At 47.1% G+C, this 66,390-nt stretch overlaps 2 protein-coding genes across 2 annotated transcripts; both read right to left on the bottom strand.

Annotated features, from left to right (window-relative positions):
• Positions 1–14,413: 14,413 nt before the first annotated feature.
• On the bottom strand, positions 14,414–28,872 carry ZNF180 (zinc finger protein 180). Its single transcript, XM_080828500.1, has 5 exons — positions 28,630–28,872; positions 26,144–26,232; positions 20,732–20,806; positions 17,843–17,969; positions 14,414–16,552 (listed from the first exon to the last, which is right to left on the bottom strand). The coding sequence occupies exons 2-5, from the start codon at positions 26,192–26,194 to the stop codon at positions 14,811–14,813; spliced, it is 1,995 nt and encodes a 664-aa protein (XP_080684626.1). The 5' UTR covers positions 26,195–26,232; positions 28,630–28,872; the 3' UTR covers positions 14,414–14,810.
• A 253-nt stretch (positions 28,873–29,125) lies between these two features.
• Positions 29,126–52,411, bottom strand: CEACAM20 (CEA cell adhesion molecule 20; the record flags this gene model as incomplete). Its single annotated transcript, XM_080828554.1, has 11 exons — positions 29,126–29,272; positions 39,451–39,486; positions 39,853–39,914; positions 40,647–40,732; positions 40,931–41,045; positions 43,652–43,930; positions 46,530–46,808; positions 48,278–48,562; positions 49,226–49,504; positions 50,107–50,184; positions 52,360–52,411. The coding sequence occupies 11 exons, from the start codon at positions 52,409–52,411 to the stop codon at positions 29,126–29,128; spliced, it is 1,698 nt and encodes a 565-aa protein (XP_080684680.1).
• Positions 52,412–66,390: the final 13,979 nt, after the last annotated feature.

Raw genomic sequence — 66,390 nt, forward strand, 5'->3', positions numbered from 1 at the left:
ACATGAAAATAATGTACAGAAACATTATTTATAATAGCCCAAAAGTACAAATAAGCCCACATCCATTAACTGATGGATGGATAAAGAAAATGTGATATAGTCATTCAGTGGATTATTATTCAATAATAAAAAGTAATGGTGTTCAGTCAGAATGGCAAAGATTGACAAGGCAGGAAACAACAAGTGTTGGAGAGGCTGTGGAGAAAGGGGAACCTCTTACACTGTTGGTGGGAATGCAAGCTGGTGCAGCCACTTTGCAAAACAGTGTGAAGATTCCTCAAAAAATTAAAAATAAAGCTACCCTATGACCCAGCAATTGCACTACTGGGTATTTACCCCAAAGATACAGATATAGTGAAAAGAAGGGCCATATGCACCCCAATGTTCATAGCAGCAATGGCCACGATAGTCAAACCGTAGAAAGAGTTGAGATGCCCTTCAACAGATGAATGGATAAAAACGATGTGGTCCAGATACACAATGGAATATTCCTCAGCCATCAGAAAGGATGAATACCCAGCTTTTGCATCAACATGGATGGGACTGGAGGGGATTGTGCTGAGTGAAATAAGTCAAGCAGAGAGAGTCAATTATCATATGGTTTCACTTACTTGTGGAGCATAAGGAATAGCATGGAGGACACTAGGAGAAGGAAAGGAAAAGTGAATTGGGGGAAATCAGAGCGGGAGACGAACCATGAGAGACTGTGGACTCCGAGAAACAAACTGAGGGTTTTGGGGGGGGGATGGGTGAAGCTGGTGGTGGGTATGAAGGAGGGCACGGATTGCATGCAGCACTTAGTGTGGTGCATAAACAATGAATGTTGGAATACTGGATCAAAAACTAATGATGTATTTTATGGTGATAACATAACACAATAAAAAAAATAATAAATAAAATAAAATAAAAAGTAATGGTGTTGTGGTACACTCCACAATATGAATAAGCCTTGAAAACATTATGCTAAGTGAAAAAAATCAGTAACAAAAGTTCACATATTATATGATTCTATTTATATGTAATGTCCAGAATAGGCAGAGCCTCAGAGACAGAGAGATTACTGGTTCCCTAGGGCTGAGGGTTGGGAATGTTGGACACAAGGTGAGAAGTGACTGCTAATGTTTATAGGGTTTTTTTTTTTTTTTTTAGGATTTTATTTATTTACTTGATAGAGACACCGCAAGAGAGGGAACACAAACAGGGGAGTGGGAGAGGGAGAAGCAGGCTTCCCGCTGAGCAGGGAGCCCAATGTGGGGCTCGATCCCAGGACCCCAGGATCATGACCCAAGCCGAAGGCAGATGCCCAACGACTGAGCCACCCAGGCACCCCCTTTACAGGGTTTCTTTTGAGGGTGATAAAAATGTTCTAAACTTGATTGTTGCGATGGTTACACAACTATGTGCATACACAAAAAACACCGAATTGTGCACTTTTTAATCTTATCTTATTAAATTCAATTAATTAACATATAGTGTATTATTCGCCCACCATCCAGTTACCCCAACCCCCCATCCCCTACTCTCCAGCAACCCTGTTTGTTTCCTACAGTTAAGAGTCTGTCATGGTTCGTCTCCCTCACTGGTTTCATCTTGTTTTATTTGTTTCCTCTCTTCTCCTATGACTTGGGAGATATGGCCAGTAAGTACATCATGCTGATCAGTGGTTTGGCCACGTCTTGGAATAAAAGGACAATAATGCTGAGTGGTTGGAAGGTCATGCCTATGTCCAAGTGAGACTTGATTTGAGTGTGGGGACCCAGGAGGATATTTGAGAGTCACTCTCATGAAGAAAGGAGACATTGGGGGACACCTGGGTGGCTCAGTTGGTTGAGTGACTGCCTTCAGCTTAGAGTCCCACATCGGGCTCCCTGCTCAGCAGGGAGTCTGCTTCTCCTGCTGCCCTCTCTCCTTTCATGCTCACTCTCTCTCTCTCTCTCTCTAATAAATGAATAAAATTTAAAAAAAAAGAAAGAAAGAAAGAAAAAAGGAGACATCGGGAGGGAACCTAGTGAGTTCTGTGAGTTAATAAGTGTTTTCTGTGGATGATGGGCTGACTGTCACAGAGACCTGGGGAGGGTGGGAGAAGAGCTAGACAAGACAGGGGACTCTCTGAGTGCTGGGCGTGAAGAGATAAGGGACATGGGGGAGGAACCCGGTGAAGTTCATGAGTTAGCCTTTCCTGTGGTTAATGCGCTGAATCTCACAGAAATCTGGAGATGGCTGGAGAGTAGCTAGGTGACTTGGGAGATTCTCTGAGGGATGTGGGTGAAGTGCTTGGTGATGAAAGTAAGAAGATACAGTATATTGCAAATAGGTATGGTGACCCTGAAGAAACCCCAGAAGACACAGCAGACCCCAGTGGCTTTGGTGATTGTCCGGCTTAGTTTGGAGAGGGCAGTGTGAAGTTGTTGGATGTGGGTAATGATGGAGGCGAATCTGGTGACCTTCTGGGAGTACACAGACCAGCCACCCCGATAAGGAGTTTTCCATTATGGACGTGTTGCTGGGAGAGGGGAATGAGAAGCCGCCTGAGGTTGGCTGTAGTTTGCAGTGTCTGGGCTGCGGAACCCTTCAGAGGGGCCAGATCCACTCTTCTCTGATGCAATCATGACTCCAGCTCCCATCCTTCTTCTCTGACCCCAGAAATGGAGAGTAGTGGTGTGTGTGTGTGTGTGTGTGTGTGTTGTGGAGGGTGGGATGCCCTCTTAACAAATGCAAGAGTAAACGAACAAAGCACACAGACTTCCTTACCAGGTGTTCCGTCCTGTCCTCTGAGTTCCACTCCACGCAGGTAGAACTCTGGAAGAAACGACCGCAGGCCGCTCTGGCAGACCCCTCTGAGCGCTGCTCTCCTGAGACGATCTGAGCGGAAGAGCGGGCGAGTTTTAATAGCAGAGGGCGGGTCCTGGGCGGGTCCTGGGCGGGTCCTGGGCGGGTCCTGGGCGGGCCCTGGGCGGGTCCTGGGCGGGCCCTGGGCGGGGCTTTACACCCGCTTCCCGTACGTCACTTCCAGCGGCCAGACTCCGTCCCGCAGAAACTTGATGCCGAGTTTCAAGTTTGGGACAAACTTCGATTGGCTTTGATTTCATGTTTACAGTATGGAAAAATTTAAGGTAAGAACTTAGAACATCTGTGAGCCAAATATAAATTAACTCCGTTTAAACATTTCTACCGCGGTGATTCTGGGATTGTGAGCCTGGACCACAACGGCAATGGGTGCAAATCCTCAAACCCCAGCCAAGACCTCGTGAATCAGAAACCCTGGGGTCAGGTTTCTGGGGACTCAGAATTCTGTGTTATAAGAAACCCTCCCTCCTGATTCTGATGCACGGCAAAGTTTGAGAACCACCTGTGTAGCGGAAAAGAGATTTTTTTTTTTAAGTTAAGATACACGTTGTATAAATAAAATTCTTTTCTAATCTGTGGACATAGGAGCTAGGTGGGTGGAGATCGATTGCATTTTGGTGATTAGGTTAGGAATTTGAACCAATGTTTCCAAATAATCAGATCATCTAATTCATTGTTTGAATTATATGAAATTGTTTAAATTGTTTGTTATGCTAATTACTGAGAATTGCAATGCTCAAGTGTGACACATAAGTGATTTTTTAAAAAAGATTTATGGGGGTGCCTGGGTGGCTCAGTGGGTTAAAGCCTCTGCCTTTGGCTCAGGTCACGGTCTCGGGGTCCTGGGATTGAGCCCCTCATCAGGCTCTCTGCTCGTCAGGGAGTCTGCTTCCCTTCCTCTCTCTCTGCCTGCCTCTCTGCCTACTTGTGATCTCTGTCAAGTGAATAAATAAAATCTTTTAAAAAAATAAAAAAGATTTATGATCTCCCTCAAATAAATAAATAAAATCTTAAAAAAAAATAAAAAAGATTTGAGAGAGCGGGAGAGAGCAGGGGGGCTGATCCCAGGACGCTGAAATCGTGACCTGAGCCAAAATCAAGGGTCTGTGGCTTCACCAGCTAAACCACCAGGAACCCTGTGACAGCTAAGTGATTTTATGTAAATGTTAACATCAGAATGTAAATCTTATTTTCCACCCTCATGTGCTTGTGGGCTTATTCAGGGTCAACCCCTTCCTGTCTCTTGGGTTGGTGTCTCAATTGCAAAGACTTTCAGAGACATTAAGGGGGAGAAGGAGGTTATGTCTGACACTCTTTCACCATCCAGCATCTTGTTAAAGAAATATCAACATTTGTTTTATTCTTTCATTATAATTCTTTTCCAAGCTTCCTGAAATGAATTATAAGACTTTAATTTCTGCTTCTCTTTTTCATTAACATATAGGAAAAATGTTGGTGACAATCCATGATCTGCTGCCATTGTTTTAAATTTGATGAATTTTCCCATTTCTTTTAACCCTAGATCACAGTAGCTATTTTTAATCTGTATTTATTACGTTAAATCCAACTTATGAACCATGAAATTTTATTAATATATTGGAAACATTCTTTTAGCTTAGTAAATGATTCATTTTACATTACAACAATAGGCATTTATAAAGATGTCCATCACTTTTATATAACATTCAACACATTACACCAGGAAATCTAATATCCAGCCACATAATACATACAATGAGTATGAGGTCAGTTAAAATATCCCCCCTGGGCATCTGTTTCTCTTGATCCCCTTTGTCTTCCCGAAGATAGGGCAAATTGAAATGGACAGACTTGAAACTTCGCTCAACCAACTCCATCTCTACAATGTGGCTGAAATTGATCCAGGTTCCTTTCAAGACATGACCCTCTCTTATGTTTTCCAGAAATAATGACAGTATCATCATCTTTTCCTAACTTTGAATATTTTTCTGTGAATGGGGGGGGTGCAGGAGGATTATTTAAATACTTGGAGTTAATGGTAAAATCATGGATTATACTGCAAGCTTATGAAAGAAAGCCCTAGGCTGTGTGATGGGGGAAAGCTGGCCCTGCCCCTGCCCCTGCCCCTGGCCAGACCATTATTTTCCTAATTTAACAACCCTCTATCTACTCACTCTACTCAGACTTCTACTTTATAGTGGTTGTGATCTCTGCCTGATCACGTCAGGTAGTATGTGGGCTCCAAATCTTGAGTTGTACATTTTGAAGACTCCTCCAGGCATCCCAATGCATCTTCCTAGGAGAACATTCTCTTCTGATTAAAACTACTAGACCACAGAAAATGGGGCAGAACAGATATAGAGATAACACCTGGGAATTATAATTGAATGTTGTGAGGGGCGCCTGGGTGGCTCAGTGGGTTAAGCCTCTGCCTTCCACTCGGGTCATGATCTCGGGATCCTGGGATCGGGTCCTGCATCGGGCTCTCTGCTCAGCAGGGAGCCTGCTTCCCTCTCTCTCTCTCTCTTCCTGCCTCTCTGCCTACTTGTGATCTCTCTCTGTCAAATAAATACAATTTTTAAAAAACATTTCTAAAAAAAAAAATAATTGAATGTGGCGGGAGTTATAATTGAATGTGGTAGACATGAGGCCATTAGGGTCCTGTTCTACCAGGAGCAGAAGGTAATTGTTGGCCAAGGAAGAAATAACAGCTCCACACAGGGAATATTTTTGTTAGTTTGTTTCTCTGTTGAGTAACATAGATTTTTATCCTACAGACATGTAGGATCTGATGTCAGTTGTTGGTCAGACAATGCCATTACAAACTCTTTGTAAAACATTTTATTTTATTTTAAAGGTTTTGTTTATTTGTGAGAGAGAGCGCATACACAAGCAGGGGGAGCAGCAGGCAGAGGGGGAGGGAGAAGCAGGCTCCTGGTTGAGCAGGGAGCCTGATGCAGGGCTCGATCCCCGGACCCTGGGATCATGACCTGACCCAAAGGCAGGTGCTTAACTGACTGAGCCACCCAGACATTCCTTTGTAAAACATTTTTTTTAAGATTTTTTTTATTTATTTATGACAGACAGAGATCACAAGTAGGCAGAGAGGCAGGCAGAGAGAGAGGAGGTGAAGCAGGCTCCCCGCTGACCAGAGAGCCCGATGCGGGGCTCGATCCCAGGACCCTGGGATCATGACCTGAGCCGAAGGCAGAGGCTTCAACCCACTGAGCCACCCAGGCGCCCCTCCTTTGTAAAACATTTTAAATGTCTGCACGATATTTCTATCATGGATAAGCCAAATTTTTCTATCCGTTTTACTAATGTTGACATTTCTTTTTTTCTTTGCCAACTTTTCATTATTATATTGGAGTGATGCTCCATGGGCATTTATCCTTGTCAAGACAAATGACTGGAGCAGAGGACCTAAGTATTTGAGTGGCTCTTGATACATATTGTTACTTTCTAGGAAGGCTGTCTCAACTTACGTTCTCTTAGCAGCATGAATGGAAGTGTGGGTCTTACCAAACTGTGCCTTCTGTACCTCCAGCTCTGGAATTGGACTGTACAATTAAAAAAAAAAACTCTCCTTTTTAATCTGATATCACAAATGAGGTTAAACCTTATTTTCATACATCTTAATCACTGAGTCAGTTTTGTGTGTGTATATGTGCGTGAGGAAGGTGGACTGGTGATATTTTCATTATATGGGGTCGAGAAAAGCCTTTTGGGTTCATCTCTGAAGCAAAACTTTGCTAGACAGTCTTTGGTGATTGTACAAGACAGATTCTGGCCCCTCCTGTTGAAGGTCCTCAGAGGGGCTGATTATGGAATGCCCAGGTGGCTCAGGGGCTGACTCTTGGTTTCAGGTCGGCTCAGGATCTCAGGATCGTGAGCCTCACATCAGGCTCTGCGTTCAGTCTGCGTGCAGTCTGCTTAGGTTTCTCTCTGTCTCTCTTTCCCACTGTGCCTCTTCCCACCCTGCTTGCCCGCATTTATGCTGTAAGGTAAATAAGATGAAAACAGAGACAGAGGCAAACCATGAGAGACTCTTAACTCAAGGTAATAAACTGAGGGCTGCTGGAGGGGAGGTGGGTGGGACAGAATGGGTCACTGGGGAATGAGCATTGAGGAGGGCACGTGATGTAATGAGCACTAGATTTTATATGCTATGGATGAATCACTAAATTCTGCCCCTGAAATGAATATTACACTATATGTTAACTAAAGTGAAGTTAAATTTTAAAAATTTAAATAAATAAATAAGTAAAATCTTTTAAAAACAGGAGGGGGGGTAATTTTTCTCTCCTGGGGTGTTGGCTAGGGGATGTCCTCATTTACTCTACCCAGTAGATTTTAAGGACAAAGATTATGGAGCAAGGAGACCTTGAGATGGGAGATTCATTATTAAGTGGCTTTCATTAGTAAGTTTCTGCATCATGATTACAGTCGCTCTAGGAGGCGTTGCAAATAGCACTGTTGATTTATTTAGGGGAACATATACAATTCTTTATAAAAATTCCCAGTCTTTTCCCCTCCCTAGTAATGATAACTTGGGTCTTTTAGGGTCAATTAAATGTTTTTTTGAATGCTGTGGTGACCTGGATCCAACGGGTGTAGATTTAGCCAGTAAAATTACACCCACTGAAGGTCAGCTGACTGTACCAGGAAGAGATGCTAACATGTATGCTCCAGCCCAGGATGGGGTAGTAGAAAACCAATTATCATCTAATTTATTCCAGATGGGTGGTAAAAGGGGTACTTTTTCCACAAGAGGAAGTAAACCCATATTTCAGTCAGGTTCTTCTATTTCTGGCTGGGTGATAGGAGGTCCTCCAACCTTGAACAATGCAAGCAACTGTTGGAAGCAGGGGGATTAAGGAAACCATTCTGGAAAGAAATATCAACTGGAATCCCATTTAGATATTTAGTTCCTAAGTCCATATATTTAATGTTGCTTTAGAGTAGGCATTCGTATTTCTCCCCTTTAGAGCTCATCTCCTGGATAATTAATCTACACTTTGCATTCCCCACTCCCCACCCCCAAGTGATGGGATGGGCCATATTAACTAAAATCTTTTTTTTCTTGTTTTCCTAAGCTTTCACAAAGAGCAAATAAGGGCTCTCACTGAAGGTGAATTGCCAATAATCCCAATCACTTTTTGAAAACCTTGTCCCTTGAATGATAAATATGACCAAATACACCTGAAGTTGGGCCCATTTATTAATAGTATCTTTGTATGTTCTTACACAGCCCGTGGGCCTGTCCACCAGAAGTAAGTAATAAAAAGGCCAACATCTGAGTGTGAGAGAGAGGCCTGAACTGGAATTTTAGGTGTGAGATGAAACAGCTGCCAGGTCATCGGTCTAGTGAAGCTTCTGTTTCCTAAACTGACCCACATTAGGCCTTATCATTCATCCAAAACTTTGATGTTGACCAATATTTGGCTGCAGGAAATTCAGACTGATCAACATAAAACATCTCTTGTGAAGTCAAGTTTTTGCCTGTCATGGACTGAATGTTTTTGTCCCCACCCCACCCCCACCACCGAAATTCGTATGTTGAAATTCTAATGCCCCATGTGATGGTATTAGGAGATGGGGACTTTGGGCTCTGATTAGTTCATGAGGGTGAAATTCGCCATGAATGGGATTAGTGCCCCTATACAAGATTCCAGAGATGGCTCTTGTCCTTCGGCTGTGTGAGGACACAGCAAGGAAGTGGCTGCCTGTGAACCAGGAAGCAAGTCCACACTAGTCACTGAATCTGCTGGTACTTTGCTTTTATTCATTACTTAAAGCATCCGATCTACAGTATTTTTGTTATACCAGCCTGAACAGACTGAGATAGTGCCTTTCTTGGACACTGTTGACACTGCCTCTCACGATGGATCCATACAGACCTAGAGCTTGGTCTAGCGTTCATGTGTGATGGTTTCTCAAGGCTCACGGTGTTCCTGCCTGGCTGGTAGGAATCCCACTTGGGTTAGTGGTCCCTATGGCCTCTGTCTATCACCACCGCATGACTGCTGGTTCCCTGGGATGAATATGTAGCCTTTCATGGTGCTAATGCTGCTGATTCCAATTTAACACCTAATTTAACACTAGTTTTAACCGAGTCTCCCTCTCCTACATAAACATTTTTATTCTAACTCAGTGTTTTCTGACCAATTTGCACATCTCATGAATACAAATCCACAATTTTCGGTTCCTTTAAAGCTAAAAACTTCAGTTTTCCTTTTATTAAAAAAAAAGTACAACTAGACTTGATACAGGAATAACAGCGAACAGTAACCCCCACACAGTAGTCATCCCCCTCTTCCCATTTAGGCAGAGAAGCCATAATTGAGCACTGAGACACAGGTAGAAGCCACACTACATGGGGAAGTTGTGGTGACTGGGTGTCCCATTTCTTGGGAACACATCTTAGAATTGGCTGTATTGTACGCAGGTCTAGTTGACAAATGCTATCAGCAACACATAAAAATCTATCCGCCAGATTACAAAAAGAGATTTCAACTTCCTCTTCCCCAGTGCAACATAAATACTAAAGCAGGGAGTACACACCTAGTATCAGTGCTGGAATCCTGATACAATTAGTAGAGAAGAGTAACATCAGAGAATACTAATAAACGGCTTTGGTATTTCATCAAAAAATATCCTTTGGCTTTTCTGTAGGTTTGGTTCTTTTTTAACCTAATCCCCGCTACCAAAATTTCAGCACATTCTACTTATGATCCTATCTACATTTTACTATTTTACATTGTATAGTGGGACAGGTGGGGATTACACTTAGGATGAGCACTGAATTGAGTAATGCATAGAATTGTCTGATCAATACACCACACACCTGAAACTAATGTAACATTGAATGTTAACTATACTTCAGTTTTATAATAACCAAGTCAGGCTACTGGCATGTCCTGAAAGTTTTTCAAAGGTACAGAAAAATCAGGTACTTACACCCATAGAGAGTTCCAGCTTGCCACAAAATGTCCTGTAGGAGTAGCATGGTCCTTGTGGGTTCAGAAAGCAAGTCATGGTGGAGGAAAATGTGGACAAGCCAAAGAGAAAACAAGAGGAAGAATTTTCAGTCAGAAGATTCAGGAACCTGTCTAATCTGTAATGAACGGAAGGCAGAGGTCTCAACCATCCAGAACTGAACAAACACTGTCAGAAAATGAACTCGTAGAACCTGGGCAAGGAAAAGGAACAGTAGCCAAGCAAATACCCAAATTTCAAGATCTTGATCCAACACCTAAATTCGAGGAATGCTCCTTGAAGAACTGGGGAAGTGATCATGGAGACTGTCATAACCACAGAGCAAAGATTCATTCAATAGAACGTAAAAGCTGTTGATGTTTAAGAGTTTAAAAGTTTAAACTTTTTGATGTTTGGAAGTTAAAGATCCCAGACAGGCAATATAAGTTCAGAAAGGTTTATCGATCACTAACCTAGTTCCATGTAAATACCATCCTCAGTGGACCACAAGTCAATGCTACATTGGGTATAAGACAAAAAACCCAACTTTACTGTTTTGACATGAACATCCGCTTGGCAGAACACAAAATTGATATTTTAAATGGAATACTATTTTTTACAGCAAAATCTATAAAATTCATTAACTGAGTTACACCTCAAGTTAATCCAAATAAGGATAAAATTATCCTAAGCAGTAAACACTGTCACCCTCTTGTTCCTAGTTTTACAAAAACAGTTTTAGAGAGCTTTTGAATATCTACTTGCAACAACCAAAGTTACTTAATATTAGCTTGCTAACTTGACTTGGTTTTATGCTCTCTCCCCCTTTATCATGCCCAGCGTCTGAACCCTTTTTTTTTTTTTGAACCCTCTTTTTACATGACAGATTTTTCACTAGAAAACAAATGGACCCAGAGATCCCAGACTTGGAAGTGGATGTAATGATGGGAAGCCCTGGTTAACCTTACATGGGGAAGAGAGTGAGCACATTTTTTTTTTTTTAATTTTAAGAGCGATAGCTCTATTATGTTACATAGGAGATTTTATATACATATTTAAATCAGAGTATAGAAGGTGAAGAAAATGTTGACTTACAGGTTAAGCAGAAGAGAGGGCTATACGGGAAAACTTCTTTGCTGCTGCTTTGCAAATGAATAAAACTCTATGAATGACGAATTCCCTACTTAATTAGCATGAGTGGAAGGTCAAACCCACCTACCACTACAGACTCCAGGAAATACAAAGGTTAGTACCTCTGATGTCTCAAAGGACCGCATAGCTCGGGCATCACCAAACCCAGGCACTTGCCTTAGACTTGGAATCAAAAGAAATCAACGTAGAGATAGATTAAGGAAATTAAGATACTTTGCGAATGTTAAGGAATTCTCATAGGCACTGGCAATCTGGCAATTCTGGAAATCATTTCTGTCTATAAATCCCTGAACATGATCTTACTGCTTCTTGTCAGTTCTTAGACCCACCTAACGTCCTTTCAATAAACTCCTTTTTCCAATTGGCTAGCATTGGCTCACAGGCTTCCCAACCAAGAACCCAGGTTGCTACAATTTGTAAAGAGTAATGTGCTATTTATGGATGTGATCCATTCTGCAGTGAAACAGTCCAGGTGCAGGCTTTGTCAACAAACTGGAAAAATACTGATTTTCCAAGCTAAAGTTCTAAAGGCATTGGTAATTTAACTGGTCTTGTCAAGTATGATAAGACACACAGAACAGATGCACAAATCCAAATGAAATTTTGATTCCTTGAGCACAAAATCCAAATGAAATTTTGATTCATTGAGCACAAAATCCAAATGAAATTTAAGAATACAAAAGTGTATCTGAAAATAGTATTTCAAAATCTGGATCTCCCCTCTCCTAGCTGAAATCTCTCTAAATATAAAACACATTTATCTTTCCAAGCCTAGAAGTAAGCTGAAACATCAAACTACAAAATGAGGTGGGAGGGGTACAAAAGCAGTAAAGGCTGATCAGGAGTGTGAGAGGACACAAAACACTAGAGTTAACATTGCTATTTGGTATGTTTGAAGGTTGCTAAAGAGTAAATCTTAAGGGTTCTTATCAGCAGGGAAAACAAAAAACCCCATGATTGGGGCGCCTGGGTGGCTCAGTGGGTTAAATAAAGCCTCTGCCTTCAGCATAGGTCACGATCCCAGGGTCCTAGAATCAAGTCCCGCACTGGGCTGTCTGCTCAGCAGGGAGCCTGCTTCCTCCTCTCTCTGCCTGCCTCTCTGCCTACCTGTCATTTGTCTGTCAAATAAATAAATAAAAAGTCTTCAAAAAAAAAAAAACAACAACAAACAACCATGATTCTGTTATCTCTACGAGTTGATGAATATTAACTGTGATAATCATTTCACAATATGTGTAAATCAAATCATGCTGTGTACCCAAAACTTACATAGTGCTGTATGTCAATTATAACCCAGGAACACTGGGGGAAATGAAAAATTGGTTCTAGGAGAGTATTTCCTAACATCTAGGTAGTTAAAAACATTTTGGTCATTTTTCATTTATTTCTAATTTTACTGGGGTATGGTGAGAGAAATTTGACTTGCAAAACCACTATAAATTCTTCTATGGCCAAGTGCAGCTTTAATTTTGTGAATTTTACACAGACAAAAATTTTTATGCAAGGGACTCATATATATGCATATATATATACGTGTGTGTGTGTGTGTATACACACACATACATACATATACCATATATGTGTCATTAAAACTACTGATTCTCCTTTTTAACCTTAAATTTTAGGTTCAGAAGTTTAATTACATAGTTTTGACATGTGGTCACATGACCTAAACTTATTATTGATACAGGAATTTTTGGTGAGTTGTCTTTAAATTAAAAGAATATTTTTCCTACAAGGGAAATTACTGAGCAAATATAAATTCACATTTTTGTTTATCAGTTGACTCTATCTTTTCTCAATACGCTTGGCAATCCTTAATCCCCACTCAAAAACTGATACAATACTCATGACTTAATGCACACAAATGACTCACATATTCAAGCTGGCCAGAAACACACACACACATGCACATTTACACACGTATTTCAAAAATTTTGCAGTTTTAAAAATTTCACTTTCAATGAAATATCTTCAATGTTTACTGAAGAGATTACTTTGCAATGAACCACTTCCCAAACTTGAAATATTCAGAGCCCTCATTCTTCACCCAGTTGGCTTTATACTCCTTTGTACAATCATGGCTTCTTGCCTTCAAAGTAAGATTCAACATGCCTGATGAGAATCATCATAGCTAGTACTGGTTTTATCTCTAATTTGGGGGGGAGGGGGAGAAACCTCTTCAGGTCCGGTTGCTAAATTTGGACTTTTTACCATTTTATGTCCTCCCCAGAAGGGAACACATGCACAACCCCTGCTCTTCCTCTCTCCGTGCATTCATCAACTGACTGAAAAGCTCTCAAGCTATGTGTGGCGCCAGCTGTCAGCCCCCAACAACTGTTCCTGAGAAATTCAATCACTGCCATGCGTGTTGTACTCTGGCTTAAACCTCAGAGAGGTGGCTCTGCTTAGGGTCATCTCATGGGGACAGAATTTTACAGAGGGCGACCACTATCGGGGGTCACTTTTGATTTCTCGTTCTTCCTCCAGAGAATTCATCTCGGTTCTCTGGTCTCCCATTTCAACTCTCAGCTTATTTTTTACTAACTCTCTAGGGTCAGAGGTTTCAGGCCCATGATAATCCATAGGATTAAAATATATGATTTAGGCGATGCGAACCACATCTTAGAAACCAACAAAGAGCTACAAAATCTTACCTAAAATCATTCTTGCAAGCTTAATTTAGGCGATGAGCACTTAGCATGACAGTGCTCTCTCACTCAGAAGACTCAGACATCAGGAAATATATCCCAGAGGAAAAAAAATCCCAAAGACTACATGGGGGAAACCCTTAAAAATAGAGCTCCTTTATACCACTTTGGAAATATAAAAATATGCCCTCTACACAACCTGCATATTCTCAATCCCTCATATAGAACCCCTTCTGATCTAAATTTCCAGTTTCCCATTGCTAGGGGAATATTTTCAATGAGGAAAATCCCTGGGTATCCAAGTCCTAAGGAGTGACTGCTCAAGCTAATCCAAATGGAAATCTCAGAACTCCGAGAAATCTCTATCTAGCTACCTAGTCTTTCCTAAACGGTCAAAGATGGAAATCTTTGGTTTAACTTTTTGTTTCTGACTCCTCATATTACTAACTACAGTAAAACAGCACACACACCAAATGAGAAGAAAAACCAGGCATAAAGCTAAAAATCAAAAAGATACACCTGGAAACCATTTCAATTCTGATCCATACACAAGTACAATGGTTCTGGAAGTTACTGTTCTATACTCTTGGCCTGCATTTTTTTCCACTTCATTATCACAGCCATTTTCCTAATATTTATGAAATCTTCACATGTAATAGAAAGTGCTGAATAAAACAGATTACAAAGTAGCTACTGGGGAAATCATGTCATAAAATGGTATTGAAATACTGTTTTATAGCCTAGGTTCCAATACCTATACCAATTTTCCAATCTTCTCAACAACAAGCCCACCAGTGTTTGCATTCTCATTTACTCTTTATTGTTAAAGGGATCTACCTCACTCGCAATCACTCCATAGTAAGTTGCCCATTTAATGATAATTTCCTCAGATTCAGGTCAGAGTGCTTTCTTCCAGGAAAGTGCCAATATTTATTACTTATGTGGCAATATGTCCTAAAGGCCAAGTTTGATCTTTTTAATACAAAATGTTAAGTAAAATATGTGATTCATTGTTTTCCTTTCTTCTCCAGACCGAACCTCCAGATCCCCAGTAACAGAAGGCTGACATTTGAAAGAAAGAAAAGAGAAAAGGAAAAAAAAGAGAGAAAAAAAAGAAAGAAGGAAGGAAGGAGGAAGAAATGTAAGAAAAAGGAAAAGAAAAGAAAAAAAAAAAAAGAATACTCTGGCCGAAAGGTTTCCAAACTAGTTACATTCATAGGGTTTCTCCTCAGTATGAGTTGCCTGATGCCTAATAAGTTTAGAACTATTAATGAAAGCTTTCCCACACTGATTACATGTAAAGGGCTTTTCTCCAGTATGAGTTCTTTGATGTACAATAAGTCGAGCACTCAAGCTGAATGTTTTCCCACACTGATTACATTCATAGGGTTTCTCTCCAGTATGAGTTCTTTGATGTTGAGTAAGGCATGAACTCTGCCTGAAGGACTTCCCACACTGACTGCACTCGTAGGGCTTTTCTCCAGTGTGAGTTCTCTGATGTACAACAAGAACATAACTCTGGCTAAAGGACTTCCCACACTCGTTACATTCGTAGGGCTTTTCTCCAGTATGAGTTCTCTGGTGCATAACCAGGTGAGAACTGCGGTTGAAAGATTTCCCACACTCATTACATTCATAGGGTTTCTCGCCAGTATGAGTTCTTTGATGGGCAACAAGCTGAGAGCTCCAGCTGAAGGACTTTCCACACTGATTACATTCAAAGGGTTTTTCTCCTGTGTGAGTTCTCTGATGGGCAACGAGTTTGTAACTCTGACTAAAGGACTTCCCACACTGATTGCATTCATAGGGTTTCTCTCCAGTATGAATTCTTTGATGTGCAATAAGCTTATAGCTCTGGATAAATGATTTCCCACACTGACTGCATTCATAGGGCTTCTCTCCCGTGTGAGTTCTTTGGTGGGCAATAAGTTTGTAGCTCTGCCTGAATGACTTCCCACACTGATTGCACTCATAAGGCTTCTCTCCAGTATGAGTTCTCTGGTGCACCACAAGAACATAGCTCTGGCTAAAAGCTTTCCCACACTGATTACATCTGTAAGGTTTCTCTCCAGTATGAGTTCTCTGGTGAGAAACAAGGTGAGAGCTCCGGCTGAAGGACTTCCCACACTCGTTACATTCATAAGGTTTCTCCCCTGTATGAGTTCTCTGATGTGCAACAAGATGAGAGCTCCAGCTGAAGGATTTCCCACACTGATTACATTCAAAGGGTTTCTCTTCAGAATGGTTTCTCGGGTTTTGAGCAAGGGATGAACTCTGGGAGGTTTTACTAAAGTTATACTGACTCTCTTCAACAGGTATTCTCTGTTGTTCCTTATGGGATATACTGTGGTTCAAAACTTGCCCACATTCCTTAAAATCTAAGGACCTTCCTCTTGCGTGTATTTTTTGATGTATATTCAGAGGTACATCATGGCTAAAAGATTGAATACTATCACTAAATCCATAGGATTTATCTCCTGTTTGAGTTCTTGTAAACTGAATAAGGTGAATGTTCTGGTCAGGGTTTCCACATTCATTATTCTCACAGTGTTTCTCACTGTCATTAATCGTCTCATGAGTGTTTACAGTAGAATTATAACGCAATTTTTTAACATGTGAAGCATGTTTATGAAAATGGCTTCTTATGGGTATCATCTGGGGTGAAAGAAAACTGGAATTCAGACCACTCTTCTCTTCAAGTTCGCTTGTATAGACCTTCTCATAAGTAATCGCTTTCCTGGGAGTAAATGCTATTTCCTTCAAAGGTCTCTCTTGTCTTTCCTGTTGCTTTTCCAAATGGTCCTTACAATCCTGAACTTCTTCACACGAAGACAACCAAGGATCATCTCTTGTCAACCTTTCCAACTTCACTCCATGGGATGGTTCTTCATCAAAAATGTTCTGCTTTGAGGCTGATTCTCTTCTTCCAAGTGCCATTGCCAAGTCTAGAAGAAAGCAAAATAAAACATCCTAGCCAAAGAATGTTAGAGTTGGAATATGGGGAAAAAGCTGACAAATATATGAAATATATATGGATTCATTTTCAGCTATGGACCTATAACCTGGATTAAGAAAACAGAAGGCTGGGATGAAGCAAGAGGCAGAGAAGTACCAGAGCCCAACAGTATAATGATATTAAAATTCAGTTTTTCTAAATAAAAAGACTTTAGATGCCAAATATCTCTATATTCTAAAATAAGATCACTTGTGCAGAATCTACAGAATAACAAAACAGTTTTGCAAGTCTTAGCAAAGAAACCAGACTCCTTTCTACCCTCTTTAGTGCTACACACATGCTCAGTGAAACAGAAAACAGTATCTACATTTCTAGGAATTTCTGGAGGCATAGGTCAGTAAGACAATGATAAACTACTTTGAGAACCAAGAGAAAGAATGAGGGCATGGGTATCCCAGGTTCCCTAAATGCCTTAGCGGCGATTAAGGCCGAATGGATTCCTTTGGTTCCAAGCGAGAGAGAATGGAGATTAGCTCAGAAGCAGAAGCCCGTGTGGCTACTAGGTCAAGCACAGAGAGTACACCTGGAAAAAGTGGCAATGTATGCAGTCCACTAGGAGTGGGAGATGGAGAAATATGTAGCAGGCCCTATGGGGATTCTTGAAATTAACCTTCAATACCTGTAATGATTCCCAAGTGTCTGTTTCTCACCTGGATATGTAGGTTGGGAAATGTTTATACTCATCCCCTTGCTCCCATAAGGAGATGGCATCTAGTTTGAAAAGCTGATAGGGACCAATATAGAACTTAGGGTGTCTGGGCTGGGGACAAAAGAAAATCACTGCAGAATTTGGTCCCAGTCTTTGGTTTTTAGGAACTATGAGGACTGAACAAGCTTGAACCAAAGAAGTTGTACCTTTGCTACCCTACATATTAAAATTAAATCTTCGGGGCACCTGGGTGGCTCAGTGGGTTAAGCCTCTACCTTCAGCTCAGGCCATGATCTCAGGGTCCTGGGATTGAGCCCCGCATCGGGCTCTCTGCTCAGTGGGGAGCCTGCTTCCCCCTCTCTCTCTGCCTGCCTCTCTGCCTACTTGTGATCTCTGTCTGTCAAATAAATAAATAAAATCTTTTTTAAAAAATTAAATAAAATTAAATCTTCATTGGGGACTAAAAAGCACACACGTAATGTACATGTGGTCAAAATCATTCTGACCTCTGAACTGCATAGCTCATAATCCACTGGAATCATTTCAATATAAAAACTCATTAATTCTTACCCCAAGAAACCAGGTCCCTGTGGTTCTCTAGGATCATATCTCTGTCCAGGATCCTCTGAGCAGGGTTCAAAGTGCCTTCTTCCTTCTGAGTGAAGTCCACAGTCACAACTTTCAAGTTCACTCCTTCCTAAAACAGGACACACATTTCTGCTCAGCTGGGCATCATTTTCTTCCAATGTGCACAGAGAAGGCAAAGTCTGACAAATGGAAGAAGGAAAACTCGATGGCCTGGAAACTGTCCTGACTGTCCAAAGAATTCTAGTCAAGGTGTAGAGGTGCCGTTTATGTAAGCCTCTTTGGGTTCTGGATACTGGACCTGTTTATACCTGGTGTTCCTGAGCTGTGGTTCATGAATAGGACCAAGTCCCTGAATCCCATGGAACTCTACACAAAATGCGGCTGTACCTGCATTTTTCTCAGTTGGGACCCACAAATTCACCGAAACCTCAGAAGTTTTCATGATTAGTCCAAAACGGGATTCAGAAATATCATTGCATATTGCCACCTACATTGCACATGGATCTACGGGTACTGTTTTTCAAGCTCCAATTCATACTTTTAACAAACATGCGCCTTCACTGTTTAACACAGGTCCCTTTAATATCAAGCTTGTTCAGGGGCGCCTGGGTGGCTCAGTCAGTTAAGTGTCTGACTTCTGCTCCAGTCACAGTCTCAGGGTCCTGGGTTTGGGCCCCTCACTGGGCTCCCAGCTTGGCGGGGAGTCTGCTTGTCCCTCCTCCCTTCCCTGGCTAGTCCTCTCTCTCTTTCTCTCTCTCAAATAAATAAATAAAATCTGTAAAAACATATCATGCTTATTCAAATGTCAAATAAATAATACTAAACTAGATTAGCACCACTCCCTCAGACTCCACCCCCAGCTATATGTTCCGAAAGTTCCATGCATTTCTATCGTAAGACTCACCACACATTCTGTTCATTTGTATAATGGTCATCTTTGTCACTAGGCTGCAATCCATGAGGGCAGGGGCAAGATAGTGACCGTCTGTAACTGCAACTCAGGTGCCTAGCATAGTGTTGGTGTACAGTAGTTATAAAATATATACACTTGGCAAATGATTTCAAGGAGTAAATCCAGAGTACCAACAGACTTCGTAATACATCCAAATAATCTGATTTTTGGTCCAAATTCTGATGTAAGTCCTCTTTCTCACCTGAATCTCACTGGCTTATCACAGACCCATCTGAAAAGTCCTGAAGTGGATACTGTTTTTTTCTCGACCTTTATCTCCACTTACTCTTATCCTTCTCACCTGCCCTAAACTACCCACCCCTCAAAATTCCTTCCCCCTTCAACTGGGTCCTTGGGCACTCTGCTTCTAAATAACGAAATTCTACAGCTTCAACATCATCACCAAATAGTCCTTGTATATTCCCGTGTTAATGGAAACCTGTATTTCCCCCAATGACCCCCTCCTCTGCAGGCCCTGTGGGCTCAAGTTCGCTCAGCATCAGAGCGGGAGGGTGTGTGTCCTCCCAGTGACACTGAATCTCACGCTACTTACCTTACTTCTTGACCTTTGTCCTACCAACCCTTAAACACTAAAACCCCCCTCCACTGGAAACACAGAATACCTTGGATTTGTTTTCTACTTCAAGAACTTGTATTGTCTTGCACAGTCTCTAGCATCCATTTGTAGAGTTCTCTGATGGTAACGGAAAACTAATTGACTATTTGATTTTTTTAAAGATTTATTTATTTATCTGAGAGCGGAGGGGCAGAGGGAGAGGGAGACAAAATTTTAAGCAGATTCTGTGCTAAGCGCAAAATCCAATGCAGTGGTCGATCTCACGACCCTGAGAGATCGGGACCTGAGCCTAAGCCAAGAATCAGATTCTTAGCTGACTGCCCCACCCAAGGGCCCCTAAAACCAACTGACTTTAATGAGGCACTTTCTGTGTGTTTTCAGGCTGTGAGCTAAGCATGTTGCATGAACTATCATTCATTGAATTCTCACAAGGTCCCCGAGAGAAAATCCTCGTAGCAGCACCATTTTTTTCAGATGAAGAGCTGAAGAACAGAGAAATTAACACGTATGTCCAAAGTCAGGGGCTGCGAGGCAGCGTCAACTTTGCCTAACATGTGTTCTCAGTCACCGACGCCTAGTGCTGCCCAACTTCCAGCCCCTAGAATTGCTCCTCAGCACCCCGCTCTCAGGGTGAGACCCCAGACCTTGAAATCTCCATGAAGTACTCCACCTCCCAAGTCACGCAGACAGAACTCTCTCATTACACCACCAGATTGCTGTCCCTCACTCTTCTCATTCTTTTACAGTGTGGGGCCATCACTCAACTCAAGTATCTACAGTTAACCATCCACTGGTCTACAGCTTTTCCTTCCCATTTAATGCCCCTTTTATCTTTTCCATCTTGATTATTCCGATTAGAGAAACTGGGTCACTCGTTTTCATCTTTCTATTTGATCTATTAAAAAATCCTCTTTCAAACCATACTTTGCCCTACGGGGCTTTCAAGGAATGTTCCTGGCTACAAGAATGAATCTGAATGTCTGTCTATAGTCTACAAAATGTAGGTTCCAGAATGCTGCTGGGAAAGAAGACTCCTGAGAGCAGCGGGACAGAGTACTATGGGTGGTAACTACCTCGGGATGGTCCATTCAGACTGACCGGCAATGCTGTTAACCTCCTGGAGTTGCCTAGCTCTCATTATCCAATGGTACCACTTTCAGCCTTCTCCACTTCCTCGCAGCTCTCGCTCTCTTTGATCTTTAGCATGAGAATGGACCAAGTTTTTGTAAAAGTTGTCCACTTGTACCCCTGTTTCCTCCCTTTCTGCTCACCTCCCAGCTCACTTCAACCAGGTCCCTGCCGCCAACCGGCCATGCACATTTCTCAGTGGAGGCCAACTCACCTGGGATGGAAGGGCCAGTGATCCGGTATCTTCTCTCTCGGCCTTAACGATAATCTCTTGAGCAAGAAGAGAGTCCTGAGAAAGCAAAACAGATGAGAAAGAGGAAAATAACCAAGAAGCTAAGTCGTGGCTCAAAACTCCCACAGTGAGTAGGCCAGGACGTGAAAAACCACCTGTTTCAACATATCCCACCTACAAGACTTCTGCTCCCTCCCAATGGTACACTCACACTAGTTCCCACTGGGCAGGGAGCCTGATGCGGGGCTCGATCTGAGGACCCTGTTGGTCACACAGACCCACCCTGGTACCACGTGGATGTGGAGCCGGATGTAGGGCTCCACCCTAGCACCCTGAGATCATGACCTGGGCTAAAGTCAAGAGTCAGACCCTTAACAGACTGAGCCACTGTAGGTCCCAATTATCTAAACATTTTTGTTTAGAGGAGTAATCAGTCTCTTTCATCAACACAGAGATTAATGGTAATAACATTTAGTAAACCTGTTTGAGTCCACGAAGTTCACCAGAGATGGTCCAAGTGCTAAATGGCTGATTCAAACTCTGTCTTTTCCTGCTCCGCCGCTGAAAGTTTCATCACTTAGGCCACCTCTCCCAGGAAGTGTTCCCGGACAACACAAAGTCTCATCTCGTCTTCCCTTAGGATTTCTTAGATGTTTTTATCAGCTCTTTATTGTAACAGTAAAATCACTCTCCTTCTTTTATTGCTTCCATTTCTACACCTCTCCTCTGGGTCACGAGATTGGTGCTGTAAAGAACTGTGTATTTTTCATCTTTGTATTCTCAGTACTGAGTAGGAGCGTAATGTGTGTCATCTGAAATTGACGGGGTTAGACATACGTGCAGGGCTTGGGGAACAGGAGAGGAATTTAAAGCTTTTCATTTTTTTTTACTACTATTTATTTACTTTACAACTTTACTGGGGTATGCTTGACAAAAATTATCTGGGTGAATGATGTGATGTTTTTTAACTATGTGGACACTATGAAATGGGTACCAGTCAGGGTTTTGGTCTCAGCCCCCGAAGGCAGGCAGGGCCTTCCCCCGCCCAGCTACTTGCAGTGTGTAAGTCACTGAAACCTCTCAGCTGATGTCCATCAGGCTGCTCACTGGGCTCATGGCCCTCATTTAGCACCAAGACTTGGGCTCCCCTGATTTCTCTTCCTGCTGGGGCTTTAACTGATACCCATCAAGCCCAAAGTACTTGTGCATCTTCTGACAATGATTAAAATTTTCTAGAGGACATTCAGAGTGGAGAAGTGCACCAGGCAGTCTCTAAGATGGCTCCCAACGGCCCCCACCCTCCAGGAATTCACGCCCTATGTAGTCCTTGCCGACACGGTACCAGTGGATCTGTGTGACCAACAGATTACAGAAGAAGTGATGCTGGGGCACCTGGCAGGGGGCTCAGTCTGTTAAACGTCTGCCTTCGGCTTAGGTCATGATCTCGGGGTCCTCAGATCGAGCCCCACGTCGGGCTCCCTGCTCAGCAGGGAGTCTGCTTCTCCCTCTGCTCCTCCCCGCCCCCACCCCCGCTCATGCTCTCTCCCCCTCATATAAATAAATCTTTAGAAAAAGAAAAAGTGTTGCTGGGCCACTTCTGAGATCAGACGATAAAAGACACTGTGGCCTCCATCTTGGCTGTGTGCCATGAAGCGCGCTCTCTTCTCCCTCCTCTCTCTCAGGTCCTTCGCACCGGGAGAAAGCAGCTGCCGTGCTGTGCGCAGCCCCAGGGACAGGTCTGTGTGGTATGGAACTGAGGCCTCTCGTGAACAGCCACGGGAATGATCGGGCAAGGGGGTCCTCCTACCCATGAGCCATCTGAAGAGAGCGGCTCAGGCTGACAATTTACCACAACCTCGTTAGAGATGCTGATCAACAGGAACATGCAGAGAAGCCGCTCCCGGGCTCCCAACCCCGAGAAACCGCATGCGATCATAAAGGCTGATTGTTCTAAGCTGCTGCGTTTCGGGGTATGGAGCCACAGATGACTAACACAAGAAGGAAGATGTTTCTGCTTTTCCTGCGTTGCCTTGGAATATATAAGAAGTGAATGGATAAAGAACGTGGTCCAGATCCACAATGGAATATTCCTCAGCCATCAGAAAAGATGGACACCCACCATTTGCATCGACATGGATGGGACTGGAGGGGACTGTGCTGAGTGAAATAAGTCAAGCAGAGAGAGTCAATTATCATATGGTTTCACTTACTTGTGGAGCATAAGGGATAGCATGGAGGACATAGAAGGAAAGGAAAAGTGAAGGGGGGGAGATCGGAGGGTGAGATGAACCATGAGAGACTGTGGACTCCGGGAATCAAACTGATGGTTTTGGGGGGGCGGGGTGGGGGGATGGGTGAGGCTGGTGGTGGGTATTAAGGAGGGCACGGATTGCAGGGAGCACTGGGTGTGGTGCATAAACAATGAATCACGGAACACTACATCAAAAACTAATGATGGGGCGCCTGGGTGGCTCAGTTGTTAAGCATCTGCCTTTGGCTCAGGTCATGATCCTGGGGTCCTGGGATCAAGTGCATAATTCCCTCTCAAACTCTTGCGCATGTGTCCAGCCGACCCTTGAACACCACCAATTTGAACTGCACGGGTCCACTAACATATGGATATTTTTCCCCAATAAATACAGTACAGTAGTGTAAATGTATTTTTTCTTCTTTATGATTTTCCTAGTAACACTTGCTTTCTAGCTTACTTTATCATAAGAAAACAGCAGATAATACGTGTAACATACAAAATATGCAGGGTGCCTGGGTGGCTCAGTCCAGGCTCAGGTCGTGATCCTGGGGCCCTGGGATTGAGCCCCGTGGCGGGCTCTCTGCTCAACGCGGGAGTCTGCTTCCCCCTCTCCCATTCCCCCTGCTCGTGCTCTCTCCCTCTCTCTCAAATAAATAAAAAAAATTTAAAAACATACAAAATAGGCATTGTTGATAGCTTATGTTATCAGTAAGACTTCCGGTCAACAGTATGCTCTTAGTAGTTAAGTTTTGGGGGAGTCAAAAGTTACACGTGGATTTTCAACCATACAGAGGGTCGGTTTCCCTAACCCCCGCCTTGTTCAAGAGTCAACTGTACAGGGTATCATACACAAAAACACTTACAGTAGTGCTATTTGTAACAGCAAAACATGGAACCCTAAATATCTACTGAGTGTAAGCCCATAGATTCTGTGGCCGGAGGTGGAAATCTGGGTGCCGGGCGTGCATACTGGTATCAGAATGTCACTGCTCCCAGGCTCTGACAGTGGACAGAAATAGGATCATGCATGTGTATGTTTACACACACACACACACACACACACACACACACACAGCTCTACATATTTCTACACCTACATCTACTGAAAACCACAAGCCACATCGAAACCTACAATCTCCACCGACCAATAAGGTTCATTCCACTGTTCCTCCTGCCCCATCTGATTGCGAGAACCCTGGCTCCCAGGAGCCTCATGACGTTTACACAGCTGACCATCGCCCCTGTGGGTCACTCCTCTCTCATCCCCACTGCCACTCCCTCTCCCACACAGATGCTCCTCAGCCCCCCTGGACTTGGCCAGGGGGCCCTCCTCACCCTCCTCGGGCTCTGACTCTCCAGGCAGGTGGTCTCTTCTCATAGACTCACTCTCATGCCATCGGGACTTGGACTCCAGGTGGATGCCCTTGACCTCCAGCCTGGGCTGGGGCTGTCATAGCCCATCCTGGGCTACCCTCCTGCGTTGATAACCTCAACGTGCTTCGGTTGTGATGCACACCGGGAGGGGCCCCCAACCCCGACACAGTGCATATCTCACACCCCCTGGGCCACCCTTTGCAAGGACTCACTGCACTTGGGCTGTCCCCTGTGGACGCCCTTCTCACCTTCTCTGGCCCTGCCACCCCAGAGCAGATCCCCCTCCCCCAGATGGACACTCACCTCACCCCACCTGCGCTCTGACACTCGGTGCCACCTGCCTCACCATGTTTGGTCACTGATGCCCCCACACAGGGACACCCTCCTCAGCGTGCAGGAGGGAGCTCTCCCTCGCCCGCAGACCCCCACACAGCCGAGCCCCACCTAACGGCTTCTGGGTTGAACTGTTTAGGAAGGAGGTGGTGAAATTCTAACTGAACATTTTTAAGAAGTTAAATGTCTTCAAAGAATATTTGTTGCAGGAAAGTGCTTTAATTGTTTACTTCTTAACCTTAAAATGTGCTGTACAGAAACAGAAAACGATAGATAAGTAAATGAAAACATAAAGTCACTTTGGATGGGACTTGCACATAAGCTTTGTTAACCTGCTTATTTATATTCTTCTAACACATTTTCTTTCATTTTTAAAAAATATTTTATTTAATTATTTGACATAGAGAGAGAGATCACAAGTAGGCAGGGTAGCAGGCAGAGAGAGAGGGGGAAGCAGGCTCCCTGCCAAGCAGAGAGCCAGACGCGGGGCTCAATCCCAGGACCCCAAGATCACGACCCGAGCTGAAGGCAGAGGCTTAACCCTCTGAGCCACCCAGGTGCCCCTTAACACATTTTCTATACACACACAAACTACACCCCTTTTAGAAAGAAAAAAAAAGATGACTGATCCCAGGATTCTGGGATCAGTCCCATATCAGGTTCCTTGCTCAGCAGGGAGCCTGCTTCTCCCTCTCCCTCCACCGCTCCCCCTGCTTGGGCTCACTCTCTCTCTCATTCTGACAAATAAATAAAATCTTTAAAAAAAATTTTTTTTAAAGATGATCATTCCTGGCGGCACCTGGGTGGTGCAGTCGGTTAAGCATCTGAGTCTTGGTTTCAGCCTGAGTCACCCTCTCATGGTCATGAGATCAAGCCCAGCATCAGGCTCCACGCTTAGCACGGAGTCTGCTGGGGATTCTCTCTCACTCTCCCTCTGCCTCTCCCCCTGCTCACGTGTGCTCTCTCTCTCCCTCTCTCTAAATAATCTTTCCAAAAAAAAAAAGATGATCATTCTTAGACATTATTTACTGAACACAGATCCTACTTATCTTCGTATGTCGGGAAATAAGCATCATCGCACTCATCAATGGCCACAGCATCACCCATTTCATGGTCTGCCCATGACTCTTCAACACTCCTCCTGCGGCCCATTCTCGAACATTTTTCATTTTGCTCATTCCCAAGCGAAACTGGGAGTAGCTGGCCACAGGGCAATCAGAACTCGAAGGGCCTTTGATACAGGGTGCCAAATTGCTCCCCAGAAGAATTATCTGGGTTAAAATGGTGAGGAAATGCAGGGAGCCTCCGAAAATGTAGAGTGTATCAAGTCAGGGGAGACCAAAAGCCCCCAAAACACTGCAAAGAGAGCCAAGTCAGCTCCCAAGCCCAGACTAGCCAGCTACTGGGTGTCCTCGAGGAAGGGAAGTTCCACTCACCTGCACACCAGTCTTCAGGGGCTCTGGGGGCTTCTCATCCCGCTCTTCCATGCTCTTCCAGGCACAGGCAGAGGCCTGAGGGTCCTGAGCTGCAAGGGCAGAAGCCCTGAGAAGAGCATCCTGGCTTTGGTCCACCGTGGCACCCCCCCACCCTCCCCCAGGATTAGTCTCTGCTTCCAGGATGCATTCCCCATGGCAAGTGTGCATCTAGAGCTTTCTGCCTGAAAAGCTTTGCATGCACCTAGAGTCCCTCAGTCCCTGTCCCAGGCCAAGACTCTGCACCTGCAACCTAGTACCCCCACTACCATCACAGGGCTCTGGACCCCCTAACTATAAGTAACACCCAAACACAGCCTCTGCCCACCACCGAGATCTGCAACACACATCAGTCCCTCCCTGCACCACCGGGTTCTGAGATCCTCACAAATGCCCAGCACACTGAGGACCACCTAGTATGCGCTCCTCCCCTGCCATGACCTGAATCTGCAACCCTAAACCAGCTCCCCTTCCTCGGGCAAGGAGCAGGGCTTCTGGGATGGACCACCCAGAATCACCCTCCCTGATTGAATGCATGAAGCTCGTGACACAGCCCCACCCCTCCCAGGACTCAACCCCTCCATTAACCTGGCCTGACCCTCTCGCAACCTGTCATGAATGGCCTCCCACTTCCAGCTGAAATACCCAAGCCTATGCACAGAGCTGGGTCACACATAGGGAGGGCCTGGTGCCTCCATCGTTCTGGGCTCCACTGGCCCTACCAGAACAGCACCAGCAGGATCCCCCATCCCAAAACTGCCTGAGCCGCGAACATATAGCTCAGATCTAGTCCCTCCACCAACACGGGTACCCTCAGGCATGAATCAGCAACAGAGCCGACATGGGCCTGGGAGCTTCCTGACATACCCCAGCACGTGCCACCCCTTTCTCAGCCCAGAAAGTGGACCTCATCTGTCTTTGTGCCAGCTCGAGATTTCTGGGTCTGAGACTAGAACAGTCCCTGGCAAATCCCAGCCCACACACCACATTACCAACTCCACTCATCTCTCCCTCTTATCCACATCCCCTTATTCCCACCAGATTCTCACTCCAACAGTATAGCGTGGGTTCACAATGCGGCTGTGTCCTGAACTTGCACACACACCATTTCCTCCACCAACACCCACAGGACCCTACTTGAGGCACACCTGCCCAGATTCCTGCCCAAATGACCTGGGTACCCAAATGTCCTTCTGGGCACCTGCGGCTTAGGGAAATCCTGTCTTCCCACCCCCTTGGGTACCACCAGCATGTGAATAGAGCACCCTCTGCACAAAGACCCCAGCACCCTCTCGTTCCCACCTACAGCCGCCTGTTTCCTGTCCAAATACCCGTGTGTGTGTATGTATGTGTGCGTGTGCGCTCGTGCACAGTGGACAGGAAGCAGCCCTAATCCTCTGTAGCCCCAAATCTGCAGGTGCTCTCTCCACTCACCTGAGCATCTCAAGCAGTACTAGGGCCCTAGGACCACTCATGTCTCTCCATTCTGCCCCCTCCAGGTCCAAATCTGCAGCCCAGACTCTGTTCCTCTACCAACCCGGGCATTCTCCTGCCTGCAAGCAGAGTAGCCCCTGAGCAAAGGCCCTGGGAATGCCTACTTCATGATCATGCTCCCAGCACCCTGCTTCCTTACCAAACAGCTGTCCATGTCAGGCAGCTGCTGCAGCTCCGTCCTTCCCGGACGCCAATTCTGCACCTCCAACCCAAAGTCTCCACCAAACTTGAATGCCCTACGGCCCTGCCTTACCCTACCTGGTAATCCCAGGATTACCAGTCCAAATCTCTGCTTCCCATTCAAATACCCGCCAGCACGTGCAGGGAGAGCTCTGACTAGAACGCGCCCCCCGGGCCCTGGTCTCTCCAAACTAGGAGTCTGAAGCCCCTCAGCGATTCTCAGAGGGTTCGCTCAAGTAGCACTGCCTCTTCTGGAACAAGAATCTGCAACTCAAACCTGGTCTCTTCACTACCCAGGGGGCCCGCTGGGTCCCCAAACCAATCACCCAGAATCTCAACTCCCACCTCATGCTTCCTACTCAAACGTCTGCTCAAAATACAGGGATAGCGGCAGAGCCCCTCTCCTCCAAATCGGCTATTGAGTACTCCATCCACCCGGGCTTCAGTCCTCAGATCCTGCACTAAACCGGTCTGGCACTGGAGGAAGGGAAGGCGGGGTTCTCAGGATCTCCCCACGTCCTAGCACACGGCGTCTTCACCAACCTAGGCATTCTCAGGCCTGGGACAAGGGCACTATCCGATCAAGCACTCGCGCATGCCCTCGGTCCTGAATCTGTAGCTGCACCCAAGTATCTCCACCTACTTCGGGGACCCGAGGCTAAAGCGCCGCCCGCGAGGGTCCCAGGTTGCCCACCCACACTCCCAACCCCATGTTCCCGCCCACACCCCGCGCATGCGCGCACGGGACACCCGGCGCCGCCCCGCCCCTCACCGACCTGGGCGTCCACCGACTCGCCGACCAGGCCGGGCCTGCCCCAGCTTCGGTGCCCCGCACGGCTCTGCGGCAGAACGAGGTCGGGTTAAGCAACCCCCTGCGCCGATTCTGCACACGACAGACTCGGCTTAAGTTAGTTCGGCCCCCTCCTCTAGTCGGCATCCGCAGGGCCGCTCGGCTGACGTCCGAGCCCAGGTGCTCGGCGACTGCAGGCGCCCACACTCGGGACAATGGCTGCGTTTCTGGCCGAACCCGGAAGTGCGTTTGGGCTCGGCGAGCCAGGACTACAATTCCCAGAAGCCTCAGCGGCGCCGACGGCGATTACGCGGGAGTCCAGCTCCTCCCGGAGGTGAGCTTGGGAATCACGGCCTGACGCGCCCTGTTGGGTTGGCTGCCCGGGCCGAGACTGAGTTTTTGCGGGGCTCCCAGAGGAGGAGCTGGACCGGGAGGCCCAGGCCTAGGCTCCGATGTGGGGGCGGTGGCTGACTTGGAAAGAGCTAGCCAGGCACGGGCTGGACGCCCAGGCAGGAGCAGCCGTGAAAACGGAATCCGATGAAACGGCGGGGTCCCTTCCCGGGCTCCCGCTGCTTTGTGAGACGCTTGCGCGCAGTCTCCTTTTTGGTCCTCAAGTCCAAAGACAGTGGCTACAAGCCCGTTACACAGTCCAGGGAGCTCCTGCCAAGTCCTTCAAGAATCTGACATGCTGGTATGTTTAGTTCATAACAGTGAAATAGCAAGAATCCTTTTGTTTTTTAAACTGAGTTCTTTCTCTGCCTCTAAGACTTTAGGGATATGTTCACCATCCCTCTCCTTCGCTTTTTGCCTTATCTCCTGACCATTTTTTCCTCTCTCGGTTCCAGCCACGTTGGCCTTTCCATCTTCCCCAGGAACTCCATGAAGCTCCCACCTCAGGACCTTTGCATGTGCTATTCATGCTGGCTGGCAGGCTCTTTCTTTTAGGATTCGCCTGGATTCTGCCATCTGGTCTTTAGGCAGATGTCACTTTCTCATGAGGCATTCCCCCATCAACTGCTGTAAACTCCCTAACAAACCTTTCACTCCCCACTACTCGCTGCCTCCCTCCTCATCTTTATTCTCTAGAGAACTTTTCACAAACATATGTTGTAGGTATTTATTTGGTTTGTGGTTTATCTGCTTTCACCCCCAGACACCACCATAAGGGAAAGGATTTGTATCTACTTTGATCAGTGCTGTATCCCCAGCATCCTAAGGTAGGGGGCACATAATAGATGCTCAATAAATGTTTGTTTTGTTTTAAATAAATAAAGGTCCCTGGCCCTTTATTAACATCTCATTAACACATTAACATCTCATTAACTGGCACAATCACCCTGTGAGAAAACAGTGGTGTTTATTTCCAACCCACCAGGGAGGAGCTGGTCATTGGTGCCACTGTATGAAAATATGGCATTTAAATTTTTTTATTGCTATCAAAGTACTCCTGTAGTTTTCTTCACATAACTTCTAACTTTTAACAAATTATTGCTATTTGAAATGTAATCTCCACCCCCCAAATTCCTTATGACTGGTTATTGTGGATAATTTTTTTTTTTAAGATTTCATTTACTTGAGAGACAGGGAGACAGAGAGAGAGAACATGAGCAGGGTTGAGGGGCAGAGGGAGAAACAGACTCCCCGCTGAGCAGGGAGCCTGATGCAGGGCTCAATCCTGGGACTCAAGGATCATGACCTGAACCAAAGGCAGAAGCTTAACTGACTGAGCCACCCAGGCACCCCTGTGGTTGATTTAAAAAAAAAAAAATTATTTGGGGGGTGCCTCGCTGACTCAGTTGGTACAGCCTGCGACTCTTGATCTCGGGTTTGTGGGTTTGACCCGAAGATCATGACCTGAGCTGAAGGCAGATGCTTAACTGACTGAGCCACCCAGGCGTCCCTGAAATGTTAGGAATTCTTATAGTATTTCCTTTGATACTCTTGACTTTTCTAGTGAGACTTCATCTACAGATAATTATTTGATCTATTCCTTGCCAGTATTTTTAACCAGATATTTCTTTACATTTGGATTATGTTGGCTATCGTTTTCACAACAATATTAATACAAGTAACATTCTTGATTGTGTTTTTTTTTTAAAGATTTTTTTTTAATTTATTCATTTGACAGACAGAGATCACAAGTAGGCAGAGAGGCAGGCAGAGAGAGAGAGAGAGGAGGAAGCAGGCTCCCTGCTGAGCAGAGAGCCCGATGCGGGACTCGATTCCAGGACCCCGGCATCGTGACCTGAGCTGAAGGCAGAGGCTTTAACCCACTGAGCCACCCAGGCGCCCCTGTGTTCTCTTTTTAATGGGCATGCCTCTAACGTTTGAGGGTTAAATAGGTTGTTTTTTAAATGGAAGTAGGTAACTTATTTTTTTTTAAACTTTTTGTTACATAAATTTCCAGCACAAAAGTAGGGAGACTAGTTAAAGGCCACCCCCTTTGGCCTGTCATGCAAATTAATTTTCCACTGGATCTTTTCTCATCTCTAGTCCCACCTGTGCTTTCCACTGTCCTCCTCCCCCAGTGATTTTGAAGCAAATCCTACACATTGTTTCATTTCATCTGTAAGGGTTTCAGTATATGTTTGAAAGACAGGGACTGGTTTTGAAAACAAAACTTCAGTACAAAATAGATACCCATCATGGGGCACCCAGGTGGCTCATTCAGTTGAGCATATGACTCTTGATTTTGGCTCAGGTCTTGATCTCAGGGTCATGGGATCCAGTCTCATGTCAGGCTCCACGCCGAGTGGAGATTCTCTCTCTCCCTCTGCGCCTCCCCACCCACTAGCACACTCTCTCTCTCTCAAAAACAAAACAAAACAAAAAAACCAGGTGTCATAACCATTGGGCACAGAGAATGCAAAATTAATGTGATTGGCACATATGATTACAAACCTCAAGACCCAAGAGAATGAAGTAAAAGAAATGAACACCAGGGAGAGGCTAGAAAGCCATCGAATATGAAACCGATAATGGTAAACATTTATGTACCACTCTGGGCCAGGTACCGCTGTAATGTCCTTATAAATATTTCTCACTTAGTCCTCCCAGCAATTCATACAAGGTTGGACTGTTACTTCCATTTTACGAGAGATGACACTGAGGCCCAGAAGTGTTAAGTAACTTAGCCAAGATTGTATTGTGAGGGCAGAGCGGGGACTGAGTCCAAGAAGTCTGACGCTAGAGTTCACACTCTCAATTCCTACGTTATATTGCCCCTTGCCCACCTATCAATATCCTTCTTCTACCTAAGCAATACTAAGTTTGCAAACAAGACAGGGAAGTTTGTATTTATTCATAATAGAAGCAAAAAAAAAAAAAAAGGAAACATAAGAAACCTTCAAAACTCCAATGACAGACGTAAAAGACAATCACCATATTACAAGCTGTGTTGTAAAGATGTCAAATCTTACAGAATGATCTACAGATTCAGTGTGTAAATACTACAAAATCATGATGGGATGCTTTGACCATGAGCTCATCTTCTTTTTTCTCTATTTTTCCCACTTTTAAAATTTTAAGATCTTCAGACATTAAGGCATTAGTAATATATAATTTAAAACTAACTTTGTCTTTTGTTTGCTCTTTTTTTCTTCTTGTTTCAAAATGAACAAGACAGTTTAAATTTTACTTCCAGGAGCACTCAAATCCTGACCTAACCAGAATGTTATGGGGACTTCAGAACAGCTACTACTGAGGAACAGGAACTCATTCTAGGGAGATGCCCATCGAACCCAGAGGTCTCTCTATCAGCTGTTTGGGGATTGGGTAAGACCCCAGTTTCATACTGAGGTTCTGTTGGCCAGGATTTGGGTGAGGGCTCAACACCTCTTGAGAAACAAGGAGATCATGAATCCATCTGCCCTAAATGCTAGAAGATAAAAGCAAGAGTCACTAGAGGGAGAGTATAACCTGTCCCTGGAATACAGGGGGTGGCAGGTTCTTGGCAGCAGGAGGGGAAAAAAAGACAGTCCTTTTCCTTTGTTCAGTTAACTCAACAGGCCTGGGGTATCAAACCCAAGAAGGGCCTATTTCCATGACTAGCTCTTGGTCGGCTTCTAGGAACCGAACCCTTACAATGTTCTGTCTAATAAAGGGTTTTTGCAGGCCTGGGGCCTTGAGCCACACTGTACCAGCTTGTCCGTAGTTTATGCAAACAATGTCATCTATGGTGAACACCAGCGTTCCTTCTGTAGGGCCTGGAGTTTCAGTGACAGGTCAGTCCTATGGTACATGCCCATGTGACTGACCTCCTATAAAAACCCCAGACACTCAGGTTCAGCGTGAGCTGCCCGGGGTTGGCAACCCATCCCAAGTGTTGTCACACATCATTGCTGGGGGCCTTCCCCGGGGACTCCACTGAGAAAGGAAGCTTGGGTGTGGTGTCCTCCAGACTCCACCCCATGTACCTTTCCCTTTGCTGATTCTACTCTCTTTTTGCTGTAATAAACCATAACCATGAGTATGGGTACTTCTGGGTACTGTGAATCCTTCTAGCAAATCCTCGAGACTGAGGCTGGTCTTAGAGAGCCCTGACACGAGATCTCCTACAGCCCCATCACTTTAAATTCCACTGACAAGTCCCAGATGTGTATCTCTCCCACCGCGCTCTCTCTAGACTTCTTAGGAACAACTGCCTGTCTTATTCTCCAGCTAATCTATTTTTGACATGCCTAAAGCAAATTCTTGACTTTGCTTGTCTATCCCAAATGTGCCCCTCCCTCATTGTTGCCTCGGAAAGTGGTCTGCCAGTCATCCAAGTGCTCCTGGGGAGTCCTCCTTGACGCCTCACTGTTTTCACCAAATCCGGACTCTCACCACCTCCGCCCCCAGATCCCTTGGGATTCTAAGCATCTCGCATCTGCTCCTCCCTTGGGTGCCTCAGTCTCTTGTATCATTCTGGTTTTTTCTTGTCATCATCTCGTAGTCTCTCCTTGTTTCCCATCTGCTTGCCATGATTTGAAAAGGCTGCTCCCTATGTACATCCCCTGCTCTTCTCTGGCTGGCTCACACCCTCCATGCCTGGCTGCTGTGTCCACCACCAGTGTTTGCCCATCCTCGTGGCTTCCCCAGCTGCTGGGTCTCGAAACTTGGCCCGCTAATTCTGGATCACTTTCTCCCTGTTTTTATTGCTTTTAAAGAAACATAAACCAAAAGCCCAAGATTGGGTGGGAGCTGGGTCCAGAGCTTGAAAAACACATTAAAACAGAACGTCACGAGGTCTGCAAAGAGAATGGCTGGGATAGAAGAGACACCGGTAAATTTCACTGAACACGTGATCGAGCGTGATTCCTCGAGGATTTCTGGAGAAAGGATATCTGCTTCCGTGAGACTCAGGGGATGATCTGGCAGTAAATGCTGTGTTCTGGACTCACAAGCACCTGTTATGCAAAGAGAAAAGGTGAGTTCCATTTTCTGGGTAGGCCCTCCTGGTCTCCTTGCTCTATTTCGTCCAAGGCCCAGGTGCTCTGGCACCGTCCTCCATCCTTGGACATTCCAAAGATCGTCCCTGCTGCACTTCAGTCATGCGTGCACCTCTCTGTTCCTACAACGGCCCTCATGTGTCCTTACCACTGAGGACACACTCTGAGGTGTCCCCCATAATCCTCACCTCCTGGTGTTCATGCCCTAAGGTCATCCCCTTCCCTTGAGGGCAAGACCTATGACTCGCTTCTAACCGGTAGAATATGGCAAGATGTCAGGACGTGCCTGATGGCAGGTACTGATTCTGTTACGTAAGATTGCAGCTTCTGTCTTGGCTTTGAAAAAGCAAGATGCGATGGTGTGAGCTGTCTATAGAGAGGGCCACATGGCAAAGGACTGAGGGCAGCCTCTGGCTGACAGCCGGTAAGAAACTGAGGCCCTTGTTATGGAGCCTGCAAGGAACTGAAGGCTGCTGAGAACCATGTGAACTTGGAAGTGGATGCTTCCCCAGTCAAGCCTCAGATGAGACTGGAGCCTGGGCCAGCATCTCAATTACAGCCTTGCAGAAGGCCCATCTAAACAGTGCTTGGACTCTGGACGGAAACTCTGAGACAATAACACACGGCGTTAGCTGCTACATTTGTGATCATTTGTTTTGCAGCCACGGATTGTAATAGACCCACCTTAGAGCCTTTTTGCTTAATGCCCCTCAACTTGGAATATTCCACTTCAGACCCTTTATGTGGTTTGCTCCCTCTCGTCCCTGCAGAATGTTGTGGACATCGAGTTTGCTGACCCAGCACTCCTCCCTGTATCTTATCCCTTGTCTACTCCTATTGACAAGACTAGGAAGCCTTGGGGCGCCAGGGTGGCTCAGTGGGTTAAAGCCTCTGCCTTTGGCTCAGGTCATGATCCCAGGGTCCTGGGATCGAGCCCCACGTCGGGCTCTCTGCTCGGCGGGGAGCCTGCTTCCCCACCCCCTCTGCCTGCCTCTCTGCCTACTTGTGGTCTCTGTCAAATAAATAAATAAAATCTTTAAAAAAAAAAAAAAGACTAGGAAGCCTAACGCCTCACCCTCTTGGCCTTCTTGGCCACGAGGAATACCGTGTGACAGAATTCTAGCCAAGGAGACAGAAGAGGAATTTCCCCGAGTGAGACTTCTAGGAAGAGCATTGGCTTCACTGAGGGAAGGGAACAAATGTAGCTCTCCCCCCCAGACCCCGATGAGAGAGGGACCTAAAAGGCTAATGGTACCAGTTCCTAGCAGGCCGAGGAGCTGACAAGCCTAAACACAATCCCGGCAGTGGCCTGAGCCAGTCTGAGTCTCCTCTGGAGAACCTGAGAATTTTAAATAGTAATAGAGGATGTTCTTATATGAAATCTGAAATCATAGAGGAAGAGTGACCAGGAAGTGTCATAGGAAGTCACTTGGGACTGAGAACAACGGAGCAAATTCATTGCCCAGCAAATAGCAACCATGTATGAAAGCAAAGCTTCCTGGTAACGTTCCTGTCCTTGGATGCCACACGTAACTTCTGATACTGAGTCATCTGAGATTCCCCAATGTTCTCTCAATTACTTTCAGAGGGTTTGTCTTTGTACTAAAGTCCCTAACTATGGGAACGCCTGGCGAGCTTAGCTGGTAGAGCATGCAAGTCTGGATCTTGGGGTCAAGTTGAAGCCTCACATTGGGTGTGGAGCCTACTTAAAAGAAAAAAAAAAGAAAAGAATGTTTAACCCCCCTGACTATAAGACATTCACATCTTTTGAGGATGGTTCATCTGTCAGTTAGACTAAAGCCAGGCCCCCTCCAGTATACCCTCCACAGTAACTGGTCTGCCCGCTGGAAGGCGAGGGAACACATTAGTCACTCTACTGCAAGGCAGGACTTCAGGCACCAAATTATTGGAGTTCTGTGTCCCTAAAGTTTCTGTTTTCCAAATCTGTCCTCGCCTCCCTCTTTTGCCTCCTAAAAGTCTAATGGGTCACTGACTCCTTCGGAGGATACTGCCTAAAGCCCATCCCTGGTCGTGGAGTAATCTGGCTAGTCCTGCACATGGATGTTTCACTTGAGTCCCTCTGAAATAACCACTAATCCTGAGAACCAGGAAGCCATCTCCTGAGTTATGGCAGCCTCCAGGGGGACGCTCTTCTTCCCATTTGCCTGAATGAACGAATAGCTTTCTTCCTTTTGGGTGATAAAGCTGATGATGCTTTTTTTTTTTTTTTAATTTGGCTACCAGGAAAGTCAAAGACAAATGGGAAATATAGGGACCAGATACTATGTAGGCCCAGCATATTTATTTTCTTATCCATGCCTTGACTTCCTGCTATTATTAAAAATATTTTCCAGGGTGCCTGGGTGGCTCAGTGGGTTAAAGCTTCTGCCTTCGGCTCGGGTCATGATCCCGGGGTCCTGGGATCGAGCCCCACATCGGGCTCTCTGCTCAGTGGGGAGCCTGCTTCCTCTTCTCTCTCTGCCTGCCTCTCTGCCTACTTGTGATCTCTGTCTGTCAAATAAATAAATAAAATCTTTTAAAAAAATATTTTCCTAATTGTGGTTCCTATTTGTAATTTAGCCCCATTATATAGTGTGGTGTAGAAGCTTGCTGTGAATTGCCTCAAATCCCCCATGGGAGAAATGTAGGAACATAAATATGAAAAAAAAAAACATTATAAAAGGAAATAAATCAAAAGGGATAGATGGTTGTCAAGGCACTGAAAGGGATGGGAATGGAGAGAAATGAAACGGATGGAAACTTAAGTCAGGGAGTAGAATGGAATAAATAGCATGGGGTCCAAAAAATGTAAATGAAGGAAATGGAATAAATAGAAAAATCGGGGGCCCCTGGGTGGCTCAGTCAGTGAAGTGTCTGCCTTCGGCTCAGGTCATGATGCCGGGGTCCTGGGATCGAGCCCCATGTCAGGCTCTCTGCTCAGCGGGGAGCCTGCTTCTCCCTCTCCCTCTGCCTGATGCTCCCCGTCTTCCTCTCATGCTCTCTCTCTTTTTTTCTCTCTCTCTCTCTCTCAAATACATAAATAAAATCTTTAAAAAGAATAAATGGAAAAATCGTAGTGGAAAGGAATGAAAAGGAAAAGAATGGAGTGAAATAAGTGTGGAAAGGAGAGGAACGTAGGATTAGAACCGAACGGACAAGAGTAGCAAGAGAAGGCATCTGAGGAGAGGAAAAGAGTGGAAAGGCAAGTGACAAAGAAGTAATACGACAAAGGGCAACTGGGAGTTCAGAATGGCCACACAGGAATGAAGCCGGAGCGCTGCGGGATCTGGCGTGAGGAGCCGGAGTTGAATGCAGCTCCTGTGGGGGGGGTGGGAGGGAAGGAGACGGCCTGAAAACAGGAAGCTAAAGGGGACGGAAAGTAGCATGGGCTGGTGGAAGGGAGCGGGACGGGACAGAGGGACGGGAGCGTGGACTGACAGCCGCTGGAGGGGAGAGGAGAAGGGACAGAACAGCGGGGAGGAGGAAGAGAGTAGACACGAGACAGAGGGCTGCGATGGACGCAGAGTGGACAGGAATGGGAGAGAAGGTCACGGACTTTGGAAGGGATGAACCAAGTGGAGTTCGAGGGAAAAAATAAAAATGAAGAAAATGCAATAGAAATCCGTGGGAAAGAATGGAAGGGACACAAGGCAGAGAGGGAAAGGAATGGAATGGGATGACATAAGAGGGAAAGAAGGAATTTTATGGAAAGGAACAAAAGAAATAGAGTGCAGAGGGATGGAAGGGAACGGACGTAAACAGCATGACAAGCAAACGGTTGGAATAATGTGGGAAAGAAGTGGAGGTCAGTTGGCCGCTTGAGTGGCTCAGTCGGTTGGGCACCCAACTCTTGGTTTCCGCTCAGGTCGTGATCTCAGGGTTGTGAGATTGAGCCCCCATCATGCCCTGCACTAGGCAGTTGGGGGGGGGCGGGGCAGGGGTGTCTGCTGGAGAGTCTCTCCCCCAGCATCTCCCCCTCCTCCTTGCGCTCTCCCACGCTCTCTCTCTCTCCCAAAAAAACAAGCCCCCAAAATGGAGTAAAAGTAAAATGGATAGAAAGGAAATGGGTGGTGTAGGAGTGCCCACAGTACTGACCCCATCTTTTTCACGTCTGTGAGATGATCTTGCTTGGGGCGACGTGCCACCTGCCGGTTAAGATGCGCCCCCACCAAATATGGGAGGGTGTGTTCTGGTCTTCCCTAAAGCTGTTTAGATAACTGGTAGAAATTACCTAGTTTCTTCCCCACCCGCACCCCTTCTGGCGCACAGGTGGCGGCAGGAGGTCTGTCAGGCGTTAGACCCTGTGACTTCACTCTATGAAATCTGCAGACTAAGATCCGGACTCCGTGGAGAATTACTGCTCTGCTGCCTGACCATCCGTCTGATCCCGTCAGGAAGTTACTCTGAAGGAAACTCCACGTAAACAGTATGGAGGCAGCTGCTTTGTCTTCCGGTCTCAGAGTGCCTTCTCAATTTGGGGGATACACTCCTGCCCCTCCTCCACCTTCTAACAGGTGGCGTGGAAATAAATGTGATAGAAACACGGAACGGAGTAAAATCAAGTGGACTGGAAAGGAACGGAATGCAATGAAGCAGAACGTGGTAGGATAGAATGAATGGGATGGAACCGCAAAATAATGAAGGGAAAGTTCTCTTGAGAGTTTATCCTACAGACTTTTCAGCAAGGAGGAAGAGGCAGGATGGTGACCACTGCCCACCTGTCCGAAGATTCAGGGTGGCATAAAATTACCTCATAGTTTGACTCTATGTTTCCTTTTGGTAGAGGGGGGACTGATGGATCCAAAGCAACTTTGGGCAGTGGTTTTCTGGGGCTGTGAGAATAGTTCCTGGGGGGTGCTGATGGTAGATCCTTCTGCAGGGGAATGGAGAGATCAGTTAGGGACCATGGGCACAGACGGCCTTAAAATCACAGTGGCTAGAAAGTGCCAGCCTGCATTCTTCAGTGACCCCAGAGAGGAATAGTTTTCACCAAGTCCTTACAAAGAATCAGAAGTGGATGTAAGTTTAGGACCCAGGGCCCTGCCCCCGATCTAGATCTAGAACTCCGTCTTTTCACCCGGCTCCCTTTGCAACCTCTACTCCCAAACTTCTTCACACCCCAGCACCTGCTAGCTAGTGCCACCTTGTCTACAATCCAATTCAGAGCCCTGGAGGGAAAAGGAACCCAGTAGGACCCAAAGACCTAGAATCTGGCCCAGCTGTGTCTGAGGCCTCGGGCCACTTTCTCTCCATCCCTGGCCTTGCGATGCACAATGAAGATTCTACAGGGTGGTTTCTCAGACTTGTCAAACACAACATTCTCAGATCGAATTTCCGCGGCAGCTTTTTAAGATCAAACTCAGCAGAGCCCACATTACCTCATAAAACTGCTCTGGGGGTTCTGGGGGTAGTACCTGGGGGAAAAGAAAGTCATGAAGAGATCAAGGGCTTGGGATGGGGACCAGTCCCAGAAATTCTCAGAAACAGCTTTGGCCTCAGAGGCAGGTACATCCCTCCTGATTCTCCAAGGAGCTCAGGCTAGGCATTGTCATAGAGAAGGGCAAGAAGACAAGGATAAGAGATGGGAAGCCAGGGAAGACCTTGGGATCCCCAGAGAAGGCAGGGGAGGAGATGCAGAAAGACTTAAGCCACCCTGGGTATCCTCAGGAGAACACACCTCCCTCCCCAACCCAAGAGGTGGGACTGGAGCAGCCCTGCTGGTCTGGGGAAGGACCAGATGGTCAGGGGAGCAGGGAGGGTCCCTCTGGAGCACTGCTCACCTTTTTGACTCCAACCTGTCCTTCAGGTTCAGGTAAATTGGCATACATGGGCCTCGGCCAGTCTAGAGAAAGGGACTGCCAACCTGGGGCTGGCGGTGGGAAGAGATGTGAGGGAAGGGGCTGTTTCTCCAGGTCACTCCTATCCCCAGAAAGGTAGTGGCAGAAACGTTCCTTCCTTCCTCCCCAGGACTCCCCAGCACAACTCCAGTGAACTTGACCGGGAAATCCAATTCTGGGTTAGATAAGGCTCTTTGATGAGGTGGCCGAGGATGGAAATCTAAGACCTAGCCCTAGTGGGCCTCTGTAGCATGGGTTTATCCTTTCTCCTTCCTGGGCGTGGATCTCCTCTCTGTGAAACTGAGCTGGATTGGACAGTCTCTTCCATTTCAGGGGGGGAGGGCATCCTTCCAGAATCCCAGCCCAGAGATGTCAAAGATGTTTCACTTTGCCTTTAGTCAGCTCCCATGCATCAGTAGAGGGTGCGAGAAGCACCGTGCTGAGGTGGGTTATAAGGCTGACTCTGGGTTCGACAGGGATGAGTGTTGTGACTGATTCTCTCTGCCTATAGCAATCAACTGGGGAAGTTTTCTGAAAGTGAGGAAGGAGAGAAGGGCAACCAATGTCCTCTTTTTTTGCTATGGCTGTTGGAACGGGGAGAACTCCTCAGAGCTCTAGGCTCCAATCGCATCCATGATCACTAGTGGCAAAGCTGGGAGCAGAGGCCCAGGCTCCCGGTACCAGGCCCTTCCCCAGGCCCCGCTGCTGCCCTGGGCATGAACGATGAAGTCACTTACTGGAACAGGACGCGGCACAGGGCCCCTCTGCAGAGGTGGGTGTCGCTCCCTTCTGGATGGGGTCCTCTGCTTTTTTCCTCGAGAACCTGAAACCCCAAATCCCTCATTCTTTTGCCTCCAGTCCTTGCCATCTTCACAGGCCCTACCCATATCCCACATCTGTCCTTTGGCAATGTCCCAACCCCCCTGAGTTCCCCAGTTGCTACAGACACCGCTCAGCACCATGGTCAGCAACACTTTGGCCAGCAGGCCAAGTTCCCTAACCCATTCATTCCCAGCATTACCGTCTGGCGTTTCTGTTGCGGAGGAAATAGCCCAGCCCTGTGGATAGGGTAATGAGAGTCAGGATCCCGAGGGCAATGCCAGCAATGACTCTTGCAGACAGGGAAGACCTGGGACCTGGGCAAGGAGAAAGAATCAGGACCGTGGTCTGACATACCCTCTTGCCTGCCCTCGTCCTCATTCCCAAACTGTGGCTTTGTCTCTACTGTCACTTGATAAACAGGTGTTTTCCAGTCACTGGAAGGCAGCATTTTGTGGTATTAATAGCACCATTTCTGGAGTCAAATGGCCTATTGACGTCTCAGCTGTGTGACCTTGACCATGCTACTTAACCTCTCTGTGCCTCAGCTGTCTCCTCTGCAGAACAGGGATAATAGTGTCAGTGTTTGGTAAAAAGACTCAACAGAAGAGTATTCATGTTCAAAATATGGAATGTTCAACATGCCCCAGATAGGACAGTATTTAGACCCATGAAAAGTGATCAGTAAATGTTGGTGGGATCACAATACTGCTTGGGATAATGGGTCAAATACGACTTTCAGAGGAAAGGGTTTTGAAAACCAGAAAGCTGGCTTTCCCCCTTTTTCCCCCTCCTTTTTCATACCTGAGTCACCTTTGACTCTCTGGGGCCCTGGGACTACGGACAAGTGACATCCCCTTCTGAGTCCCATTTCCTCATCTGCAAAGTGATGAGGCACAGTAATTATGCGAAGATGAAATGAGGTCATGACTGTGGATGCGGGACACACCACAGGTGATTATTAATAAATGGCAGCTGTAATCTTTAATGTGGGCCTGTGTTTGCCCATCCAGCCTCTGCCCAGAAGCCTTCCCCAAGGGGTGAAGTCCAGCCACAGGGATTAGGAAGACAGCCATAAGGATTGGAGGGAGAGGAAGGGGCTCTCTGCTTTGGCGGGGCAGGAGGGGGCCTCCAGGGAACATCGGGAGTTCTTAGTTTCACTCTCTGAGCCTTTCTTTCTGTGTCAAACAAGCATAGCCATTCATAACCCTCTAAGCTTCGAGGGGATTAAGGGAGCTCCCACGTGGGAATAAGAGCGCAGCGCCTGACACACAGTCAGTACTTGGTAAAAGGCCGTGACATGATCTGACGATGGTGAGAGACGCTGTCATCCACCAGGCTCTAGGCTCCAAGAGCCCTTCCTACGTGACCTCGTTCAAATCCTTCAACAGCCCCGTGACCATCAACCATACTCACTGCTTCCTCCTCTGAGCCTCAGTTTCTCCGTTCATCAAAGGGTCTTCACAAGACCAGAGGGTTGTTTTGAAGATTCAGTAAGGTAGTTTGGGGAAGTTTGAGCATAGGGTCCTCCTCTCGGTGACAACTGAGAACCTGACCCCTGAGGCGGCCAGCCAGGCTTCAAACCCTAGGATGGGTCTCAGGCTCTCCTACACAATGGAGGTGCCAGCAGGCCTACCTCAGAGCTGGCTGGCAGGGGGCACCCACGAAGGGCTTGCTGATACTGTGTATGGAGAGGCTTGTTTCAGACATGTGGCTTAGGCTCAATAAAGAATAATTTTATTTGTTTAACAAACACAATATGCCAGGCACTGCCATAAAAACCTTCCCAGGGGCGCCTGGGTGGCTCAGTGGGTTGAGCCTCTGCCTTCGGCTCGGGTCATGATCCCAGGATTCTGGGATCGAGCCCCGCATGGGGCTCTCTGCTCGGCGGGGAGCCTGCTTCCTCCTCTCTGCCTGCTTCTCTGCCTACTTGTGATCTCCGTCTGTCAAATAAATAAATAAAATCTTTAAAAAAAAAAAAACAACCTTCCCAATGTTGGTTAATTTTGAATGACCCTCTGATATAAGCACAGTTGTTATGTTTATTTTACCCACAAGGAATCAGAGGTTCAGAGAGGTTAAGCAGCATGCCCAAGGTCACACAGCCAATAAGCATAAGAGCTGGGATACAAAACTCTGACACTGTGTTGCCCTCTTAAGAACTCAAGATAAAAATACAGGGACTCGCTGCTAGTCACACCCAGCTGTTATTAGTATAATTCCTATAATTAGGGGCATGGCGGGGGGGTCAGTTGGTTAAGTGTCTGCCTTCGGCTGGGATTGAACCCCACGTCAGGCTCCCTGCTCAGCGGGAAGTCAGCTTCTCCCTCTCCCTTTGCCCCATCCCCTTCTTGCTCATTCTCTCTTTCTCTCTCTCTCTCTCTCCAAAAAATAGAATCTTTAAAATATATATAATTTTTGGGGTGCCTGGGTGCTCAGTGGGTTGAGCCTCTGCCTTCGGCTCAAGTCATGATCTCGGGGTCCTGGGATCGAGCCCCACATTGGGCTCTCTGCTCGGTGGGGAGCCTGCTTCTCCTCTCTCTCTGCCTGCCTCTATGCCTACTTGTGATCTCTCTCTGTCGAATAAATAAAATCTTTTAAAAAAAACAAAATATATATAATTCTATAATTAATATAATTCCTACCAGTTCACTCCTTCACTCATTGACTATCTCCCTGACTCGTTGTCCTTCTAAACAACTCTGGAAGATAATGCATCACAACCCCCATTTCCAGGTAAGAAAACCGAGGCTCAGAGCAGCCTGGAGGGTTTTCCAGGGCCCACAGCTGGGAAGGAGAGGTTCTGGCTCCCGAGCATTACAGGCTGGGATTTGGCAGCTCCAGATCGGGAACCTGGCTCATGCAGTATACCTGTTGTCACACTAGAAGATGGCATGGGGAGGGGGGGCACAGACACACTCACCTGCCACTCTGACCAGGACGGAGGCAGAGCGGGCCAGGTGGGTCACCGGGTTGGAGGCCGTGCAGTTGTAGATGCCCTCGTATTCCCAGGTCAGGGCCTCGATGATTAGCTGCTCCCCCACATGCACAGCGGTGGAGTGCTCAAGGGTCCAGTGAAACTTAGCGCCCGGCTGGGACTCTGCCTGACACTGCAGGGTCAGGCTGGAGTTGAGCTCTGCCTGGATGGTGCCGACCGCCCCAGACGCCGCCCTGCTGGTGATGTCCACTCGATCTGGGCCATCTGTGTGCAAAGCCAAACATCACCCACCGGGGAGTTTTCCCGTTCTGCCCACTCCGCTTCTGCGCTGGAAGCTAGACCCCTCCCCTCGCCCCCACTTCGCGATTCTAACAGAATTCTAGGCTGTAGCCTGGAGAACAAAGGCTCTTCTAACAGCCGTTGAAAGGAGTCTCAGCAAGATGTTCCCTTTCTCTCCTTAGCTGCCAAGCAGGCAGCCTGTGGTCTACAACATGGAAGGGAGAAACCCAATGCAAAACATCGAAATAAAAAACAAACCCCCTGCTCTTGCAAAAGCGAGCTCTCACCAAGGAGCCTCACAACGCATCCAGGCTTCCCAGATTGTTGCTGTGTCCCGTGAGCACAGCCCCACACTTGCAAAAACTTTATCATTCTGGTGGACCTTCTTACTGATGAGCAAATGGCCCTGTTGCAATATTTAAATTTCCATCCTTCTATTCTCCAAAGTAGAGATTCCTGCGGAGTTCCTTCCTGAAGCCGGAAGGAGATCATTGGCACTTGGCTCTCCTCCCGTGCACGTGAAGGAGACACATGAAATGGCCGTTGAGTTTCTCATGCAAACTAAGAGTTGAGTCTTTGTCTTACTTAAATTAACGTGAACTACTGGAAAGAAGGATGCGAAGAGTTTCTAGTTGGGACGCTCCGGAAAAGGAGGAAAATCCTGTCCTCATCCCCTCCTAGTATCCTTGGATATTCTCCCCATCCGAACCCCATGGCACCCAGGATCCCTCAGGGTCTTCCCATCCGGGTTGTCAAATCCTCCACAGACGGCTCCCTAAGTACAAACTTGACACTATCCCTTCCCTGCTCAGAACCCTCCATGGCTCCCCAGTGCCCTCAGGACAAAGGCCATGGCTGACGGGCTCATTCACAATCCAGACCCTTCTGGCCCTACCTCTCCCCTCTCCACACCTCTCCCCTCTCAATTCAGAAATAAGATCCTTCTCGGGTGTTCCATCTTTATCATGTTTCCTCTTACTTCAGAGCCTTCACGTTCACACATTCGCTTCCTTCTCTGGAATGCTCTTCCAGGAGTCTGCTCCACGTAGCGACTTACTCGTCCTCTGGATCTCATGGTGGACACCACCTCTCACAATGAGCCTTCCCACATGCCCCAGACCGGTGGGGGCCTCCTTGGGTTCCCCAAATCCTGTCATCCCATGGCAGCCCTCTTGACACTATTTTTCTTGGCCTGATTATCGACCTCCCCATCCCAGGTAGGCTGGGAGCTCCAACAGTCACGGCTGTTACTCAGCGAGCACCCCACATTTGCTCGGCAGAGAGGGAGAACAGAAGAGCAGTTTTGGGCTTCATGACTGAAGCGGGAAGGGGAGAAGAGAGCAGCAGTGTATGTAAGCCCCACCTCCACGTGCCCCGGTACCTAACACGTATACATGCGGACCCTACTTTCTCTCCCTGCAGGTGCCTCTTCTCCGCTTCAGCTCGTGGCCACCACACCGTTTGAGTAGCTCGGGCAAAAAACCTTGCAGTCAGTGCCCTTCTCTTTCACTTGTGTCAACAGCGGCAAATCCTGAGTTCTAGATTCAAAATGCATCCAGGGCCCCATGGTCCGACCACTTCTCATTCCCCTGACGGACGACTGTGGCCACCCTGAGAAGGCGCCTTGCAGACTTCTGACAGCCCGAGTTTCAATAACCAAGCGCCCAGCCCCTGAAATCCACTGCCGGCCCTCCCACGGGCTGCACCTGACCTGTACCTGAGTGTGTTGGGGAGACTGAGGCAGGCCCCTTCCTGGGAGATTCGGGGCTCGCTGACAGCCTTGATGATGTTCCGCAGACTGCATGGTGGTCTCCACGCTTCCATCCAACCTTCTCTCCCTCTCCCTCCCCTGCTTGCTCAGGGTGGGGCAAGGCCCCCTCCCTACGTTTCGGCAGGGAGCATTCCTTGCATGGGTCACCCCTTTAATCCTACCTTGGGGTCTGCCTCCCCAAGGACCCAAACAAACACAACACCTTCTCAACCTCCTCCCTCTCCGCTGCTTCCACCCCATAGACAAGGGCCCAGGATACCCTGTGAAAACCTAAGTCTGAACCTCTCCTCCCTCCGCTCAGAGCCTCTTGTTGCTTCCCGGCCCTGGCCATGGCTCACGGGGCCCTGCAGGATCTGCCCCCTCTCCTGTTCTGTCCTCCCCCTAATTCTCCTGTCTGGTTGCCTTGGCCTCCTTGGGTTCCTGTGCCCACTGCGCACTGCCCATCTCACATGCTGCTCCCTCCCCCGGCGCTGTCTTCCCTTAGCTGCCTGCAGGGTTCTGCGTGAGCACCACCTCCTCAGGGAGGCCTCCCCTGACTGCCCCACCTGACTAAGACTGCAACAGCCTCCCCTCCCAGCTTCCCCTGGCCCTCTTGCTGCCTCGTGGTTCTGCTCACATGCCTCTCCCTCGCTTAGCTGTTTAGGGCGTGTCTTCCCACTAGAATGTAAGCCCCACAAGGACAGGCGCCCCGCCCGTGCCCAGACATGCCTGGCACAGAGCAGGGATTCAATAACTGTGGAAGGAATGGCTAGAAGGAACAACCGAAAGGGAGGGAGGGAGGGAGGAGGACAAGGTCCAGCCTGGGTGACTCACAGCTGATGGTGAGCGTGAGGGGCTCGCTTCGCGCCTGGCTGCCCCGGCTCCAGACCTCGCACTCATAGGGGCCCGTGTCGTCTCGCTGGAGGCCGTGGATGACCAGGCTCCTGTTGCCGGCCGACAGCATCAGGTGCTCGCTCGGCAGGAGGGCCTGGCCCCTCAGGAACCACAGGACTGCAGTCACCTTGCGGGAGGTCTGGCAGGTCAGCGTCACGGAGCTGGCATTTTCCACGGGAGTCGGGCTTGAGGACACAATGTGAGGCTTGGGCAGCATTTCTGGAAACACAGAGAGACAAAGGGTGGGGGTCAGGGACCCTTCCAGGCACATGCCATAGGGCTTTCCAGGGAGTGTGTGTATGTGTCGTGGGTGGGGTGTGTGAGTACGTGTGTGTCTTTGCCTGTGACTGCATTATACGAGAGGTACGAGTGTGTGCTGTGTGACAGTGATGTGAGAATGTTATGGGTTTTGTGGGTATGGTGTGTGGTGTATGGACATGTTGTGTGTTTAATTTGTGTCAGTTGTATGTGTGTGTTGCGTATGTATGTTTTATGACTATGAGGTATTATACATATTCACTCTGTGAGTGTGTTGTGTGTGTATATATTTTCTGCATAGGAGTGTATGTCGTGTGTGATATTGTGTGTGTTAACGCATGTGAATTGTATGGTGTTCTATATGCTTTGTGTATCACTATGTTGTGTGTGTAGTATGTATAGACGGAGTGTGTGTAATGTGTGTCAGTTGCATACATATGCTGAGGGCACTGAATGTACAATATGTGGTGTATTTCCTGCGTTGTATGTGAAGACGCTGAGTGACTATAATGTGTGTTGTGTGTATGTTCTATATTGTGTGTATACATGATTTACATGAGAGTGTGTTGTGTGTTTGCGGTATTGTTGGTTGTATACGTGTTCTGTGTGAGGTATGGACATCTGTGTTTTATGTGAGTATATCTTGTGTGTAGCAGATGGGTTGTGTGTATGTACGAGTGTATTGCTTGTATGTGTTGGGGGCTGGTGTGAACAGTGTGAGCGTGTGACGCAGGTCTATGCTGTGATATGTACTGTGTGTTATATGTGTCTGTTCTGTGCATGTTGGGGTTTTTTTGTTTGTTTGTTTTTAAAGATTTTATTTATTTATTTGACAGACAGATCACAAGTAGGCAGAGAGACAGGCAGAAGCGGGGGCGGGGGGTGGGGGGAGAAGCAGGCTCCCTGCTGAGCAGAAAGCCCGATGTGGGACTCGAGCCCAGGACCCTGGGATCATGACCCGAGCCAAAGGCAGTGGCTTAACCCACTGAGCTACCCAGGCGCCCCTGTTGTGTACATGTTGTGTGTGCTTTGCATGTATGTTGTATATTGGTAGTGTTGTGTGTACCCACTGTGTGTGAATTACGTGTGTCTTGTGTGTGTTGTGCATGTATGTGAGTGTGCTGTGCATATGTGGTCATTATTTGTGTGCTGAGATATGTGAATACTGTGTGTTTGTTATATAGAGAGAATCAGCCCCCCCACCGACTTTCAGAGAATTGAAGAATGGACACAACCTACGGACAGCCAACAGGGTCTTGTGGAAGATGGGCCAAGCCCGGAGCCAGGTCCTTCCCCGTGGTCAGAGCCCCGTTCTGCCACCAGCCACGCAGGAAATCCCCACTCTTCTGGGTCTTCCCCAACCTCTGGGATATTGGTGTAGCTCTGCTTCTCAGAGGAACAAAGGAGAGGAACAGGAGAAAGAGACTCACCAAGGACTCGGACTTGAAGAGCACCGAGGCGGAGCAGGTGGGTGGCACTGTTGGACACCAGGCACCTGTACACGCCTTCGTGTTCCACGGACACAGCCTGGATGGTGACCGTTCTCTTGGTGGAAGATGGGGTGGAGTTATTATTGTGGAAAAACCAGGAATAGTCAGGAGATGGGTGAGACTGCGTTTCCACAGAGAAGGTCACAGTGGAGCCCTCTGTCACCTCAACCACTCCCCCACTGGATACACCAGAATCCACCTTGATCTCGAATGGGTCAGGACCATCTGGAAGGATAAGAACGATCGCAGCAGGAGTGATCTCATCAGCAATGGCTCTCTTAGACCTCAGGAATCAATAAATATTACTATTTCTCTTCTCTCCACCCAAGCTCTGGGTCAGTTACAAAGGAGGTACGGGAGTCTAATGGAAATGAAATGTCAGCCTGATCCCTGGGTGAAGCGGGATTGTAGGACACTTCTAAAGCGTGCCAGCAAATGCTCTTTCCTTGCCCCTACCCAGGCAAGATTTTGTAGCAAACATCTGAAGGTTAAGGAACTTAGTTTTAGATATCTTTTTTTTAAAATATTTTATTTATTTATTTGACAGAGAGAGATCACAAGTAGACAGAGAGGCAGGCAGAGAGAGAGAGGGAAGCAGGCTCCCCGCTGAGCAGAGAGCCCGATGTGGGACTCGATCCCAGGACCCTGAGATCATGACCTGAGCCGAAGGCAGCGGCTTAACCCACTGAGCCACCCAGGTGCCCTAGTTTTAGATATCTTAACCTGGATATTTCCAGTAGAGTCCAAGCAGAGACATCAGTTAGTTACACGTCTGGAGTTCAAGGGTAGACAAGTCCACATTTGATGATATCTGGAGCTGTGAGACTGAATGAAATCACCAAGAAAGGGGGTGTCCGTGAGGGCTGGGGAGAATGGAAAGGGACTCACAGTTCACAGTCAGGAGGACGGGATCACTACTCTGGGCCTGGTGGAAACCCTGAGCTTGGCATTTGTAAGACGCGGAGTCCTTCCGCTGCACAGGCAGGATGGTGAGGGTCTTGCCATCTGTGGACAGCAGCATGCGCTCATGGAACACGAGGGGGAGATCATTGGAGAACCAGTGGATGGTAACGTTGGCGTCCTTGGTGTCGCAGTAGAGGGTCACCTCTTCTCTCTGTTCTATAGCAACGGCCTGGCTGATCAAAATGGTGGGCCTGGACAGCAGTTCTGCACAGGGAGAAAGAGAGAGGAGGCAGAGGCAGAGACACAGACAGAGGAGGACCAGACAAAACGTAGCCACAGAGGGACCCAGAGAGACTGGACTGGAATTGCCAAAAGACGAATGAGGTCAAGGCCTAGGCTCAGATGCTAGATCTACTGCTCATTTTAAGTGTGATCACGGGCAACTTACTTCCCCTCTCTGAGCCTCATTAAAGGGGATTGTACGAATAAAGCAGAAGGATCTGGGATATGACAATGGGTCCATTAATAGCAGCTGTAAGGAGAACCACGTTTGTAACTGGCATGCCAGCCAGATCTCACTGCCCACTTCTTAGCCAACCTTTCCCACCCACAACCATGCCAGGCACAGTCCACCCCTCTACCCCTGCCCCCAGTACAACGGATCTGACCGGTTGTTGTCAGACCCTGGCTGGGCCAATCAGATTTGTCCTGTTGGGTTTTGGGCACGGAATCCTGATGGGTGCTTTAGGTATGAAGACAGGGATCAGAATGATAGCCTTGTTTTCTTTGCCCACATCTCTGAATCTGCCATTGAGTCTGGGGTCCCCAGGGTGTCCAGGACATAGATGGAACAACGTCCTTCTCACCTTGGGTGACCATCAGTGGGTTGGCATCAGTGGTGAACTGGGCTGCAGCTGGCGGACTCCACATGGTCAAAAGCGAGGCTGGTGGGGAAGAGAGAAGAGACATTCGGAGAAGGTGTCTTGAGAGTGTCCAGTTATGGTCTTCGTAGAGGAAGGTCTAGGTCATGGACATGGCACTTCACCCCTAGAGGCCTGACTCCTAGCCACTACTGACCAACCATGTGACTTGTGGCGTGTTTTTAATCTTCTTGAGCCTCAATTTGCCCAGCTGCAGAATGGACATAACGTCACCTGCAGCCCGGGGTTGTGTGTTGTGGTAACGAACACCAGCACGCTGTAATGGGACCCCCCGAGGGTCACTGTGCTCCCTCCAATGATGCTCACTGCGCAGGAGACCCATGATCCGTCTCTTCCTTCCGCAAGAACAAGAGAGATGCTCAGAGAGGTGGAGTCACTTTCTGAGACCATTACAGTTAAGTGGCAAACTTGAACCTGGCCTGCCAGTACCTAAAGGCTGTTCCTCCACTGCATTTCTTCCCATCGCCCAGGGATGGGCACAGAGCTTATCCAGGATAAACAGGAACTTCTATTATCTGGGGGCGGGGGTGGGGGGGGTGGGGGGGGTTAGGGATTAACCTTCTGTACTTCCGCAAACTTGCCCTCAGGCAGAGATTTCCCTCCCTCTGGGAGGAAAAGGGAACCAGATAGCAAGAGTTGTTGGTTTTCCATTTGGCCAATCTGCATTCACACTTGAATAGTCCCTGGGCCTGAGTGGGGACCCCCCACACCACCCCCTCCCCACTGCCGTGCTCCTGTGCAGCTGACCTTGACAACCCCCCACCCCTCCCCTCAGCCCCATTCACGGAGGCCGGCAGCCAGGTTTCTCTCTCCAGCCCTCCCGGGAATCCAGGCTGGCCCGAGCCCTGCCCCATTCCCTGCTCAGTCAGTGGTTAAGGGCACAGGCCCTTAGGATATATGGAAAAAACTACCGGGTCTGTGATCATGGGAAAGAGGCTTTTTGTGAGCCCCAGGTTCTTCAACAGCAAAGTGGGGAGAATAGAACTTAGTGCATCAGGTTGTTGGGAGGTTTGATGAGCTATCAGATGGACGCGCTTGAAACGGTTCAGAGTAAGTGCTCAGTCACTATTATTACAATCATTTCCATGTTTGTATTTTCTGCCTGTAATATTGCTAGAGGTTAAGTCCACAGGCTCAAAGCCTGACTGCCTGCATGTGAATCCCAGCTTTGTCTTTCTTTTTTTTTTTTTTTTGGCAAGTCACGTCCCCTCTGTGAGTCTCAGTTTCCCCATCTGTAAAATGGAGTAATAATAGTTTCCATTTCGTATAACTATTGTAAGGATAAAAGAAATATTATGAGTGAAAGCATGAACAGAGGGTCTCATCACCCATCTGAGACACACCTCCCTCTGCAGACAGCCAGCCCCTTCCCCCCAGCCTCCTCCCCACAGGGTCCTGCTTCTGTGCACAGGAGGAACCAAACTCACAGCCCCTCAGGGGACTCCGGAGCCCCCGCAGCCCGCCAGGTCAGCCAGGGGGAAGGGCCCATCTCAGGGCCACACAGCAAAACAGGGCTGAGTTTTGCACACCACACACTGCAAAATCATTTCTTTGCCTCCAAGATGCTTTACTTATCACTTATCAAAATAGTCTAGTTTCTTCCTTTTGCCTCCAGGAGTCTAAGCATCAGTGTCACATCCACTCCCGTCCTGACTGAGGTGTGACCTGGCCACTTGGGGCCGGCATATCCTCCCTCTGCCCGTCTTCCCCTGTCTGGGGGTCGTGTTCCAGCTCTTTCCCTACCTCTCTCTCTGGGTCTCTCTCTACAACTCCCCTGAATCTGTTTCCCTGTGTGTTTGTACACTGGTCTTGCTGTCTCTGTCTGTCCTCTGTCTCCCTCTCTCCTCTCTGTCCCTCCCTGTTCTTGCCTCTGCTACAGTTTCTCCTGTCATATTCACATTCTGCCTCTCTGTCCCCCTAGTTCTCTCTAGGTCTCCGGTTCTGTGGTTCTGACTCCCATCTCTTCCTGTCTGTATGTCATTATCTCTGGTCTCTCTCTACCTTTGCCAATCTCTTGTATTTATCTATATTTCTGTGTGTGTGTGTATTTCTAGTTCTCTGTGTCTCTCTCTTTTGTGTACGTGTAAGCGCGCGCATGCGCGCACACGTACACACACACACACACACACACACACACACCCCGCCCCCAGGCCCCTCTGAAGGCAGCAGTGCACTCACCTGCAAGCAGGATTCCCGCCCAGTGGTGGCCCCATAAGTCAGCGAGCCCCATGGGTCCCGGCCCCTGACCAGTGTGCCCCGGCTTGCACACGCAGGTGCTGTCTTCACTCCACCTGCACGCCTCCAGCATCCTCTTCTTCCCCTCTGCCCTTTGGCAACCTCACTGTGATGACAGTGGTTCCCGGGACAGATAGGGGTGGTGGCCGCAGAGAGGAACTTTGGACGCACCTCCCCACTCCACCCCAGGGCTCTCTTTCCTTCCTCTGTCCACACAGAGAACAAGAACCCCAGGAATCCCGGGTTCCCACCAGGGTGGAAAAGGAGAAAGAAATCCCTGCCTTTTGGCCCTGAGTCCCCTTGAGAACAATGTCCCCCTCCTCCTAAGCCCGCCTCCCCACCTCTTTGCCAGGATGCAGGAGCAATCCAGGGAGAAGGGGTGCGAGGGAGGGACAATTGGAGATCATTAGAGTTAAGGAGACCAGGAACTGAGATAATGATAGTCAATAGTAATAATAACAAACTAATAATGGTGGCTCCTGGTTGTTGACAGCTTAATAAAATCAGGCTCAGTGCCAAGGTCACCATGAGCAGCCTGGAAATATTAAGCGAGCTGAAATGATACTGGTCATAAACAAAAAGCAAGAAGTGCAGAGCGAGCTAGGTGAGAACCCCAGGGGGTGCCTGACCCCACCTGGGGAGAAGGGGCATGGAGGGCTTCCTGGAGGAGCAGACATCTGAGCTGAGACCTGCGGACGCAGTAAAGATTCAGTATAGGAGAGTTGCCTTTTTTTTTTTTTTTTTAAATTCTCTATGGGCAAGACAAGCTGTTGGTCTTTGAATGCACCTAGACCAAGAAGATCGAATGGAATCAACCGGTTAGAGAACAACTATTAACAACCATCAACCCATGTATCCATTCACTCTGTCGCTCATTAACAAATATTCCCTGGGCTCCTCTTCTGTGCTTATCCCTGTGCTGAGTAGTGTTGGGGACACAGTAGTGACCAAGACAACCCTAGCCCTGCCAGCATGAGCTCACAGAACTGTCCCCAGTCAGTGCCAAGCCAGCAGGCACAGGGCTGGGCTGGGGGAGCCCAGAGGAGGCGCCTGGCCCAGCCTGGAGGTCAGGGAGGACTTCCTGGAGGAGAGGACATCAAGCTGGAGACCTGGAAGATGCAGGATTGGGTCAGGCGAGAGCCCGGTGGGCAGAAGGGGCAGCATGCAGGAGACTGCAGAGTCTGAGGCCCACAAGGAAGTTCAGGCCCCAGAACAGAGGAAGTGAGAGGTGGGTGGTTCCAGGTAAAGCTGAGAAGACTCCAAAATGATTACCGAGGGCAAGAGAGGCACCTTGGCATCACGAGGAGGAGAGCTCGGTCACCCGGCTGCCCCAGCTTGCTGCCCGCCTGGGTCTCCTTCACGCCACAGGCAGTCACCAAGTGTCCGCTCCAGGGACGCATGCGGCCGAGCAAACTGGCAGGGATGCAGATCCTGGTTCCTCCACCTGCCAGCCGCATGGCCCTGGGCATGTCACTCCGCCCCCTCGTGACCGCTCTTCTTGACTCTATCACAGGGTGAGGATGGTTTTGGCTGTTCCGAGGGTCTGTGGCTATTAGTGGGAGGCGGCGGTGGAGTTCACGCCCCAGCTGAGGTTGGTTGGGAAAGTGACGTCACCTGTGAGCTTCCTGGTCCCATCTGCAGACACGGACGAACAAGACGTCGGTGAGAATGAGCTGATTTGATGCTGGGAAAGTGCCCGGCACAGAGTAAACATTCAGTACGTGTAACTCTCCACTAGGTGCTGTGACTGTGGTGATAGCAGCTCTGGGGAGGTAGTGTGCGCTCACTTAGTCACTCAACACACATGTCCTGAGCACCTCCTGTGTCTGCTCTAGGTGCTCTGGATGAAATGGACAGAAAACCCAGTTCCAGGGCGGAGAGAGACGATAAACAATGAGCATGATAAACAGGTAAGTTATGTGGAATGTCAAGAAGTGATACAGGCTACGGAAAAATGAAGTCAGGCGCCTGGGTGACTCAGTCGGTTAAGCGTCTGCCTTCGGCCCAGGTCACAATCCCAGGGTCCAGGGATCCAGCCCTGGGTGGGGCTCCCTGCTCAGCAGGGAGCCTGCTTCTCCCTCTGTCTCTGCCCCCCCCCCACTCATATTCTCTCTCTCTCTCATAAATAAAATCTTTATTTAAAAAAGACAAATGAAAAGTGAAGTAGGTTAGAGGGTATCAACTCCATCACGTAGTTAAGAACACCAAAGCTCAGGGAAGGGCGATGACTCGCCTGCAGTCACAGGGCCTATCGGGCCATAGATAATGGTCTCCCTGGCTCTTCACCTCCATCTGTCCTGCCTTCCAACGTCCTAATGTGGCTTCTGGCTAACCCCAGCCTCATTTCCTCTGTACACCCAGATCGATCAACACCTGTAGCCACATCAGCCCTCCACGCTCCCACAGTCTGTGGCTCCCTGTGCTGGGCGCACCTTGCATCCAGAGTCTCCATCTATCCATCCTGCCCTTCCCAGGATTTCTGGGTCTTCTGACTGTCCACCCACTCATCAGCTGGGGCTTCCCTCCTGATTCCTCTGCTCAGTCCTGCTCCCATCCCAGGCCCTCTCCTCGCCCTCGCCTCCGCCCCACCCAAGAGGAGAGAGCCGCCACTGGAGTGGACTTCCCAAATCTGCCCCTTCACACAGGAGGGGGGTTTTCTCTCCCAAATTCCCCTCCCCACCCTCCCCAGGGCAGGTTCTGTGTTCTCCTGCCCCAACAATAAAGAGGAACTTCCCGGGCTCCTCCCTGCCGTACAACTCTCGCTTTGTTTCTGACAGGTGAAAATAAACCCAGGGCCCTCCTGCCCCCACACCCTCACCTGCCAGCCTCCTGCTCAAGGCTCAAGGCTGTGTCTTCCAGGCATGGCCTCGACCACTTCAGCGAAGCGTCTGCCCTCGGCTCAGGTCATATCAGGGTCCTGAGATCGAGCCCCACGTGGGGCGCCTTGTTCAGCGGGGAGTCTGCTTCTTCCTCTGCCCTTCCCCCTGCTTGTGCTCACTATCAGATAAATAAATAAGTAACTGCGTGAGTTCCCTATTGCTGCCATAACAGATCATAACAAGTCACCACAAACTCGGCTGTTTAAAACAACATAAATTCATTATGTCACAGTTCTGTGGGTCAGAAGTCCAGGCTGGTTCTGCAAGTTTTACCGCTGACATCAAGGTGTCCCCGGCTGGGTCCCTTGTGAGTGGGAAGAATCCACTCGTGAGATCACTCAGGGTATTGGCAGAACCCAGTTTCTTGGAGCTAAGACTGAGGTCCCCGTTCCCTTGCTGGTGACCCAGCTACGGGCCACCCTTGGCTCCTAGCCAGTCCTAGCACGAAGGCTCTGCATTGGAGGGCCGCACAGGACAAATCTCTCTCATGCCTGGAATCTCTCTGGCTTCTCTTCCTGCCATTTCTCTTTACTCCTCCCAGCTGGAACAAGTTCTCTGCTTTGAAGGACTGTGTTGTTTGACTGGGCCCCGCTGGATAATCCAGGCTTCCCGCCTATCTTGTATGTAACCTTAATTACATCTGCAAAGTTCCTCTTGCTATGTAAAGCAACATATCCACAGATTTGTAATATATTCACAGATCGGGGTGTGCGCCTCTAGTCTGCTTATCACTGTGATGTGGTGCGAGGGCCGGATATCTAGAGCTGAGGCAGCCATCTTGAGGCTATGAGGTAGAATTCTGGGGAGGATATTCAATAAACTCAGGGTGGAGGAATGGACAGAGGATTTCACTGAACCAGGAAATAAGCCTGGGGCACCTTGTAAAATAACAATTATGGTTTTTGCAGCTGAATGCCTCCCACATGGTACCCTGTTCCGTCACCACTGGAAATGTTTATTTGAATTGCTTACCTTGGGATTAGAACCCTGATCTTCTAGAAACTTAAGAGTTTATGGGACTTGTGTCCTTTGTCTTAAAGGATAGTAAAACTTGTAAAACTCACTTTGAGAAGGAATCTACTTAACATTATTACTCCACTTAAAAAGAGATTTCTGTCTAGTTCCCTTCTGTATAGATAAACTGAGTCTCAGAGGGGAAAGTGAAGTTTTTCTCCGGGGTCATAGAGCTGTCCTCTTGGAGCCCCTGGGAAACTCAATTTTGTATCATTGACTTATTGGACCCATGGTGCAGGAAACGCAGGAGAAGTATAAATGAGAAGGGAAAGGATCTCTTTTTTTTTTTTTAAGATTTTATTTATTTATTCGACAGACAAAGATCACAAGTAGGCAGAGAAGCAGGCAGAGAGAGGGGCAAGCAGGCTCCCTGCAGAGCAGAGAGCAGGGAGCCTGATGCGGGGCTCGATCCCAGGACCCTGGGACCACGACCCAAGCCGAAGGCAGAGGCTTTAACCCACCGAGCCACCCAGGCACCCCGGGAAAGGATCTCTTATACAAGGGCCCAGGTGATACAATCCCAACATCTCAAAGACAAGACTGAGAAAATCCATAACTGAGAATCTCTACACATATACTCACTCACACACACACACACACACACACACACACACACCAACCTGCACCAGTAGGACCACTATACCATACTTGTTGCCATGACTGTAAATTTCTAGGACAACAGAGAAGACAGACAAAAGATTAGCCCATAGACACTTAGATATTTTATTGAGCTCATGATGCCCACAGGCATCACTTCTCAGCCACAGTTCAAAGGAGGAAACTTTCCCAGAAGCGTCTCTAGCTGAGATATATTCTCCCCTGACCACCAGGATAACTCAGCAGCACCCTCCCAGTCTTACCCCCTTCTTCACAACAATCTGTACCCCACCACACCAAGTCTGAGTCGTGACCTCTAGAACCTGGGGCACCACCAATTAGATAGCAAAATGCTTCAGATCTTCCTTACAGCCTGTTGCCTACAGGATGCTTTAAGTTCACCTTAAGATCATGCATCAACAATTTTGTAAGTTACCTGACTCCTATCCAGCAACAGGGAAGAAAAGAGTTCCCAGTCTTCCGTAATTAAGCCAGCCATGAAAACTCCATCAGGGGGGAGGTGGTGGGCACAGGGAAGCATGGGTGAGGGAGACGGAGGGCTCTGTGGTGGGAAATCAAGAGTCTCCCAGGAATTGTGGGATGTTAGAGACAAACTGATGACGTGAGGACATTGGCCAAAGGTGCCAAGGACCATGTTCATACTCCGGTATGTCCTTTGAGAAAGGGGACTGAAGCCTGGAATTCCTATTTGGACCGTGAATTTTTAAATGCAATTCCACTCCGGAACTGAGCCACACAAGCCATGGTTTCTATGGGGCAACCCACGGTATGGAAGGGGGTGATCTTCATCCTAACAAGTCTTAATTGGTGGAATAAAGGTTATGGAGGTAGTCTATTAACCCACATGGTAAGTCCTACGCATCATGAAAACCTCTAATGCTTTTTTTTTTTTAAACCAAAGTGATCGGGGAATGATTGCAATCCTCTATTTAACTATGCAAATAACCCCAAATCTGCTGAAATAGCTGACCTCTGCAATTCAGTTTCTCCTCTGGGCTTGGGAAGGATTTGGCACCTCCGGGCAGGGTCTTGAAGCCTGTTACAATGTGGAAAACATCTCCACCTCCCTGAAACATAAGAAGCCTTAAAGGAAATTATTGGCTAGAAGTAAGAAACATTACACAACACTTTGATGAAGTCCCAAAAGTTTATTTTTGCTTTTGTTTCCCTTGCTTCAGGAGACATGTCTAGAAAGAAGTCGCTACCTGTTTCATTTTTCACATTTAGACGTATATCTGGAATTGAAAATTTTGTGTGCAGTGAGGTAGAGATGCAGATCGTTTTTTTCATGTAGAGACTAATTAATCAGTATCATTTATTAATAAAATCCTTGCCGTCACTGCAGAAAGAAAGAGAGGGAAAGAAGGCGAGGAAAAGGAAAAAGAAAAAGAAAAAGAAAAAGAGAAACGAAATGAAACCTTGGTCAGCCCTACACACAGAAGGAGCTTTCTGTCTGACTCCCACAATGCGGAAATGCTTCAGCCTCCTCCAGGTGTGGGACAGACACCCGATTCCTCAGTCAGGGTCAGCAGCCCCCTCTCCCTCCAATTTCTTTCCTTTTCTCCAAAATTCAAACATCTGGACAACCTCCTGGATGCCCTCCCTACCGTAACTCACCTCCAACACCCCATCAGTCACCAAATCCTGTGGGTTCCATGTTTTAATTAACTCTATTCTCTGGCCCTTTCTTTCTATCCCACTGTCTCACCTTGACGACATGGCCTGTGAAACTCGCCTGAGAAACTGTGCCAGCCTCTAGTCTCTGGACTCCGCATCTCCAATCTGCCCATCACAATCCTGGCTACCTTCCCCAATCCTAGCTAGAAATTAGGGCCCCCCCCTTCTAAAGAGAAGAGACTCCAAGACCAGCTGACCCTAAAAGAAGTCTGAGATGCCCCAACTCTTTCCCAATAAACCCACAGGGTGAACGGGAAACTCCTGATCTAGAAATAAGAGAAATCTCTTTCTGGTAAGTTCTTTTTATTTTTTTTAAAGATTTTATGTATTTATTTGACAGACAGAGATCACAAGTAGGCAGAGAGGCAGGCAGAGGGAGAGCTCCCCACCAAGCGGAGAGCCCGAAGCCGGGCTTGATCCCAGAACTCTGGGATCATGACTTGAGCCGCAGGCAGAGGCTTTAACCCACTGAGCCACCCATGCGCCCCTCTTTCTGGTAAGTTCTAATCCTCCCCGGTATATGTCTGTCAACTGCACACCACAAAGAAGACAGAGGCCTAGAACCTGACATGATTTCTTCTAGATTTTATGTAATTATGGACTTTTTTTTTTACATTTTTTACTGAAGTATAGTTGATACACAATGTTACTATGTAAACATATCTTTAAGAGATCAAAGTGGTGGGGCGCCTGGGTGGCTCAGTGGGTTAAAGCCTCTGTCTTCCGCTCAGGTCATGATCCCAGAGTCTTGGGATCGAGCCCCGCATCCGGCTCTCTGCTCAGCCGGGAGCCTGCTTCTTCCTCTCTCTCTGCCTACTTGTGATCTCTGTCTGTCAAATAAATAAAAAATCTTAAAAAAAAAAAAAAAAGAGATCAAAGTGGTATGACACTTAGAGGTGAATATTCTGGAAATTGGAAAACACTGAATAAACATAAAATTGGAGGTAAAGCAGAATCGCCTTGAGTCTTAGGACTGGCGTGGCCCTTTCAAAACTCGGTATTTAGTACATTTTGTCACATGAATAGGGAAAGACCAGACAAAGCCCATAGGAGAGGCCTATTAACACTCTCACAGGACACCGGCCAAGTTGCTTACCCCACATCTCTAAAGCAAATACATGCAGTCATTAAAAGCTACACTGTAGATCGATGTGTGTTGTTCTAAATCAGTATTCATGAAATTTGGTTGAACTAAAAAAGCTGGTTGCAAAACAGTATGCATAGTACATTCCCCTTGTGTAAGAGAAAATGCACACATGGTCTTTATTAATTTATAATTAATAGGCACATTACGGAATGCATCTGTAAGAGGATATACCAAAATATTAGCAGTGGTCATCTCTGGAATTATAGGGACTTTCTTTTCCTTTCCTTTTAAAAAATATCTTCATGGTCTAGTTTTTTGACACTGAAAATACAGTGTGTGTTCAATAAAGAAAGAGTCTAACTGTAGGATTTAATGTGGCTCTATATTAACATAGAAGGGTATAAAAGATTAGAAGATTAAAGTTTAAAAACAGGTAAAAGAATGGTACTATTTGTGTTTAAGATATATATATTTAAATGTAGTTACTAAATGAGGGAATTAGAGAAGCCACTTCATTGTCTCTGGGAAGCTTAACTGTAGACAAGTTTTTTTTTTCCTCCCTCCTGCTCATCTGTATACTTTACTTTTTCTATAATTACTGTGAAAGTTATTTAAAATATGAAGAGGTAGCATACAATAATTTTAAAAGGCAACCCCTACAAGTAAGAGTCTGTTTGCTGGTTTAACAATATAAAAACTTATTTTGCATAACATGGGTTAGAAAAATCTTGTTGAATGTATAGAGAAGTGGTACAGCCGAGAAAAGAATCCTAAAAAGAGGGGCGCCTGGGTGACTTAGTGGGTTGGGCCTCTGCCTTCGGCTCAGGTCATGATCTCAGGGTCCTGGGATCGAGTCCCGCATTGGGCTCTCTGCTCAGCGGGGAGCCTGCTTCCCCCTCTCCCTCTGCCTGCCTCTCTGCCTACTTGCAATCTCTCTCTCTCTCTGTCAAGTAAATAAAATCTTAAAAAAAAAAAAAAAGGAATCCTAAAAAGAAAATGCAACAAATTCTCCACCAATAAAGTCCTGGGGTGGGGAATGATTTTTCTCTTGATTTCCTTCTCTATTTTTAATTTTGGGGATTTCACTTTTAACCAGTAACCCTCAAACCTAGCATCATACTTGTCTTAGTCCATTTGAGCTGCTATAAGAAAACACAGACTAGGTAGCTTCCAAGCAACAGAAATTGGTATCTCATGGTACCAGAGGGCGCCAGCATGGCCAGGTTCTAAAGAGGGCCCTCTTCCTGGTTCTCACTGTGTCCTCACATGGTGGAAGGGGTTAGGGATCTCTCTGGAGCCTCTTTCATAAAAAGCACTTATCCCATTCATGAGGCTCCATCCTGATGACCTCATCACCTCCCAAAGGCCCCCCTCCCAACACCATCACTATGGGGGTTAGGATTTCAACATCTGAATTTGCAGGGGACACAAACACTCAGACCATAGCAATACCTGAGACAGTGATGTTGGCATCCACACTGCTGTGTAAACTGGAAATGGAGATTGAGGCCTTGTGGGTATAGACCTCTGAGTGTGCCCTGGAGAGACTGGGGATAAAGAGGGTCTAGCCATCAGGCCCGGAGATCCCACTGATGCTCCATATGTACTAAGTAGGGGGCTGGGAGTCAGCCAAGCACACTAGGGTGAGGTTGGAACCAATCACAAAATCTGGGTCTGGTGAGGCCACGGTAGGAGTATTAGGGCTGCCTGGACCAAGAGAAAAACATCTTAATTGGGAAGACTATGGAGAGTATGGACCACTATCCCCCACAAAGAGATTGTGCATTTAGTTCAGGGCTGGAAGCTCCACAGGTTGAGGGGGACACGCAGTGCACAACTGGAGGGTTTCTCCAGTGAATGAATGAATGCATGAATGAATGAACTAGCTATTGCAGCAATGCTCCCCCGACTGTTGTGTCTGTGTCCCGCACTGCCCCTGTGGAACTTCAGCTCCAAGAGGACAGGGATGCTTGTCTGTTACGTTCACTGCACTGTCTATAGAGTAACCTTCAGCATCCAGCGGAGCTCATATTTTTCAAGGGGAGGGGCTGGTGGGGGAGAAAGCTGGGTTCAAGTTCCCGTCTTTACTCCCAACACTATGAGCTCTTGGTTGAGCCCTTCTCCTTTCTTAACCTCGGTTTTATTTTTTGTAGAATGAATATCTTAAAGTCCTTTCAGTTCTTCAAATATTAGTGTTCTAAGGTCTGGAATTGCTGGGAGATTGAAGTCCTGTGGTCTCCATCTGACCTTGGACCTCAGGTGGGACGAGTCTGCAAGTCCTTAATTGGGTACATAACACAGGCTCAGTAAGTGTCTATTAAATAAATACATGTGGGAGCGCCTGGGTAGCTCAGTCGGTTGAGTGTTGGGCTCTTGATTTTGGCTCAGGTAATGATCTCTGGGTCATGAGACTGAGCCCCAGGTCGGGCTCTGAGCTTTGTGTGGAGCCGACTTGAGGTTCTCTCTCTCCCTCTCCCTCCTCAACCCTTCAAAAAATAAAAATAAAAATAAAAAAACCGTGGTGAATGAACTTGCGAGAGCACAGTACATACATGTCAGGCAGTGCTCTGAGTTCCTACGTGAACTAACTCTAATCCTCACAAGGACCCACGGAGGTAATACTATTGTGATTCCCACTTTTCAGATGAGGAAACTTTCCAGATGAGGCGAGGCACAATAAGGTGGAATAATTTGCCCAAGGTCACCAGCTAAGAAAGAGCAGAGCCCAGATTTGAATCCAGTCAGTCTGGAGAGGCCCTGCTCTACACAGCCCCCGTTCTTAGCTACAAATAGCGGCTGATCCAGTGGTCGGTTGGGAGGGAGATACGGGTGATCTCAGAGGTGGGTCTGTAATGGGGCGGGGGAAGCCATACTCCCAGGCCACACCCACCACAAGGGTTCCACTGAGCCTGGACCCCAGGAGGGCCCTGGTCTCCCAGTGGTAGGTGCTAGAGGTTCTTGGACATGACTGTGGGAATGGTGAGGGCCCTGCCATCCACAGAGATCGCTGGTCCATCCCCTTCCAGAATCAGCTTGACGTTCGAAACCACTGGATCATCATACCCTTGGGGAGATACATTTCAAAGTCAAGGAGTCCGTGTGCTCCACTGGGGCCAGGTTCTGGGCTGCCACCTGGGGCTGGTGTTGCTTCTCTGGGGAGGAGAAAAGAGAAATGGAGGGTGACAGGGCAAGAGGGGACCTGGACCCCCAGGAAATATCAGTGGCAGGAAATGCTGCTCTGGGGCCTGGGAAACACCCACTGATGGCTTTTTGGGTTCCAGAATGAGCACACCTGGCACCAGCCCCAAGTCTGATGGGAACACACACACATACACACACCACACACAGAGTCACACATTCACATACACAACAAGGACTCACCCATTCCACTGAAGACTGGAACCCAGATCCTCTCCCCAGAAAACACACACATCCATACATTTGCATCTAATTTCACATGCTCATGGGCTACTCTGAGGACCAACTGCACAGCCCAGGTGAAGACCCTTTCCCCAGTTTATGAATTAGTAAAAATCTTCTTTAAAGATAGTTTGGCAGTACAGATCAAAAGCTTTAAAATATGTATACCTTTGACCTTGTGGTCCCACTTTTTATTATTATTCCTAATGAAATTATCATAACCATGCACAAAGAATTAGCTATACAGATATCTGGGTCAACACTGTTTCTAAAAGGGCAAACTGGGGACAGTCTTAATTTACAATGAAGACTATGTATTTTTAAAAGATTTTATTTGTTTACTTTGGGGGAGGGGCAAAAGGAGAGGGAGAAGCAGACTCCCCGCTGAGTAGGGACACAAAGCTTGATCTCATGACCTAAGTCGTAATCCAGTCAGAAGCTCTACCCACTGAGCCATCCAGGTGCCCCAAGAATATATTTTTTATTTTTTATTAACATGTAATATATTGTTTGTTTCAGGGGTATAGGTCTGTGATTCATCAGTCTTACACAATTCATAGCACATACCCTCCCCCATGCCCATCCCCCAGCCATCCCATCCCTCTCACCCCCCTCCCCTCCAGCAACCCTAAGTTTGTTTCCTGAGATCAAGAGTCTCTTATGGTGTGTCTCCCTCTCTGGTTTCAGGACTGTATTTTTTAAACGAGCCAACTATATCATGCCAACAAGAAACTCATTTCAAATACAATAAAATGTCCTCTTGAAAATAAAAGAATGGGAAAAGATCCACCAGGCACATGTTATTCAAAAGAAAGCCACAATGGCTATATTACCATCAGATAAAATGGACTTTAGATAAATTTGCCAGGGACAGAAAGGGACCTTTCATACTGATAAAAGAGCAAGAAGACACAGCAAACTTAAATGTGTACACACCAAACAACAAAGCTGAAAACTAGTGGAGAAAAACTGAGAGAACTGAATTGAGCAATTGATATACCCACAATTGTGGTTTGATGGTTCATCACTACTCTCAACAGCTGGTAGAACAATCAGACAGGAAATCAGCAAGGACAGAGCAGGACACACCACCACCATGGACCAGCAAGACCTAACTGAAACCTACGGAACACTCCACCCAACAACAGCAACATGCACTTTCTTTTCAAACATTCCTGGAACACATGTCAAAATTAACCATATCCTGGGCCATAAAACAAACCTCAACAAATTTAACAAAGTGGAAATCATACAGTGTAGTATGTTCTCTGACCACAGTGCACTCAAACTGGAAATAACTAACAAAGATAGCCACAAACTCTCCAGGCATTTGGAAACTGAACAGCACATTTATAAGGTCATCAGGCCCCACTGACAACAGAGGGATAATAAGGGACTATGACAGATAGCTCCACAAACATAAATTTAGCCATTTAGAGGAAATGAACCAGTTCCTCAAAGATCACAACCTACCATCACTAACCCAATATGAAACAGATTATTTGAAGAGCCCTATAACAATTAAGAAAATGATTTTGTAATTTTAAACTCCAGGGGTGCCTGGGTGGCTCAGTGGGTTAAGCCTCTGCCTTCCACTCAGGTATGATCCCAGGCTCCCGGATGCAGCCGGAGCCCTGCATCCGGCTCTCTGCTCAGGAGGGAGCCTGCTCCCCCTGCCCCCGCCTGCCTCTCTGCCTACTTGTGATCCCTGTCTATCAAATAAATAAGTAAATAAATCTTAAAAAACAAAACAAAACAAAAACAACCAACAAGTGAGTTCAGTAAGGTCTCAAGATACAAGATCAACACACAAATTCAACTGCATTCCTATATGCTAGCAATAAAAAAACATGGAAACAAATTTTAAACGCAAATTAATTTATACATTCTCTTTACTCATTCATCCATCAGTGGACACTTGGGTTGTTTCCATATCTTGGGTAGTGTACTTAATGTAGCAATGAACATGGTGAGGGGTGCAGATATCTTTTCAAGTTAGTGTTTTTATTTTCTTTGCATAAAGACTCAGAAGTGGAGCAGGATATGTACAACATGAGCCTGAAATATCCTATGCCAGCAAGGAAGAAAGTGCTTTTGGAAAATGGGTGTGTCCCAGGAAAGTTAAAGAAACTCTCACTAGCCAAATCTGGAATGATTTAAGCACCAAAATATTGGGTGCCGTGATGAGTTATAAACCATTAAAAAAGAAAGTCATGAGTGCATACTGATGGTAGACAGACAATAGGTGATAGGTAGACAGGGAGGGAGGGAGGGAGAAAATAAATGAGATGATAGGAAGGAGAGCTGGGGGAGGGATCTTAGTTACTGAAGAAGCCCAAGGGCTGACTGATCAAAGCTGAGAGTGTTGGACTCAGGAAATCATCACCGGCAACCCGCTTTTGTAAAGACCTCCAGAGCAAGAACCATCAATGGATGCTAAACCTCAGACGAGTAGGCTATGGCCTTAAAGTGTCTTCCCACAGAATGCTTATTTATGGGGTGCCTGGGTGGCTCAGTGGGTTAAGCCTCTGCCTTCGGCTCAGGTCATGATCTCAGGGTCCTGGGATCGAGTCCCGCATCGGGCTCTCTGCTCAGCAGGGAGCCTGCTGCCTCCTCTCTCTCTCTGCCTGCCTCTCTGCCTACTTGTGATCTCTGTCTGTCAAATAACGAAATAAAATCTTTTTTTAAAAAATGCTTATTTATTACAAGGGAGGAAGGACAAAAACAGTAATTATACAGAGGAGTGATTGGGCAAAATTATATCACCAGTGGTGGATAGATGGACATGGAAACCACCCCCCTCAACCAAAAGCAATGCCCCAAGAAAGACACAACATCGCACACGCAGATTCTGGTTGAGAATGCCTAATCTCATCTTAATCACAAGGAAACGTCAGACAAATATAGAATGAGAAATGTTGTATTTCGTAAAGGGTGAGGTATATTCTTAAAAAAAAAAAAGAAAGAAAGGAAAAGTCAATGCTATTAAAGATAGAGAGAGGCTGTGGGGAAATTCCAGATTCAGGGAGGCTGAAAAGAGGTAAGAGACGCACACCACACAGGTGCTACTGGCAACTATGGTAAGAATGAGAATAATAATTTTTAAATATTTAAGTAATAGTAATAATTATATCACTAATAATAGTAATGTTGTTATTATTATTAACAGTTATTCATCATGTGGGACTCTGCTATGCATTGCAAGTAGTTTCAGCACATCCTGGGCTGCATCCAAAGGAGCATCCCCACACGTTGCCAAATATCCGCTAGGGGGGCAGT

Source organism: Martes martes (assembly GCF_963455335.1).
Source record: "Martes martes genome assembly, chromosome: 17".
Classification (NCBI taxonomy): Eukaryota; Metazoa; Chordata; class Mammalia; order Carnivora; family Mustelidae; genus Martes; species Martes martes.

What these genes read in the sequence shown, in the direction of transcription:
- ZNF180 (XM_080828500.1), bottom strand. Translation starts at nt 26,194, where the DNA reads ATGGAAGAGCGGGATGAGAAGCCCCCAGAGCCCCTGAAGACTGGTGTG. An exon ending in CCCTGAAGACTGGTGTGCAG is followed by an intron (nt 20,807 to 26,143) that starts GTGAGTGGAACT and finishes TTGCTTTCTCAG; the next exon opens with GACTCTCTTCTTGCTCAAGA. An exon ending in CAGGGACCTGGTTTCTTGGG is followed by an intron (nt 16,553 to 17,842) that starts GTAAGAATTAAT and finishes GCTTTCTTCTAG; the next exon opens with ACTTGGCAATGGCACTTGGA.